At 44.2% G+C, this 72,089-nt stretch overlaps 1 protein-coding gene across 2 annotated transcripts; it reads left to right on the top strand.

Moving 5' to 3' along the window:
• Window positions 1-27,768: 27,768 nt before the first annotated feature.
• On the top strand, window positions 27,769-70,205 carry LOC144798897 (scaffold attachment factor B2-like). 2 transcript variants are annotated; one of them, XM_078669992.1, is made up of 18 exons: window positions 27,769-28,181; window positions 29,372-29,459; window positions 35,148-35,209; window positions 35,286-35,417; window positions 40,025-40,052; window positions 40,860-41,310; window positions 41,629-41,678; window positions 44,388-44,485; window positions 44,930-45,079; window positions 52,143-52,225; window positions 53,309-53,421; window positions 56,492-56,577; window positions 57,932-58,068; window positions 58,484-58,783; window positions 60,413-60,547; window positions 61,025-61,067; window positions 66,894-67,003; window positions 69,796-70,205. In XM_078669992.1, exons 1-18 carry the CDS (start codon window positions 28,026-28,028, stop codon window positions 69,941-69,943), a joined length of 2,370 nt encoding a protein of 789 aa, XP_078526118.1. In that variant the 5' UTR covers window positions 27,769-28,025; the 3' UTR covers window positions 69,944-70,205. The 2 variants fall into 2 exon arrangements, with proteins under 2 accessions (XP_078526118.1, XP_078526119.1); XM_078669993.1 differs by lacking the exon at window positions 66,894-67,003 and having other exon boundaries at window positions 27,771-28,181.
• Window positions 70,206-72,089: the final 1,884 nt, after the last annotated feature.

The raw sequence follows: 72,089 nt of genomic DNA, 5'->3' as shown, positions 1-72,089 counted from the left end.
CAGACCAAAACCTACTACTGTGTCCCCGCAACTATCAATAGGGATCCAAGGCCACTTTCCCTGTGGGAACTGTAGCAGCTGTCACTTAACGGAAAAAAGTAAAAAACTCACCTTCAGTAATGGATCAACATGGGAGCAGCGTAGATTTACGAACTGCAACTCAAAAAACGTTATCTACCTCATCAAGTGCCCATGCCACCTTGAATATGTGGGAATGACAACACGAGCCATAAAAACGCGTCTAAATGAACACAAAAGTAACGTACGATGCAAGAAAAGCACAACGAAAATGGCCACACATTTTCTCACAATGCAACATTGCGTTAATGATTTGAGATGGACAATAATCGAACAATTACCAACTGATGCTGGCCTTTTTCAAAAGGAACAAAGATGGGTGTTCCGTCTGGGCACACATATTAATGGGCTCAATGATGATGTGCCATGGAGCCAACTGTCAGCATGAACATCATAATAACACCTATGCCACAGATCACACAGCCAAATATTCCATTACTCTCAAAAAAAGGACCACGAAGTTTTTCAAGTAGTGTCCTATTGAAAACCATCGAGGGAACAACACTGCTCCTGCTGTCTTTCTCACCCGCTGTACTAAGCCTTGTGACCACATACTGTACCATTCTGAAGATAATTGACACTTCACAAATACACTAAGTCCTCAGCGCTTCCCATAGAAGAATCGGAGCGCTTGCAGGCTGTGCGCATGCGCGAAGGAACGAAGAACTGCGCATGCGCGAGGAAGTAGCGGCGTCAAGCGGCACTGACAAGACCAGACAGACGCGATTCTCATGTTAACACGGCAGCAACATACGAGCGCCCTGTATGGCTACCATGCGGAATACCCATACATGGAGACACTCCGGTTTCCGCCCAATTAACGAAACCAATTAACAAAACAGAGTATAAATACCCATGTCTTTCGCATGACTCCATACCAGCGGAGCAGCGAGAGGGGTAAGGCGGTGATCAAAGTGTCCGGACCTTGTGAGTATACCATCCAAGAGAACATCCCATATGAAATCGACCTTTATCTTTAGAAGTAAGTGGGAATAGATGGCTATTTACAAAATGCATTATCCTCTACCACAGATAGCCATTGAAGCTACACCCCAACGCGCTGTTCATGAAGCCCACCAACCAGGCTTCACAAGTATGAGTATACCTGACAGTAAAAATCCTAGTTCTATGTGTTTTATGTTGTTTGTGTTGTGAGTCCTTTTTACTAGCTTATTAAAAAGCACATGGTGTGGTTCTAGGCGACTGCGCCTTGCAACTACCCGCTACATGGGTAACCATTAGTTTTTTGGTTTTTGTCTTTCTACAGGTCATTGTACTTGTAGCAGACCGCTGTAGGCACACTTAGCCTATTCCTACAAAATTTCACTTTTTTGTAAATATTACACTTTTTTTGTAGAAGAAGACGTGAGTAGGGAAGGGAGTTTGTGCCCCTGTCCTGAAGAAGGAGCTTGTCTCCGAAACATGTCGACAAACACAGCACACCAGAGATCCTGTTCATTAATATAACAGGTTGATCTCGCCCTGCACTTATTTTTACTAGTATCAGCCAGAGTTCGGAATAAAATTTTTTTTACTCTAGTGCCAGGTACTTTTTAATTTCCTTCACCACTTTTTCCCTACTCACTTTAGTCACATACCCCACACACTGTACACCACACATAGCCAACTCTATAGTGCTCCCGCGTATCCGTAGGTCGCAGCACGCCGCATCCCGATAGAGGGGTGCGAAGACCCCAATGATGAAGCATGACACCAAGGGGCCTTTTGGTGTGTGAGGGGTATTTTAACAAACACTGAGTGCTTCAATATCCATTGATCACTCCTTCCTTCCCTTGATGTTGGATTTCTTTTGTTTATTTACTTATGATAGTGGAGTATAAATCCAACTAATAGCTCTACCTCCCTCCTTTGTTTAAATTCTGGTTCCACCCTGGTCACTGCTGAGTGACCCAGACTCTGTCCCCTCTGCTTTCAGGTACTTTCCTACTCTGATCCACCCTTGGATCACACCGGACACTTCTCCTTCACATCGCCTGCAGCATCTTCAGCTTCAAGCACCCAGAACCTGCGTGACGAAACCCGACGCCACTTCGACCCTATGCACCCGCTTCCTGTGGGTGAGGTAACATTGCAACGCCGGTGTTCCCACACTGGTACACACCTCTAGGGTCTGTGTCTAAAGTTTTGTCCTTCTAGGTTCAACAGAAGTATCCTAAAACTCTATTTGTGTAACTTTTACGCACCATTGACTTAACATTGGTGCATGCGTGTGCTTTAAGCACTGCACCCGAATCCTGCGGGCTTTTCCCGACTTCAGCATTGCTTGTCCCGACTGCTCCCAGCGATTCCCTAGGCCCTAGGCCTAACCACCGTTCGATTGGTATCTCTTATACCACTTTCTTAATATATGGTCTGAGTGGCCACCCGCCCTCATCCATAATTGTGCAACTTTGTATGTTATACTGTGCTTTTGATTTAACGCTTGTGCCCCTTTGTTCATAAAGAGTACCGGGGATTATTTTTAGAAATAAACACATATATTTTTATAATATATACTTGTGTGGTGTCCTTTCATTTGATATTACAGGACTGTGATTGGTAAAACAGCTCGCTTAACACGACCTCTTGAGTTTAGCCTTTAAGGCTGCTTAGTCTATGCTACCATTAAGATAGCTTGTCTACAAGGTTGACTTACAACCAGACACCATAAGGGATAGTTTGGACTGATACAAGGTGGTTCCAGAATTGGAAACATCATATATCAGGCCAACTTCTCACATGTTGTGTCATTCACATTTTCCGCCCACTACAGCTTACACCATGGGGCAGCCCACTTCAGCCACGGGCTATGAGTGGTGGCATTCTGCCCTATCACAAGGCGCAGATCTGAATACACAGTAGTTCCTCTCCGTCCCAGAGACGTCAATTCTGTGGTTTTTGAAGCAAAAATATGTTTCACTTTTAATAATTTGTTTTTCATAATGCCGAGAAATTGGCAATTTCCACACCAATACAGTTTTACAAAAACAACAACAAAATAGACATTAAAAAATGCCAAACAGCTGTCGGCTATCTCCAGATCTTTTGATTGTCTTAATGTTTGATATTACACGCGTTCATACAGGCTTAAAATGCATAAGTCACTTCCAGGTAATGCTTTATGGGCCCAATCATCAAATGACCTAAAACACAGTTTGACTCTTTTTACTCAACAATATTGTTTATGGAGAAAAACTGACTATGTATTCAAAAGAAACCCAGGGGCAACAAGAGTTTTCCCGCCTCTCGATATATCATCAAATTACAATAAAAATCACAAAAATATTATAAATGTTTTTCACTTAGGGGACAGGTAGAGCTCCAACATCATGTTATTTTTTTCAGAGCACTCAATATTTCTGCTTCATTCATTCAAATATAATAAAGAACGCAGAATATCAACCAATAATCATTGCGGAGGTTCTGCCCCGATTGCGAAGACTCCCCCACGACTACTGGGCCTCCAACGCGAGTGCGAAGGCCCTTTGTGAATCAGGCCCTGCGTGTTCTTGGGTTTGTGTGTCGTTTTGGGATTCGTTCACAAGGACATTATGAATTTTCTGAAATACCTTTTCACACTATAACTATTTCAGGTGTCGGAAAAGTCTTTGCAAGTCATAAATGGGGTTTTGGACCCTTTCTGAAGTTCAAACCCTAGCAGGTGAGAAAAAGATGATTCCATAATTGTTCTGCATTACAATTTAATGTATCAGTGGTTTGTGCCCACAATTTCAGTTGCAAAACATTGAAAAAGTATTATTATCTCTCAAGTTGTATTGGTAACTGATTGGCAAACGTGAAGCTGTCACTGTTTCACCAGACAACGTCCCCTTTTGCAAGCAAGGACCTTTGATAGCTAGGGGTGGAACAGACCAGTACTTCCTCCTCCCTCTGATAAGTTCCCAATATGGAAAACATAACTTTTTTTCTGTGTCTCTTTAAGGAAAATGGGATGCTTTAAAAAAGATGTCCCATAAGAAAAGCAAATGCAAGGGTGCTGGTCTGTTGTCCCTTGCAGGAATCCGTACCTTCATTGGAGCTCTTCACAGTGAGCTGCAAAATGTGACCAGCCTCATTACTGCAGGTCCAAGTAGGAAGAGCCAGGGAGCCATGGCGCTGATGCTATCTGTAACTACATTACAAGCCTGTTGGGCCGCTAGAGATTACAAGATGGCGATTAAGGAGCAATTCTTAAAGCATAGAAAAAATACTGAACTATTAATTTATTGAGATTTGATAGGAAAACATGAACCATAATCAGCACTGTGTTGGAAGTGTTCCTGTCTCCATGTAGCGGTATTCATTAGGCAGAACGCTTTGCAAACCCTTGAGAATTGGAAATTTGCAATGCAACCTATTAGCAGAGTCCCTGGAATTATGTGGCCGGGTAGAACCAAATTATTTGGCAGGGTTGAGTAAATTATGTTGTGAGAAAAGAGAGCAAAAGTTAGGAATCTGTGACCAGCTTACTTTCCCCTGAGTATGCGGGACCCAGCATGGAGGTGACGGGGGTGTGCTTGAATGTGAGGTAAAATCAATGTGGAATAGTAAAATGTAAAATCAATGTGGTGGAAAAGTGTGGCTCAATGGTTAGAGCGGCAGACCCTGATGCAGAGGTCTGGCCCGGGACCAGGGTTCAATTCCCGCCTTGGCGGGTCTTGGGCTCAATTTCCTCGGACCTGATAATTCTCGCCTCGGTGCCTATTCTAATCATGGGTCCCACTCTGTGACTCTGGGCAATAGCTTGCTTAATCTCCACAACGGCCCCAACAGCGCTGGGATGCCTGGCTTCACCTTGGGGGTGCCCAGGAGTGGACATTTCACAGGGAAAAGCTAGGAAGGGTTCCTCAGCGGTATTCGTACAAGCGCCGAGATGCCTCAGGGTAGTCGTGCGCTATACAAATACGTATTCATTTTATTTCATTCATTTCATTTCATAGTATTGCAGAGACTGGAACAGCTCTTACTGTACCTCTGATGGTTAATAGTTTCCTTTAAAAAACTCAATAAAAAGTTTGAAAGGATAACTCTTCAACATTTTCCCTATACTCTTAACAATTGCTCTTCACTCCCATCCTGTGATCTCTGGAGGAGGTCAGGCCTATGTAATGTATCTAGAAATAGCTTCAGCACCTTAGCTCAAAGGCTCTTCCTCCAGGGACCAGCAGTGATGCTAGTTACACCAGCTGTGCCCCATGCGTGAGGCCTACACACAAACACACACATGCATCACGTGTAACAATGTGACTGAGGCTTGATTACAATTAGGGCTTCCGGTTTTATGGTATTTATTTTTTTGACTTTTCAGTCTGTATTTATCTATATTTATTAAATACAAGGCAACATTTATTTTTTGCAAATTATTTCTGCAGTTATCCATATTTATTTTGGGTTGAGTGAAAAAAGATAGCTGAAACTAGTATATTTCCACATTTATTCAACCAATAAATGTACACTTATGCTTGAATGTCTGGAAGCTTTCAATGATACGAAAGCTTACTGATGATAAATCAATGCACATATATGAAAACATACACATTTCAGTATCAACCTTGTGCATACCTACTTCTGTTTAACATTCTTTAGTAAAATTGCTTTCTGTTTTTAAACCCCTTGCCTGTCAATCCACATAGCTATTAGCTTGGCAGCCATGACTTACAGCATTTAGAATCACTCAAAAAACAATGCAAGTACCGTATTTATCCACATTTAAAAATAAATACAGACTGGAAAATAAATGGGTTTCTGTCTGTATATATCTGTAAATATCTGTAGAAACAGGGAGCCTTATTTACAATGCACCCTGGTAGGCCTTTGTCCCAGTGTCACCTTCTTTAATAAAATACCATGTTTGTTCATTGTGTCTGTCTTCCACAAGCCCACAGTTGTTCTAGGATATTAGAGGTTTCAGGCAATTTCCACTTACTCTGAACCATACTGTGGCCAAAGGGAGGGTCCCTACTCCACACTACACCTAACCAGTTTTCAGGCCTTTAGTAACTGATTAGAAGTTGTTCTCCTTGAAAATGAGGATTTCTGCAAGTACCCACGCGTCAAGCGGAAAAAACATAGAAATACTACTTGTTAAATTAAAAGGCTGACTGAAACCAAAAGGTAACATTATACAGGCCCAGGCAAAATTTGAATCAACTTGAATGTTCACCATTGTATATTAGTATACAGCCTAAAACGCATATCTCACCAGGTGAACCCCGAAGAATCTGTTTAACGGAGTCCGAGTACATGTTACCAGTTCAAGGGCCTTGTGCTATGATTATACACGAGGAGTGTGGTGGAAGCTGTCCATTCCTGAAAGACCACAACACTGCAGGGTAGCAATGTCACAAATCGGCTATACAAGTAACATAAATGTAACACCTTTGTTGTTAGATCATACCTTCCCCAATAGCGCAAGCCTACTCTACTAGACCACGCCATTTACACTAGATCACAGCTTCTACACCAACTCTTTCCTCCTACATTAGACCACTCCTCCTCCTCTGCCCACCCCTTCTCTGATAAACCAACATGGATTAAATGTTACATTCCCCAAAGTCGGTCACCTGAGTTTTAGGCAATTCATTCAGTTTCTTCGCCCCCATGCCTATGATATTTCTTAGTTCCCGTTTCCTAATTAGTGATTAAACATCGCGATTATCGTTATTTTTTTTTTTGTTTCAATTTTGGTTCTGTCAGAAATTGATAATACCAGTATCTGTGTGTGCCATAAATCTTAGCTTCCAAAAATCAGATGCCTGCAATAGTTTCTCCTTTATATCTGTAAATATGTCCAAGATAGTATTTACATTAGACAAGCATTATGCCATTTAACTGTTTCATGCCTCATCAGTGATTACCAATTAGCATACTGCAATGAGTTATTTTGCTAGAAATTACGTTAGCATCAATCAAGGAATCAATCAATCAGGGAATGGTAAGGGCGCTACTCACCCGTGAGGGTCTCAAGGCTCTGGGGGTGGGGGAAGCAGCAGTTCCGGTTCAGTCGAAGAGCCAGGTCTTGAGCACCTTCCTGAAGGTGTCCAGGGAGGGGGCGCTTCTGATGTCGATGTGGAGCTCGTTCCAGGTTTTGGCCGCGATGTAGGCAAAGGCTCTTCCCCCTGTTCTGGCTCTGCAGATGCGCGGGTTTTCGGCAAGGATGAGGTTGGTGGAGTGGAGGTTTCTTTTGGGTATGTGGAAGGCGATTCTCTCGTTGAGGTATTGGGGTCCTGTGTTGTGGAGGCATTTGTAGGCATGGGTGAGTATCTTGAAGGTGACTCTCCTCTCGATGGGGAGCCAGTGGAGGTTCCGTAGATGTTGGCTGTTGTGCTCATGTTGGGGGATGCTGAGGACGAGTCTGGCTGCTGTGATCTGTATCGTCTGGAGTTTGCGGAGTACAGACTTATTGATCCCGGCGTAGAGGGCGTTCCGGGTTAGCATGAGTTAACTCTGCCAGTAGCCGTGTCACCAGGAGTTACTGTGCCCCCAATCAAGTGCTATGAGTTATAGTGTCAGTAACCCCACTAGTTAATCCTGCAATAATCATGCCCCCTCGGATTTTGTACCTTTTAACCTGCCTGGCTGGCAGTGCGGAGACCTGTCTTCAGTAGTGAGTGTGAGAACTTGGCAAGCGGTTTTGAAGGGAAATTTGAGCAATTTTGGCCATCCGTTGAAGGAGAGAACATGCGGGGCTGCATGGGTAGTCCACGGATGGATGTTGGTGGGTATAGCCTTCATGGGTCAGGCACAGACCATCTCGGTCGGAGCAACAATTGAACCCTTGAGTAGGGAGTGGTGCCCTGCAGACATGGGCTGGGTGCCAATAGGAGAGTGCTATGGGGATGCCCATACAGGAAAAGGCGGATGGCTGCAGCTCAAGTTGAAGATACATTTACGGGGCCTGTTTAAAACTCAACATAATAATAATAATTGGTGCCAGTGCTGGCAGAGAAATGACAGCTGTCCCGTTTCCTAATCACTAGCTGCTCTGAGGGGTAATATACTTGTTATCTATGTTGTAAACATTTACTGTTGTAAAGCGCTTTGACTCAGATGCTCTGTATAAACTTGTTATCTTTGATGTGAACATTTACTGTTGTAAAGCGCTCTGATAAAACTCTCAAATAAATAAACTATACTGCATACACCAGCATGCACCTCTCCACTAACTCACTCCTTCTCTACTAGTCCGCAACCTCCTACAGCTCATATCTCCTCTGCTAGCCGGCAGCGCCCACACTCATCCAGAGGCTTCCACTACTCAACATATTGTTCATCAGCTCATAATCTTTAGATCACTCTTTGAACCCTCTGCTAACCGCTAACTCTAGCCTGACCACCCCAATCAATTGCCACCACCTCTATTAGTAAGCATTCTCTTATTAGTCCATGCCTCTTTCATCAAACTACACCTCATCCATTTGGCACACAGCTCCATTACGTCACATCCCTAAAATAACTTGAAAATAAGGGAGTGACCCCACTGAACAAGAGAAGGGGTACCATGGGTAAATGAAAAATGTGAAATTCTCTTGGGAAGATCAGATAATTTACAATAACTACTAGTATTCTCTAATACCTCAAACACGACACAATTCACCATCTATACACACTCAGACAACCCCGAACCCTATTGACCAACTATAATACATGTAATGTGACAGGGAAATGCGTTAAAAAAAGGTTTTTATTAAAATATTTTTTTCTTTTTAATAAGATCTCTTAGTATTAGTGGAAAAATCCACTATTTCACAATATATTAAAAACACAATATTGAATACAAATAATAATGAGAGGCATACAAACAAATGAGTGCAAACTATTAGTAATATCTGATTTTGGTTGTTTTCTACGGAATTTGTTCTATTGTTTGTTAAAACGTCCATAGCCCTTATCCTCTATTGGACATAAACAAGTTCCTTGGATGCAACCATATGTAAAAACACAAAGGTGTCGATGCGTTTCGGTGGTATTTTTCTTGATGTAGACCACCTTCTTCAAGGCAAATATTATGTAACGGTCTCTCTTGTATTAAAACACGGAAAAATCCTTATCAACTCCAGAGATGGATCAGAAACTTGTGTCCTTCAATTGACATAAGCGGGGCTCCTAAGGGCTCCAGGCGCACAATCTACATGGTCTCTAGTTTCTGGGCAGAATATTCCTCCTCAAATATTTAAAAGACTGAGGTACACTCAAATGCCCCCTTCAACCTTGGTCCTGTTCAGGAATCCAGAGTTTCTTTTGAATAAGAGGGACTTCAATCTTGCTAAGAAACCGTGAACTGATTTGTTCAAATATATAGGATCCCCAATTTCTTCCACTAATGGTGGGATCTTACTGTTCTAGGACGCGTGTGCAGTATCTCGGTCGGCAATGATAAAAATGTATTAGAGAATACTAGTAGTTATTGTACATTTTATGATCTTCCCAAGAGCATTTTTCATTCACATCCCTAAAATAAGCAACACTGTGCCTTTAGGCCACACCCCCTATTAAGAAACACCTCTCTATTCGACCACACTGCTCCATTATGCCACATTTCTTACACTGACTCAGATGTATTAAACATCTACTCAACACCCCCTTCACTAGAATACCTACTCCGGTAGTGCACACTGTCTACAATCGCAGACTCTTTTTTTCACTATCTTTATCTCATTCACTGGCCCTCACTGATTCAAAATCCTGCACCTCCCCAACTACACCAACCCTCATCCATAAGCAAAGATGACATGTTCTGAAATAGTGCTATGCAAACAAATGATAGACGGAATACTGAATAAATCATGCATTCACCCACAGTCAAGATATCTGGGGGATCTCTTGACTGGTGGTGAAAGTATGATTTATTCAGCATTCTGCCCATCATTTGTTTGCGTAGCACTTTTCGCCCCCCCTAAGTGGGATGGGTATGCCCAGATGTGGGCCACTGGATTCAAGATAGCCTGGCTGATGAGGAGTAATACCCCAAAACCAGTCCCAGGATGCTTGTTTCTGGTCCAGGGCAGGTCCTTGCTTGGCAGTTCGGGCTGGACTGTTCCTATGAGGGTCAAGACTGATTTGCATATGGCTGGTCTAAACTGGGGTGGCGTAGTGAGCAAAAGAACGATGGATTTAACCCAGAATTCCGTCCATCATTTGTTTGCGTAGCAACGTTCTGATATAGGGCACGGTTCCTTCTAGACAGGGGGCTCGATTCACAAAGGGACTTAGGACTCGTAAAGTCTGGCACTCTGCGAGTCTCCACACTGAGCACTGGATTGTGGATATTCCACCCTGACTGTGGAGACTCCACGCTCGTAACTTTACAAGTCGTAAGTCCCTTTGTGAATCGGGCCCCATATCTATTACGCACCCCATCCACTTCTTACCAGTAGGAAACCTATTTTAATAGACCTGCCCTTCTCCAGCGTGACCCGCCACGAGGACTGGCCACTAGCCGGCAAACCCCACCAAATTCCCATCCGATGTCCACATGACCACTCATCTCCAGAATCAGTGGCACCGTAACGTTCTCCCATAGGCAACGCCTACTCTGTTAGACCTATGTCAATGGACCACACCTACTGCATGTAGATTCTCAATGTCCAAAGCAGATAAACTACATCAAAGACTAAGGGTAATTTATCTCAGAATGACAAAAGCAATCATTTCCCAAAAATCTGCGCTTATATTTACTGGTACCTTTTTGAAACTAGTGGGGGTCTGTTTTTGGGGATAAAATCTCCCCAAACATTGTTTGAAAGGAGATCTTGTATCTACTTTTCATTGGGTTGGAAAGAAACACATCAAGTTATTGGTACTGTCCAGCCCAATCTCTTTTGCGTGAAATTGCAAAAGAAAAATCCTAGGTTAGCGTGTGTCTTATGGAGCGCCCACCCGCTTCAGGCGGAAGCCGACACAGCAGTGAATTTTTGATAGACACACAGACAATTTGAACTTGATCCCAAGCTTTGAGTAGCTATTAGCATCTGACACTTACTCTTTTAGTACTCCTACTTTAATACAAGAATTGCAGGAGTAAATCATGAGTACTAGAAAACTATGTTACTTCAAAATCTTTGTGAGTTGAGTAAATAGTATCCAGAAACAAAGAGTGCATGGCTTAAAATATGTCCCAACTCAGACATGAGTCTGTGGAGCAAAGCTTGGCCTAGAGACAGCACTGGGGCCAGACACATTTTTGCCTTAATTTGTATTAAGCAGCTGGTGTAAAATTGACGACTGAGCGGCTCTTAAACAAAGTTTTCCAGTGTCAATTTTGGGGTTCCCCATGCAAGATATTTTTTCAGAGCCCCTATCTGGAACAGCTTCACATTTTATTACCCAATTTCTGCAAATTCAAGCTCAATGATGCCAAACAAAATTGAATAACATATTAAAAATTGAGACAGAGAAATAAAACAACTAAAATAAAAAATAAAAAGATGTGAGATAGAGAGAAAGTTTACTTTCCCTGGCTGCCCTGGGCAATTGCCAACTTGGCCCCTGCTTTAAATGCTACCTCTCAGTCACTTGCTTCAAAAAATGGTGCAAAAGTCACACATCCAAGTCATCTGTGTCTTGTGAGCCTGAAAGTGAACAGCGAAGAGTGCCAGCGAATCAGCAGTCACATTTTCACATCCTTTTACTGTGACTATTTTAAACATCCGACTAGACTTCTTGAGTTTCACAGCCCTAAACTTAGACAAGTCATGCACAACTAGCATTCCTGCAGTTTAAGTTACCAGTTTACAAGGATCAGTGGCAAAGACGACCCATTTGAGAGAGCCTTTGCCATCAGTAAAGAAGAACACGTCTGTTCGGGGCTTTAAGTGGGCCGGGTCCTGCCGGTGCTCAGCACACGTGTCCTAAAAAGCTAGGTGCTGAGACAGGTCCCTATCGGGCTCTCCATTTTTGCCCTCTCCCACAGGGTGAAAAAAATCTTACCTCTGCAGCAGTGACACCCTTTAAAGGTGCTGTAACTTCAAAGAGACTCGTTATGGTTCGTTCAGTCTCATAATTTCAGAACTGAAGCTTTTTCAATGTTCTATACAACGAAGCCATAGCTGTTGCTTATTACTCTCATTCAAATAACAACCATTGACAAAACCAATAGTCCTGGCTTGTTGTAGATATAACGTTACTTGTTCTATTATTATATATCTGGATCCAGTGACAGAAACTCCAAAATACCAGTCAGTTCTCACACCTTTTTAGCTTAATTAAGTGTTTTAAGCCACGCCCTTAAATACATCGGCCACGCCTCTTTGAGAGACCCCCCTCCCTTATTTATCCAACTTAAAGCCATGCTTAGGTTGCCATGCTGTGTAGTTTCTTAATTTTAGTAGTGAGTATCAGTCACAATGAGATGAGCAGACGTTTTAGCGTGCAAAAAAGTTACAATCAGGCCATTTTGCGTTAAAAAATCGTGAGTCTCACGACTAAATCGAAGTGTTGCCATTTTTGCGATAAGCAAGGGACGGAATGTACCATTTAAGCCAGGGGTTTAACGTGTTCGCTTGGATTCGCAAACAATAGGCTGTTCCTACCTGTTGAGCCTTCATGTAGATGGGCGAAGAGAGGTGTGAACAGCAGCACCAGGCCCTGAAGTGGCAGCATCGCCCCGCATCGGCTGTCGCTCGCTCGGCGGCGCTCAGATATTCCGTGCCCAGAGGCAGGGCCCGGCCCTGGCACGGCCTGGAATGCTCAGGCACACTTCCACACGCGTGTGCTGGCATGCTGCAAGAATGGGGCCTTCTGCAGGTAGGAAGTGACGGGTGTGCCACGCCCCCCACGGGCTGCACACGTGTGTTTACAGGGCAGAAATGCACGGGCAAGGTTAGCATTTAATATCCCAGCTCAAAGAAACCAGTTGGAACATTAGAATGGGAAACAACAGGGTAATAGCACCAGTGCTGTGACGTCAGTGACATGGGTGACCTTATTGTAGCGGTGGAATCTGCAGCTGTCGGAAGTGATGAAGCACAGCTTAATTTGTGCCGGTGGGAGGTCATGGTGGCCGCCGGGGTCGCTTTTGGTGACCGGAACGCATTTTTTTATTATCAAACTTTAAGTCAGGCCTAGAGAGACAAAGGCAGGAACGGGAGAAATGAATGTAAGGAGAGGGAAACGGCGATAAAAGGAAAAGGAAGGGATGCAAATGAAGCTGCAAAAGTTGCATAAGGGTACAGGAAGCGCGGGGTGAAGGGGAGGAGGCTGGGGTGGACTTAAGGCCAGGCAGTGCCCTAGCATCTCAACGCCAGCATTCGCCAGGGCTGGTGGTGGCATCACAGGAGAACCAATAGGTACATATAGTTTTATGCCACAGTGGGCATACTATTTTTTTGAGGAAAAGGGAGTTGGGGGGGGGGGACGACGACACTGGGCAGGAGTCAAGGGAGACTGTGGACAGAGTGGGCAAAATTAGCTATATGTAAATACAATTTAGAGAATTGGGCACAGGAGGTATTGAATAAAAGAGACGACACAATGGATAAAAGAGAGTGCAGGAGAACAGAGTATAGGCACTGGGTAAGACAGACTGCACACAGTGGGCACTTGACACTTGAAAAAAGAGTCCTGTGCCACTGGATAAAGGAGTTTGGATACACTGGGCGCCCCAGGCACTGGATAAGGGAGGTGGGGGCACACTGGATAAGGGAGGATGCACACACTGGGTAAGACAGACTGCACACACTGGGCAGTGGATAAAAGAGACCTGTGCCACTGGGTAAAGGAGACTGAATACACTTCGTGCACCAGGCGCTGGATAAGGAAGGGTGCACACACTGGGTAAAAGAGCCCAAGGACATGGGAACTGGATATTGAGGGTTTCAGTGAACTGGACATTCGATAAGGAACCCTCTAGGAACACGCAGAACAACAGGCATTGGCTACAGGATAGTGCACACAGCTGACAGTGGCTAAAATATTCCAGGGGCACACTATGTGCAGTGGACACTGGATACAAGATTCCAGGGGCACACTGTGTTCTGGGGATGCCTGATAAGAGACCTTGAGCACACTGTGTGTTGTGAACATCATACTGCATAAAAGACCATGGGCACACTGTGTGCATCTGGTTATTTGAACTGTAACACTGGAGTACCTTGGCACACTTTCAGAATAGACCGTGAGAGGATGGCCCGCATTGCACCGCTCAGTACGGATAGGACCCGGATCCCCCAGCATGCTCCCCGCTCCCTCCTTATGACTTGACAACCCACATGAGAATCAACCACAGAGATTTGTGTGGGTGTAAAAAACGGCCATGTTTAATATTTTGACATTTTCATAAACATGACAAGGCATTTCAAAATTCATTAAATGCAGTTATCTACACAATTTTATTATTGTCTTCCTGATCTTCTTTCGCCAGATACAGCTTCTAATCCTCCAACACCAAGTGGGGGGGACTTCCGGCTCCCCTCTTCCATGCCGTGCATCCACGCGAGGTGCAACCCACCTGCGACTCCTGAGGAGAGGGCCCCCAACCTCTAATCCTTGTCCGCCTTCTCCAGGGGCCCACCCTCCGACCACCAGGCTGACCAGGGACCCAGGAGGCTCGTAACCTGTCGCCCTAGCCTCCCCAGCCGGGGCCCTATTTCACAGCGGGGACCTTACCGTCTCCCCCCTCGGTGCTAGCCTAGGGAGTACGCAAGGCGGACTCCCGTCCATTCCGTCGGTCAATTGTACTGTTCCAAGGTCTTTCTACCGCAACACGCCCCTCTAATCCACTGAGCTAAAGGGACGGGTGGGTGGGAGTTCAAATTATCCTAAGGGCTGTAGGAGGGAGGACGCTTCAGGGAGGCCGCCACGATCCGGTGCCACAGAGGAAGGAGAGGCCGGGGTCACTGCCCCCAGTGCCTAAATAGGTCACCAGGCTCCGCCCCTCTGTCGCACCGGAAGTGCGTCCTCCTGACCCCGGAAGTGGTCAGCGACCGGTCGCCCATTGGGGCAGACCGGTCGCCCCTATCTTGAACAGGTAGGAGGGCGGGGGCCGGGGGGCCGGGTCCTAAGGGCGCGCTTGCCGATGCTCAGCTCGCGCTTGGCATAGGACCCGGATCCCCCAGCATGCTCCCCGCTCCCTCCTTATGACTTGACAACCCACATGAGAATCAACCACAGAGATTTGTGTGGGTGTAAAAAACGGCCATGTTTAATATTTTGACATTTTCATAAACATGACAAGGCATTTCAAAATTCATTAAATGCAGTTATCTACACAATTTTATTATTGTCTTCCTGATCTTCTTTCGCCAGATACAGCTTCTAATCCTCCAACACCAAGTGGGGGGGACTTCCGGCTCCCCTCTTCCATGCCGTGCATCCACGCGAGGTGCAACCCACCTGCGACTCCTGAGGAGAGGGCCCCCAACCTCTAATCCTTGTCCGCCTTCTCCAGGGGCCCACCCTCCGACCACCAGGCTGACCAGGGACCCAGGAGGCTCGTAACCTGTCGCCCTAGCCTCCCCAGCCGGGGCCCTATTTCACAGCGGGGACCTTACCGTCTCCCCCCTCGGTGCTAGCCTAGGGAGCACGCAAGGCGGACTCCCGTCCATTCCGTCGGTCAATTGTACTGTTCCAAGGTCTTTCTACCGCCACAAAGGTGACCAGGGCCCACAGGTCCGTCACCTTCCCCACCTGCACTCTGCGTGAAAGACCCTAATGTTCTCACCCGGCTTAATGTACCGATGCCTGATAACTGCACCCCATCATTGCGATACCTCACCTTACCGGAAAAAACCATCCGGTGCGGAATGTGACACCAGCAGCCCTTCACTGAGCCCACCTGGTCGCTTCCAACCCTTGTGATACCTCACCTCTCCGGAAACCGGAAACCATTCAGGTGGAATGTTACCCCAGCGGCCCTACACTGAGCGCTACTGGGGCAATTCCTACTTGAGCCGCCTCACCGAGACATTCCAGGCTCTCAACTTCCTCCCAGGGCCGGCTGCCCAGACACAGGAAACCTGGTCCCTTCAGGCCTTCCGGCCATACCACTCGCCCTCGCCACGGTCACCTTACTGCTTGCCGCATGGACGAGTGCCTTGTGGCACCACCACCTTCGTGGGTACACTAATGCACAGGAGAGAAATAGAAAAGTCAAGTATGGTCATTGGCAAATAATCGGCAATTCTGACACCACCATTCTGGTCCAACGGGTCTCCGCCACCGCAGGATGACCAGCGCCCGACATTGCCCGTTGTGCCGCCTCTGCAGCGGTTATCTCCTATGGCACACCCGTGGTATAACATATGTGTACAATCGGAATCCTTGTTATGCCCTCCTAGGATAGGCGGAACACTAATTTGACATCTGACTGTCTATGCACTCTGTTATGAGGCCTCACTCTGCTACTTATGGCAAAAGCCACCAATTATTGCTACAGGTCCGATTGATTCACTGGAATAACATAATTCTGTGTCCGTAGGCCTGAATTCTTTATTATTTCGAAGACAAGGCATGCCACGTATGTCAGCCTAGACCGAATAATTGCGAAAAAACATACCTCTGTGTCAACCGGCTTTTAAGAGGGGGGGGGGGGGGGATTGTAATTTCTAATGCTAAAACCTACCGATAGGTAAATTGTCCCACCACATACCAGACTGCCCTATTAGGGAGTGAATTTTCCGTGTACTGATTCCTACTAAAATCGTTTATATATATGCCCGGATCTTTCCATGTTTACCTTTTAATCATCCGATAACACACCCCTACCCACCCCACATATCCACAGGGCCAATGGGTCTACTATGTTCAGAAATGGTCTACCATTTATCCTCAGCTTTCACCCAGGACCACTATCTGCCTCGGGAAATTGCTCAGACTGTCTCAGTCATTGGCCGCCTTGCTTATTGCGCCCAGCAATGCTAACGGTGTGCTGGCCCCTCGGTTCATCTGCGGTGCTCCACCTTACACGTGGTCATTCCACTAAGAATGCAAATTATGGCATGCAACTGGTCGACGACATTCACTGTCTTCCCCCCCCAATATGACCGATATATTGATACCCATTGTGATGGTCGCGCTTTAACCGCCATAGTATAGACTATTTCCCATCCAATTGCCAACTGGCCCCCTCTGCTCTAGTCCTATTTTAATGCAACATATGTTGCGTGTACAAGGCATCCTTTCCCACCTGCGTAGCTTTTGTTGCTGAATTTGGGTGCATTTTCTTGCCATTGTGTCAGAGGCTGACTGGGAAGCTAAACAGTGCATCGCTGAATTGATACGAGTGCCATGTGATTTACAGAGTGTGTGCCCAATTGATACTTGTGTACCCCCACGTAGGACAGAAAAGGCGCTTTCATAATTAAAAAGCAAGACCAATTGATATTGCCAAAGCGCGTTAAATGTAGTTGTACTGGACAAACCGCTATACATTAAAACTCGTTCTCCGGTGTTATAGAACGTCTATATTTCCAAACTTTTTACGTTCCCCGGATGCCGCTCAGCTGAAGATATCCTGAAAAAACTGGGACTGTAAACTCCTAATGTTTGAGAAGAACCAAAAATATGAATGAAGGCAATTTCGCACAGGGATGATGCCCACTAGGACGTGCCTTAATGCTAGTGCCACGTGCTTTCAGGGGTCACGAATTGTCAGTCTGAAGAGTGACTGTTAAAATTGGCTTAGAGGATGATGGCACCTTCCATATGACTGCTGGGTAATGACCTCCCACGTTTCCCAGTTGAGCCAAGTAGGCATTACCACCCAGTTAGAGCCCCTTTTTAAACAAGCTGACTTGCCGGCTCGGCCAAATTATTCCATAGTATGCTGAAACACCTCAAATCATCGAGTGTTCAATAACGTAGGACATTGTACGTTCAAAATTATTATCAGAACCTATTACAATAAAAGTTCCATTACCCCTTTGTATCATAATCGTCCTATATGTTATGTACCAGTTCTAGACCTTACGTATCTCTTATCTTTCTGCTGCTGTATCGTGGGTTCAGACTCCCGCTGGCCAGCTAATGGGTGAATGTGCCCTTTATACATACACATATTATGTTAATGTAACAATTAATATAGCTAGCAAGGAGCCATGTTACCCGCCAGAAAATCACATAACTTACAAGAAGCACGTCGCCTTTCGTAATGATAAAGGCCCCTGTTCCGCTTTATCGCAGCGCAGTCAGTTACCAGAGCGGTTAGCGCAGCTATCAGCTTAAAGCGCTGAATTGTTCAACCTTGTTTTAAACCCAGAAAGTCCGGCTCCTCCCGGCACCGCCCAAACAGGCGCGGCGGAGGAGTTGAGGAGCAAGGAGCCCTGTTAACAATGTCTAACAGGCGCTGCAGGAGAGTTGAGGCGTTTTAATTTACTATGAGACCTCCGTGACCAGTCCGCAAATTCTCCCTCGAAGCGCCGCTGCACAACAACATTTCATCTCAACCCCTCTTCTTTAAATGTGCACGGAGCAATTATGTAACCTATCCCTCAGCGTTCAACACTTTGAGAAGTCCCCCAGACTGCAGCCCCGCCGTGTCAAACTGATATCAATATAACTTCCAAACTAAGACATATTTTATGAGGACACACTCTTGACGAGAACCCCGTAATGCATATATGCATACTAACACTCTACAGAAATAAGGCACTTCAATGCACATTTTGCCGCTCAGATCAAGATTTGGAACTAAGGCACTTTATAATGCACATTTGGACGCTCCGATCAAGATTTGGAAATAAGGCACTTTATAATGCCCGTTTGGACGCTCAGATCAAGATTTGGACAATATAGAAATACCATAAACTTACAAAGCATTGCTTCCAAATTGTTGCCGGCCGCCACCTGACATAGCGCTCCCAAACAAACTTTGCCAAGCGCAAGTTAATACCCGGGTCCTAGCAACTAATGCGGCGATTTGCAGGACACCCGCACAACTATCGGCACACTGGTCCCAGCATTCCCTCGCACCGAGGTCGGGAACCAAACTAAATGCCCCTCACAGATGTGCAGACGCGGCCCTGCCGAGGGAGCACTGTTCTCACTCCCCATCACTCGAGACTCCCATCTAATCAGCAGGGGGACGCGATGCAACTGCCGCCCTCGGATCGCCAAGCAGTTCTCATCCACTGCAAGCAACAGAGACGGTATAGAGACGCCCCCACTCCCTGCACTAAACCTGACTTCCAAGTACGACATGGCGTCCTCAATAGACCAGAGCCGTGTCCGTTCCCCAGACCAAACTCATCCGGAGCCAATTCAAAAGGCTTCACGATGGACGGAGCAGCCTCAATTCCCTGCCCAATCCCTAAGCTATCTAACCCGACAACTCACTGAACAGTGCAGCCTGCATTGCGTGAACCCTCCCTCGGCTACCTCATACTCGCTGCGCACGCATGAATGTAGTGTGATACTGGGAAATTACTTCACCGTCCGGTACCCCAAAAAAGTAAAGCTGCACAATGGAACTGTAGAGATGTGATGCAGCTCAGATGTACTCTGCCCTACACATATTCCGGTCGGAGCACCGAGAGGACGTGAACCAAGCTCCACTTCCCCGCATACGCTACATCTTCAAATACAGCACCACAACCCTATTGCCTACCTAGGTTCCCCTCGCCAAAACGAGCACCCACCAGCGCGAGAAAGCAAGGAAGAGCCCGTCACAAGCCCGCATGTACCACATCAAGAAATATCCATTACATCGACCCGTGCACTGTACCGCCGCCTCGATCCCTGCTACGATCTCCCCCGGCCCACGTTGATACACGAGGTGAACAGCACGCCCGAGGGGCCCCCGCCAGCAGCCGAAACCACCCGATCCGGACACCCTCGGTCCGCCATAATTACTTTGCCATCCACGGCTGCCCCCCAGGCCCCCCGAGCCCACCTCCCACTTCACCTGGCACGATGCCTGTCTCCCGACGCCGAGGCCGTGAAATCCGGCCCATTCTCGTCGCCGCCATCATCCACGAGGACCTGAGACACATCTACGCTGATTCCTGAGGCGAAAGACCGCCGACCTCCGACCCAACGCGAGGAGATACAGTTAATAAAGGTGGCCCGTGATCAGTTTACTCTCCGCCCCCCCTTCAGCCCGCCCACGTCCACCAGGAAGGAGCCCGCATGCCCAGGAGTCCTGCCGGCAGCCGCAGACCACCGGAGCCGGCTTCAACCCATCGCCCGATACCCCTCCCGCAATCCGCGGCTGCCCACAGGCCCCCCAGGCACCCCCGACTCCTCACCTGGCGAGATGGACGGCTACAACTCGACGCGCCTCTCCTCCTTGTCGCCTCCCGCCACGCACTTGGCTGGGTTGACTCGTGGCCCGATGACCTCCAGCTCCGAACGAGGGGATACGGGGGCATTTAAAACTTAAAGAAATTCACAACTAAGGAACTTTAAAACTAAGAGTTCAAATTATCCTAAGGGCTGTAGGAGGGAGGACGCTTCAGGGAGGCCGCCACGATCCGGTGCCACAGAGGAAGGAGAGGCCGGGGTCACTGCCCCCAGTGCCTAAATAGGTCACCAGGCTCCGCCCCTCTGTCGCACCGGAAGTGCGTCCTCCTGACCCCGGAAGTGGTCAGCGACCGGTCGCCCATTGGGGCAGACCGGTCGCCCCTATCTTGAACAGGTAGGAGGGCGGGGGCCGGGGGGCCGGGTCCTAAGGGCGCGCTTGCCGATGCTCAGCTCGCGCTTGGCATATGGAAGGATCTACCGCCTTGGTGGGGTGCTGCTGCTCTATCAGCGGGTGTGGGTGCCAATCCCCCGGAAGGCTATCACTTCTATGCCCCAGGACTTCAGCAACTTCTGTCTCTCCACGACCTGGGTTGAGAGGTCTGGAGCAGAAAACGTGACAAGTGCGGGATCCAAGGACTGTCTTCTTCTAGCCGGTAGGAACTTGATGTAATGGCTATCATCTGACACCACATGGTCCAGGCCTGGTAAAGCCTTTATCAATTTTAGGATTCTTGTATGGTTTATTACATCCTGTGGGCCCCTGGAATTGAATTTAGGAATCCATGAAGCTAACATCCCGGGTTATTGCACTTCATTGCTATATGTTTGGAGTCGATCAAACTTAATTTTCCGCTGGACATGTCCTTTGACCCAGGGGGACTATGGCCAACTTCAGTGTGATCCCTCCAAACATCTTGGTCCGCGATTGCTGGCTCTGTTTGCTTTCTGGGTGCCCCCGCCTGTTGTCAAGACTGTGACAGGACCTTCAAATGAGATCAATCAATCAATCTATCAAAAACATTTATAGAGCGCGCTACTCACCTGTAAGGGTCTCAAGGCGCTGAGGGGAGGGGGTGCTGCTACTGCTCGAAAAGCCAGGTCTTGAGGTGTTTCCTGAAGGTGAGATGGTTCTGGGTCATTCGTAGGTGTGCGGGGAGGGAGTTCCATGTTTTGGCTGCCAGGTAGGAGAACGATCTTCCTCCGGCGGTGGTTCTGCGAATCCGTGGGACGGTGGCGAGGGCGAGGCTGGCGGAGCGGAGCTGGCGGGTTGGAGTGTAGAACGAGAGGCGGTTGTTGAGGTATTCGGGGCCCATGTTGTGGAGCGCTTTGTGTGCGTGAGTGAGGAGCCTGAATGTGATCCTCTTGTTGACGGGGAGCCAGTGCAGGTTTCTCAGGTGGGCGGATGTGTGGCTGTGGCGAGGGATGTCGAGGATGAGTCTCGCAGAGGCGTTCTGTATGCGTTGTAGATCCACAAACGATCTCAGAAGAGGGGCCGTGGGCTTGAACGCGGCCCGCGGCCCGGCGGCTCTAATGGTGGTCCTGCTGACTCTAGCTGACTCCAGCGGCACCAGCGGCGGGGGAGGGCGCGGGTATACATACACCTATATACCCTGCCTGCAATCCACTATCTGCTACCCACTGTAGTCCGCAATCGCAACCTCCAATGACAGAGAAACATCGTCCCCAACCACCAAACACCCACCGCACTCCTCGAGGTAGCAGCATTGTATGCTGTGGAGAAATGATAAAATAGTCAATGGGCACAATGTGTGCAGATGACGGTGGATGCAAGAGTCCATGGGCACACTGTGTGCCGAGGACCCTGAATGTAAGAGTCCATCAGCACACTATACGCTGTGGACACTGTTTGCAAGAGAACATGGGCACACTATGCATTGTAGACACTGGATAAAATAGTCCCTGAGCATTCTGTTTTCTGGGGACACTGGATTCAAGAGTCCATAGGCACACTGTGCACTGTGAACACTGGATGCAAGAATGCATTTGCACACTGTGTGCTGTGGACAATGGATGCAAGAGTCCATGAACACACTGTACACATTGGATACAAGAGTCCATGGGCATACTGAGTGCAGTGGACACTGGATAAAATAGGCCAATGAGACACTGCAAGCCATGGAAAATGGATAGTGGAGGATTTTGATGAACTGGACATTCGATAAAGAACCATATAGGATAGGATAGTCATTTTTAAAGCGCTCGAATGCCACGACATCTTGGTGCTGGGAGTGTATGGAGGGAGACTGAGCAGTAGAACTGATGATTTCATTTGAGGGAAACAGCCAGGATTTCAGCGTTGTAAAACTCAGGACAACATGCACTAAATAAGGGAGGCAGCACACACTGGATAAAAGATTCCAGGGACACACTGTGTACTGGGAACGCTGGATAAAAGAGTCCATAGGCACACTGTGTGCAGTGGACGCTGGATGCAAGAGTCAATGGGCACACTGTGGTCCTGATTTAGGTCTCAGCAGACGGGTTACTCCATCACAAGGATGACAAATATCCTGTCCACCAAAATATTAATCCCATTCTATTCTATGGGAGTTATTATTTCGGCTGACCGGATATCCGTAACCTTTGTGACAGTGTAACTTGTCCGCTGAGATCTAAATCAAGCCCTGTGTGCAGAGGACGCTGAATGCAAAAGTCCATGGGCAAACTATGCGCCTTGGACACTTTTTGCAAGATACCATTGGCACAATGTGCCCTTTTGACGGTGGATGCAAGAGTCTAGGGGTACACTACCCGCTGCAGACACTGGATGAAAAAGTCAATCGTCACACTGTGTGCTGTGGACACTGGATAAATTAGTCCATGAGCATATGGTTTGTGGGGGACACCGGATGAAAGAGTCCATGGGCACACTGTGAGATGTTAAGACTGTATGCAAGTATCCATAAGGATACTGTGTGCAGTGGACAATGCATGCAAGACTAAACGGGCACACTGTGTGCTGTGGCCACTAGATAAAAGAGTCCATGGGTACGCTGTGCGATGTGAAGACTGGATGCAAGTGTCCATACGCATACTGTATGCAGTGGACAATGCATGCAAGAGTACACGGGCACACTGTGTGCTGTGGCCACTAGATAAAAGAGTCCATAGGCACGCTGTGTGCTGTGGACAATTGATACATGAGTCCATGGGCATGCAGTGGACGCTGGATAAAAGAGTCCATGGGCATACTGTGCAGGGGACACTGGATAAAAGATTCAATGGGCGTGACCCACATAGATGGCTTCAGTGTAGTTTTTGCTCTACCATCTTGTCCACATTGTTTTGCCTCCATGTTATAACCTTAGCTCTAGCGGCTATTAGACATTTTTCCCTGCAGGCTGCCATGTACCTTTATAACTTTCTATGTATGAATGTATAATTATTGCAGTGAATGAGGTTGTGAGTGAGAGTATTTTTAGTGGATGACTTTGGGAGTGTGTGGGACCTGGATAAATGCATGTTGCTCAATGCTAATCATGACATGTAATATATTAGACTCGAAATCACTTGTTTATTTATATTTTTTCTAAGCACCTATATGGATTCTTCTATATAAACTTTAGTCTAACAAATGACAAATAAATCATATATTTTTCCATAAAAAGGTGTATGGACTCTGTGTGATGAAGTGTCAGCTCTGATATGTAACCCTTGTCACCTCTTGTTTGAATGTAAGGATCCCCCTGAGGGACCTTGACATCAACCCTGGCAGGGTCTTTCCTTTTTCTATTCAGCTGTTATTTCCCCTATTTCCTGCCAGTATCCTAAAGTCCCATTGGGGAACCCACTTCTATTTTATAAAAGATTCAATGGAGACACTGCAAACCATGGAAAATGGACAGTGGAGGATTTTGACGAACTGGATATTCGGTAAAGAACCATTTGGGAAAACTCAGGACAACAGGCACTGGATAAGGGAGGCAGCAGACACTGGACTCTGTATAAAAGATTCCAGGTGTGATGGAGCAAGGTGGAGAAACAACATTTTGTGTACCCCTTGTAAAGTCATACTTCCATAACTATAATCTGAACTAATGGAATGGCGTGTAAAACTAATCAACCTAGAATAAAAGTTGCACACACACAGACACACGTGGGAATTAATTTTGCTTACGTGTTGCAATTATAATTAACTAATAATGTGATATTGTCGTGTCTTGTACTAATAAGCAGCTTTAAAATAATGGAATGCAGCATAAATGTGCTTTTTGTTTATGTATTTGTGACTCGAGGTTGGAAACAGGTGAGCATATCATGCATAAATGTGGCTTATTTGCTAGGTACCTACTAATAGGGAAAACCTTAGTAAGGGGGGAGGTAAACAGAAAGGCTATTTTTCCTAAATTAACTTTTATTTGTGTTTGTTTCTTTGATAGTTCCCATTCTGGCTCGTGAGGCCTACATTTAAATGGAGTCGCTCGATTACTGTGACAGCAAAGAAATAAAGCGCATGCGCGACTGAAAAGACGAGAATGAATGCAAGCTGCTTGTGCCTGCAAGGAAGGCAGTTCAAGGTCGGGGTGGCCTGGAAATTTAGATGGCTGCCAAGTGATGATCGCAATGGTTCAGAACGTGTGAAAATCAGAAAAAGTTGCAATCAAGGAACTCGACTAGGCCGGACTCTGACAGACAATAGACCCATTAAAAAATTACTGATGGAAGGAAAAAGTATAATGTGATGATGAGGTGATGCTCATCCACCCCAAATTGACCAATCAGAACTCGATTTTATGCAGAAAGTTACTCTTTTAGATAGATAGAACTAGTGAAAAAGGTTTAAAAAGTGCTGATTTTACCGAGGAAAAACCTTCTTCTCGATTTCTACCAGAGTTGCTGCTGGATGCTGATTTTCCTGAGATGTAAGATTCTGACTGATTTATAATTTTCTTTGAGCAGGAAATGCACTTTAGGTGAGGGTTTTTAGTTAGGGAAGTTAAGAGAATGAATTTTGGGAACTATCTGTCATTTGCTAACACTTGCATTCTGAATTTAAAATGATAATGTCTATTTCTGAGTTTTCTTAAATAAATGAAATTAACTGTTCTGAGATAAACTCTCATTCTTTAAATGTCATTTGAAATAAAGAAACAAATAAAGATACTACTAATACGAATTGGGCGATGTGGGGTTTGAATTGGTCACACTGCAGGGCAATTTTGCAAAATGATGTCTAATGAATACGCTCAACCCCCTTCAGAGGTACCGCCAGCCTCCCCACAACCAAGTTAAACTTAAAAGAACAAGGAAGGAGCGTACTAATCACATGTGCACAAAACCAAATATATGTAACAAAAAGTCACAATGATTCATATTCCATAGAGACGTCTTCTCAGTTTTTCATTGATTTCTTTAATTCTTTTCGACAGATTTTCATAATTCACAGTACAATTTCGACAGCCGACGCGTTTCGTCCCGTGATGGGACGTCCTCAGGGCTTTCAGAATTCTAATCCACCACAATATATTGTATGGCTGTTCAATAATACTTCTTTAGTTCAGTTTCAGAAGGCGACCCAAAATCTGTGGTGATGTATAATCTGCTATTCAGAATATCCTAATTAGTTGTCTGCAATCCCAGCAACCGATCCACAATCTTGTCATATAAATTTTGTAATTTGTCATGTATTCCTCCTAGATCAGTTCCCACGAAATCACAAGTTCTTTGACCATAATCATCAGTATCATGCAGTGTATTATCCTTAGAACTAGTCAAGAAAAACCATCATTCTGCTCATTAAATATTTTGTTGTCCAATATTCCAACTTCTAGACTGTTGTTGAAATTATCTATAAATCAATCCATAGCCGCCTTCACAGACATCCTGTCGTCAGCCTTGTTCCGTTGACCGGACTTTTTGTTACATATATTTGGTTTTGTGCACATGTGATTAGTACGCTCCTTCCTTGTTCTTTTAAAATAAACAAATAAAGAGAATAAACTTTAGACATGTTAAAATTTGCTTAAATAAAAATGAAATAAATGGAGAATTAAGATGGTCTTGAGTTTTCCTACGCCTAATTTTTTACAAGCAGACCCATCGGCCCTTATGGCGATATGTCTAAATGTATAATTTTGTCGATAAAACCATGGTAAAACTCCTTATACTGCAGATGTAAATAGTATAAATGTTCAGTTTTAATTTAGACATTTCGCTATGATACAGCAGTTCTCCATTGAAATTCACTGATCCATGAAGTAAGGTAGGAGTGTTTGTGAATAGCTCACAGTGATATGGGCCCCACTGGTGAGTAAATGTATGTTCTGGTGATTCAGGGAAAGGTGATATGGTTTTAGAAATTATTTTTGGAGAACCGCTGCATCAGGTGCACACTGTGAACTGGGGAGGCTGGATAAAAGAGTTAATGGGCACGCTGTGGACACTGGATAAAAGAGTCCATGGGCACAAAGTGTGCTGTGGACGCTGAGTGCAAGAGTCCGTAGGCACACAGTGTGCTGAAGACACTGGATAAAACAGGCCATGATCACACACTGACTAAGAAGACTGTGGGCTCACTGGGTAAAACGGCCACTGGAAAGTATAAACTGAAGAAGTACGTGGCACAACGGGCACTGGGATAAGGAGACTAGACACATGGTTTTTGCTGGAAATTTTTAAGATCAAACAAAGGTACCATTGAATTATGCTTTACGCCTAGAACCATTATCTAATAGTTGAATTATTTATGCATTTTAAAGTATTGCGAGCATGACTTAAAGGTGCTAGGGCGCTTTATGTTGGCATATGTCGCCACAGGATAGTTTCAGTGGGTTCTAATGGCCAAATTACCAAAAACAGTTATATAAGTTCAAGAATTACAAAATGGTAAATCATTTCATAAAAATAAATTAAACAATAAATATTTACAGCAGAGAAAGTGTTGGAAGCGCCTGGGGACTACCACACTAATCGAACCCTAGTATGGTAGTTCGAGCTTCAGCATTTACTGAGGCTTCTCAACACAGTTTACTGTAGCCTTGAGCTACACAAACCGCCAAAAACGACACCCACGTCGCCTTTCTCTAATGTCAGTGCGCGAAATCAAGTTGCCTAAAAACACCGAGTCAGACTGAAGCGAATGTGCGGCTACAAGATAAAATACTGTCCAACAGACTTCAAGCGGCTGTGTTAAGAGTATAAGAACATGGAATAAGCTACGGCCACCTCAAATTGAACCAGCTCATTTTTTGGCAGGTAAAAAAATAATACATTACGTTTTACAGCGTTTTGAAGGTATGCATAGTGTATTGTCGACATACTAATTTAAAATAAAAATATATTAAAATCTCCAACTTTAAAAAACATATAATTCTAGTAACTTTACTAGGATTTTTTTTAATGTTATTCTAATTCCAAGAAAGCTAATATATTTGTATTTTTGTAATATCATAGCCCTGATAAGATGGCAGCCCTCTGTGCATAGCTCTTTAGCTGTACAGTAGGCTGTGAATCAGCAGTTCTCGCGAGATCTGGGTTGGAGGTCTCGCGTGTCTTGAGTCCTGCGTTTTGTCGGCTCCCTTAGACTGGAGAAGCCATTTTGTGCGCGAGTCGTAACCGTGCGGACTCGGGAGGTGAGCCGGTCGGAGACTAGAAACAGCACAGCCCCAAGGACGGAGCTTACAGAGCCGGAGGGAACATTACAGGAGGCTCCGAGCACGTACGGGGACCGTGGAATAGCGGCATCCGGCATTAAAACGTGTTAAGAAGACCCACGTTTCGTAGGCCTCTACTTCCTGCACTGCGCTTTCAGCATGGCGGATTCTGGAGCCGAGTCGGGCGCGGCCTCCGACACCGGGGAGAGCCGCAAGCTGAGCGACCTCCGTGTGATCGATCTCCGGGCGGAGTTAAAGAAGCGTAACCTGGACAGTGGCGGAAACAAGAGCGCCTTGATGGAGAGGCTTAAGAAGGTGAGAGTTTGAATAAAGGACATAACCTTCGTGTCGTACTTAAGCGAAGCCCGCCTTTTTTACGCTTGTTTTTACGCTTGTTTTCCTGAAATGTAAGCGGTCTTTCATTATTTCAATTTGTGCTCTGCCGTTGACTTTTGTTAATGTTGCTGATGACCACCGGGGTGGGAACGTATCCAGTATAACCCATCTCAAACTCTAGTTCTGTGGACCCAGATAATTCCTGAATATCGTACTAAATGTCCTGGTACTCAAAGCGAGCTCTCGGGTTCACACACGAAACTTCTTTAAACGGCGAGTGCATCCCCTATAAACAGCCCGCGAACACCCCTACATTTATTTGCACGCTGCATTGGTGTGTTGGACAATTGATTAAATGAGAACGTTTTATATAGCGCTAGCTAGACCCGTAGGCATCAGAGCGCTTCACATACACACTATGAAAAACAGAAAGGTCTTACATTACATAGGGGACAATGTGTGCCGATGCAATACATTTGCTTTTCTGTAGTGGCGATCCCCTGTGTATGTTTTGGATGTGTATATATGTACCATATTGGAGCTAGTCTGAAAAGTTGTAAAAATGCTGCTTAGTAATTAGCCGGCGATGGGCACAACGCGTCATTGTGCGAACAGATATACCTTAATACCGCAGCATATGCTGTTAAAGCACGTGGGGGTACAGGCTGCTTATTAGCGATCGCCGGCTCCAACCTAAGCGGTGAAATGGCCGTCTCGGCCGCCATTATTTGGCGCCTGCCGTACCTCCGTTAGGCGCTGGGCGGCGAGCCCCCGAGCAGCTCTTCGGCAGATCTCACGATGTAATTAATAATTGAGCGTAGTAGAAATGAGACTAGGTCCCTCGTCAGACAGCGTAGTGTGTCGCTAAAACCCCCGGGTCAGTGGGCATCATGTGAGCACATGCAAGCATTACTGGGTTTTGGGCATTTCTGTAGCTTGCGTATCTTTTGTGTTATGCAGTACCGACTTTTTGGATCTGTCAGTCTGCCTTTGCACTAGTTTGGATTGTCGTAATTGTGCAACCTAACTCGCGTCCAGGGTGAAGTAGTGTTCTGGTGTGGGTGAAGGGTGTTCTCAGGCAGGAAAACGCGAAAGCGACCGCCGTGGACTTATCGGAGTGCCATTTCAGTACACGCGTTCATCTCCTACGTTTTTCTCCCTTTACCCAGGCAATTGAGGAGGAAGGCGGGGATCCAGAAGAAATCACGATCGAGGCCGACTCCACTGCCAAGAAAACGCCAAGACGAAGTGGAAAAGGTAAAGTTGCTGTTATTTAGTCAACTGTGCCTCACGTGAAATAATCAACATGAGTATACTCAGAGACCGCGATGAGTTTTGGGTGAGGAAATATAATACAAACTACAATCTCAACTTGTATAATTGATATGGCTGGTTCAAAAACATACACGACATTGACAAAACGGGGAGACTCATGGAAGATTTTAGATGTCACAAAGGCACATCCTATCCTCCGTGGACCCCTTCCAGGGCCCTTGCTCATCTGTCCCCCTGTTAAGAGTCCACGCTGTTGCCTCCGCCCGTGATCTCCTTGGACTGGACTGCGCCACCCTTCCCTCATTACCTTGGCTGTAGTTTTTCCTAGCCGATTGACCTTCCTCCTGGGCACATTACATTGCCCCCTGCACTTCCATTTAGTAACCCGGCCCTGAAGATGATCCTCACTCAATAGGATCGAAATGCCATCGACATACTATCGCAACCTCCGGCGCCTTTTCCCTGTGGTTCCCCAAAAATGTCCCCAATTCAGTAAACTGACGAAATAATTAACCAGGAACCACAAGTGCCTTTGTATAGATCAAAACAGAAGCACAGTTGCACCACACATCTATTTTGAAACCAAGATGTTTTTCAAACTCTCTTTATTCCATTTCCAGTAGATTAAAAACTAAGTAAAAATGTATAACTTTTCACACGGTACAGCCGGCGCATTTCGTCCTAGAGCAGGACTTGTTCAGGGCACTAGATATTAAGTGGAGCAATCTTATCCAGAGGCCAGTAAGTAGCGTTCTTCTACACATCGCACTGCCATGACCCTTGGTATTTAGACCACGACAGCCTTATTTCGGCTGCTGGTCTTTTGTCCACTCAATATAATATTTACTTGACGAGATATCACTGTAGAATGCCGACACCCTATCTACGTCTGGAGTGTAAAAATATGATGTAAATATATGAGGTAACATCGGTGCATTACAGGTAAGGAAGAGTGAAATGTGCAAGATCCAACTGGGAATATAATGCCCCTGTAAATAAAATACCCCTGTGAACATATAATAGCATACGGTATAGCAACATATTATATCACTGTAGAAAGGCAGACACTCAGTCCTGAGGAACATTAAATTACAGAGAGCAAGGTGTAAGTGTAGGTATAGTACTGATAGTATATAAGGGCAGGATACCAGTGCAGACAGCAATTACATGAATTAAAAATCACCGATCAAAGTGACATTAATTGGCAACCAAGAAATATGAGGTAGCAAACTGTGCATTACCAATGTTCAAAATACAGGTAGGAGTGACACTAGAGAGCAATCAAAATATATGAGGTAGCAGTCTGTGAATTACAAATGTTCAACATACAGGTAGAGATGACCCTAGAGAGCAGCCAGATATATATGAGGTAGCAGTCGGTGCACTACAGGAGAGAAGAGTGAGAATGTGTGCAGGTTGTAGAACTGTGTAGAATAGTGCAGAATACAAAAGAAGAATGCGATATATGGGAGAGCAATCGGTGCATAACAGGAGAGGAAAGCGGGGATGGGTGCAGGTTGCGGAGGTGCAGAATAGTGCAGAATACAGGTTCAAGTATACTGCTGATCGAATATAAGAGCAGAACACAGATGAAGCCAGTAGTGTACATGAATCAAGAATCGGAAATGACATTAGTTAGCAACCAAGGTATCTGAGGTAGTAGTCTGTGCATTACAGGTGTTAAAAATACGGGTAGAAGTATAATACTGCATTGATAGGTATAAGAGGTGCTTTGAACATTACAAATGTTCAAAATACAGGTAAAGTAAAGTCTGTGGTGGGTGGGATTGGTATAAAAAGGCCAGTTCTTAGGTTATGATCAGATGGCCTCCCGAGTAACACATGCAGAAACCAGCGTCTTTTGTAGTAGTCCTTTGTCTGTTGTTGAAGTCCTTTAGAGAGTTAGGTTTCCCTTTCTACTCTAGGGCAGGTCTGGTTAGTCCATCATCTGTGTTAGTTGGTGGGGAGAAGGTACAGCTCCAGTGTTGCAAGGAGGAGAGGAGCGCATGAGGAGAGGAGCGTGTCTTATCTCTATTTTGGTGACCCCTGAGCTCATTGGTATGTAGCCTCATGGTCATCTGGTGGGCAGTGGAGGAGATTTATGGCTCTTCTTTATGGCCCCCGCCATTTTAGTTAGTGGAGAGTGCCGGGACTGCTTTGAACACCGCATTAATTTTGCATGCCAGTACCGCTGTGTTAGATCATTCAGAGCATTCATAGTAGTTATTTGCGTGTCTAAAACTTCAGGAACCTCATGAACACCGTGCTCAGGAACCTCATGAACACCGTGCTCACCATGCTGCAACAGTGTTAATCAGGAAAAGCAGCTCCCCCACTCGCCTGTGCAGACACTGCATTTGGGAGCAGACTAACTTATACTTGTGCGCCAATTATTGGGGGGGGGGGGTGGCGGAAGGGAATCTGACTGAGAGACACGATGTGAGCAATGATCCACGATCTCACCGAGAGTCTCACGGGGGTAGGGTTGTCCTCGCTCACCTGCACTCGTTCAGACCTCTCTCCCCTCCCATCTGCAAGGTTACATCCCCGATCACAGCTCCAAAACATCTCAGGGAGTGGAGTGGGGGGGGGGGGCGCAGAGCACAGCTTGCAGAGTGGGGGGGGGACACAGAGCTCACCTTGGCAACAGTGCGCTTGCTTTCTCTGGTGTCGCCGAGTTGTGTAGATTCCGACCTGGAGCCCCGGTGCAGCAGCCAGGCAGGAGCTCAGCCAGCAGGACAGCCCGTGGGGCACCGGGGGTCTCGGCGTTGATTGCAGCTCACCTTGGCAGCAGGGCACTTCTTCCACCGGTGTTGCCGCGTTGCGTAGAATAGTATACATCGTAAATCTTGGATGTGAGCCCATTATTGTGGTGATCGACATCCGAATGTTGGGATCCTCCTACTAAGAATGAGATAAAACAACCTAGGTACAAGGCGCTTCTCTAAAGCGCCTTGAAGCGCTGTACTTGTCTTCAGCGCCTTGGGAGCGATTTCTGTTCGTGGCCACCCGGCATTTTTCTCGCTAATTGCCAAGTTTGGAATCCCTGGCGAGTGCCCACCCCGCCAGGGACCTTGCGGCGATTTCTTGTTTTTTTATTGCCCGAACGAGTGCCCACCTCGCTTTATATTTAAATTAGAGAGGGTGCCTATCCCTAGTTTGCCTGATATTGTCCCCGACGCCCGAACCGGAAGTCAGGCAGGCCAAGGGCTGGACTGCGGGACCACAGGAAGAGGCTGGGAGCCCACCCCGCCTCCTCTGGAAGCTGCCGTGTCCCGAGAGATACGGCCAATGCAACCCCCCCCCCCCCCCGGGCTCCTAAGAGCGTGAGAGAACCCCAGGGAGTGAGAGGAGAGATATAAGTCAAGCCGCAAGAGCCCTCCGCTCTTACCCCTCTGCCCTCAGCTCTTACCCTGCCCTGTGCCCTCAGCTCTTCCTAGGCCCTCGCTTCTGACTCCTGTGCCCTCAGCTCTTAGCCCTCTGCCCTCACCCCTCTGCCCTCACCCCTCACCGTGCCCTCAGCTCTGACACCTGTGACCCTCGCCAGCACGGTGGGGGCGATCGTGGCCTTCCTGCTGGCCCTGTCTGGCTGGGTGCTGGTCTGCTCCACGCTGCCCACCGACTACTGGAAGGTGTCGAGCATCGACGGCACGGCCACCTTCTGGTCCAACTTGTGGAAGACCTGCATCACCGGCATCTCCAACTGCAAGGACTTCCCGTCCATGCTGGCCCTGGAGGGTGCGTCCCGACGGGGGGAGGGGGGCTCTGTGTGTGTGTGTGTGTGTGTGGCTCTGTGTGTGTGTGTGTGTGTGTGGCTCTGTGTGTGTGTGTGTGTGGCTCTGTGTGTGTGTGTGTGTGGCTCTGTGTGTGTGTGGCTCTGTGTGTGTGGGTGTGGCTCTGTGTGTGTGTGTGTGGCTCTGTGTGTGTGTGTGTGGCTCTGTGTGTGTGTGTGTGGCTCTGTGTGTGTGTGTGGCTCTGTGTGTGTGTGTGGCTCTGTGTGTGTGTGTGGCTCTGTGTGTGTGTGTGGCTCTGTGTGTGTGTGTGGCTCTGTGTGTGTGTGTGGCTCTGTGTGTGTGTGTGGCTCTGTGTGTGTGTGTGGCTCTGTGTGTGTGTGTGGCTCTGTGTGTGTGTGTGGCTCTGTGTGTGTGTGTGGCTCTGTGTGTGTGTGTGTGGCTCTGTGTGTGTGTGTGTGGCTCTCTGTGTGTGTGTGTGTGGCTCTCTGTGTGTGTGTGTGGCTCTCTGTGTGTGTGTGTGGCTCTGTGTGTGGCTCTGTAGGTATGTATGTACCAGTCTGGCTATACAGATAAATAACTTGTATCATCAATAGCTTATCGCAACGTGATCACATCCTCTGTTATCATGTTTGACCGTACTCTGAAATAACAAATTGTCCACCACAATATACCTGGTGAACATTATAAAAGTCTGAAAAACGATTTAAACACACATTGGTCATAATGCCAATTGACAGGTTTAAGCAAGCTAAACATGGCTGTATTGCTCACCTTTCAGAATTCTAATCCGCCACAATATATTGCATGACTGTTCAATAATACTTCTTTAGTTCAGTTTCAGAAGGCGACCCAAAATCTGTGGTGATGTATAATCTACAGACGTGTCAACGGGGAGAAAAGACACCTCTATTACTTATTCATACCCATTAAAATGCATATCTTGCTATACAAATATCCCTGGGGATATTTGCCAAAGGTAAGACAGAGTGGGGGAATATTTAATAGACCCCTCCCACAATTTACCTGCCATTTAGAATATCCTTATTAGTTATCTGCAATCCCAGCAACCGATCCACAATCTTGTCCTATAAATCTAATAAATCCGAGAGAGAGTAAACTAACCATCTAGTTGTACTACGTATACCTTCATGCTCAAAATATAACACAATTATCCTATATTAACTTACTTTGTAATTTGTCATTTATTCCTCCTAAATCAGTCCCCACGAAATCGCAAGTTCTTTGACCATAATCATCAGTATCATGCAATGTATTATCCAGAAACCATCCATGTAAAAAACCTTCTATCAATTGCGAGAGCTGGCGGGAAAAGCCATTCCTTCCCCCACCCAAGACACAAGTTTGCCTCAATAGAAGTACATCTCAACTTCTCACCTTAGAACTAGTCAAGAAAAACCATCATCCTGCTCATTAAATATTCCAACTTCTAGACTGTTGTTGAAATTATCTAAACACAAAAAAAGAGAAAAGTATATATCCCTGTTATCTCTCTGTGCATCATGTTAACTCGTCTCCCCTAACGCTCAACCCATTAGTTCCATTCTCACCTATAAATAAAAATGTTGTCATTTACAATGCCAATAGCTCTAACTTTTTCAAAGTCGAGACCGTTGCATTGTAAATGCTTGTTTTCACTTGTCACCACGGCCGTTCACTTCCTAATGTCACGTGCACCAGATATGATGCCTTTGGCACATCAAAAATCTTCGAGTCTCCTTGTTTTGTCACTAGCAGTTAGAGCCTAAAATCAGATCCATAATAAACTGATAGAAAATAGTCTTTCTGTGTCAATTCATCTCTTAGCTTAGCAACTTTTAAAAACTTTGCCGGTGACAAGGCCGATCATGAATGGTAGTAAACAGACATTGACACAGCCATGTTCGTTTTAATATAGGACACTTCCTTTCTCTTTCAGGGCGCAAGTCCGACGAGGACGGTATTGAAGATAATGGTCTTGACGAGGATGGGGAGGGACAGGTACGTGCGGTTGGGGATTTCACACAACGCGCCGAAATGAGGGGAATTTTTGTTACATTCTATCTTTCTTTTTCAGGAAAACATGCAGGACATTGACATGATGGATTTTAGCGTCTTAGACGAAGCAGAGATAGATGATGCTGCTCTTGATTCAGGTGATGAAAACAAGGATGACAAAGAAAATCCAGAGGCAGCCGAGGAAGACGAGGTAAAGAGTAATCATTTAATGGGAAACACATGTGATGCAGTATCGGGCAGCTCTGAAGCTCAGTTCTTCTTGGATGGTCTGTTGAGGAGTCTCATAGGATTACATAGCCGTAATTGCCTACAATCTGGGCAGTTTATGCTGGTGGGAGCATTTAGAAAATAGATGGCACTTTATATGATCCCATACATGTTTTCCAGCTTGGCCATTGCACTCTCTAAGTAATAATAGAAAGTGTACATTCAGTGTGGGTTTTTCCCAGGTCAAATTGCCCTTTAGATCTGCTAAATTTAGGTCGCAGCAGCAAGGGCGCCTGGGAGTTGAAGTCCTTCCGATGGACGTAGTCAAATGGGCGTAATTTGATCCACCAGCTTTCTTAATGATCACGGGGGTGCTGTCGGCCACAGGGATTGTGATAATTAGTTTGCCACATAATCCGCTTTCTGCTGCACGATCTGCAGATATCAACACGTTGTTTCTAGCTCAACCGGATCAAAAGTTACCAACCCTGCTGCAGCATATTTTGCTTGTCGCTGGTAGGCTTTTCGTATTAATGTATTTGTGTGTTGGAGGGCAACCGATGAGACTACCTTTGCCCAGATAGTGTTAACGTGTAAAAAAAAAAAGCATTGGGTAGCACGTAACGTGTGCCGCATAATTTGAGCTTCTGTGATTGCAGTGAATACTTAAAAGGCATCACACATAATGGAATTACTTTTCAACTTACGCCAGAGTGGTGCATTTGACATCTGACTTGTTGGTAACTGATAATCTTGGTGCTTAGTGTGCGCAGGAATTTTTGCTCCTTTTGGTAGCTAGAGGACGAGCAGGATTCAATTTTAAGAGTGACTTGTAATTGCGACACAACTAAAACTAAACATCCTTACTTGTGTGCAGTCATGGGAACATTGTCAAAGTTAACTTTATTCCCAATAAATAGACCATGAAAGTACGTTAAACAGTCAGTTTCTGCAAGAATCCATAACTGCATAAGACAATTTATATAAAAGGATATTGCTCCGTGATGTTTAATAAATATACTATAGTCACATTCTATACACACAAAAAAAGGAAAGCACAAAAACCTCAAGGGTCCACTAAGCACTCATGCCAACATAGCTGTTGCTTCACAATGTCTGAGATGTAGTGAGAGATCCCAGCTCTACACACTTGTAAAGTCAAGCAAAGTGAGAGCAAGGCATACTCCCAATGGGATGGGTGAAATCGGAGCCTCAAGGCCATAAACCACATGCTCAGGCCTCAGACATAAAAGGACAGAGGGGATTTAACCATATGGGGTGAGAAGGGCTACAGAAGAGCGGTACACTAAATGCAAAATTGCTTTGCCCATGTTGATTTCAACACAAAGCATGTATTGCCACCTTTTTTGTCAGCGAGAAATGTATTCAGGGATTTTTTGCGCAAGAGTGAGCTGCATCTCCCACCTTTGCAGTTATGGGTTCCCTTGAATTTTTTGAGGCCTGTATTTTGGTGGGATATTAAACTTCGTATTTAACTTTTCAGAGCGGCAGATGGCAGCTGTGGGTCTGGTCGGGTGCTATTGGACTCGGCCTCTGACTAGCTCTGTAAAATTTAGTTTGGGAGTCGTATTTTCATGTTAGATTACTTTCAACACTGAGGATTCTCTAATGCCAGATTTATTTGCACCTTTACGAGCTTAGTGCTGCGTTTGACAAACTGGGACATGCCCCATTGAAGCGCCTAGAACCGACATTTGGTGGTTCACAAACGTCCTGGACTATACGCAAGTCAGATTTGAAATAATTAATTAGCCCTGTTTGTGCACTGGTGCACAGTTGCTGCACTTTGTATATACGACCAGTTTCAAAACAAACCCGTGCAGGTATTAACAAGCAACACTACCGGTATTTGTTGTTGCTGTTTTTTACTTCTTAAATCGATGCCAAATCACTTAATTTTTTTTATATTAAACGAGTATGGTCATGTCTGCTACTCATGTAAAGCGCTCTCTTGGCCGTGTTTATTTATATATCTCTTGTCCATAATGCACAACTGCAACGCAGATTTGGATCAGGCCGTAGCCCATACTGTAGAAAGGGTCTTCAAATGGGCTAATATTGCTGCTATGGGCACATAGTTATTTCAGGAAATTGCTTCAATGAATGGAAGCCACAGGCCAGCACCCCACTCTGAAACGTCTTCCAGTGCAGGTAACCAAATGGCACTTCTATGCGTGTAATTCCCTTTTTATTAGGCCAGCTAAATATTCATGGCCGCCTGACTGCAAAACAGAATTGTGTAAGTTACTAAATTGGATCAAACTGATTCTTTTAGAGCATAGTTAATGAAGCTGGGCTAGCCCTGCTGCCTTTCTGAGCCCGTTTCCAGCGCCGGGACGCCCCTTTGCTGGGGCAACTGCGCGCTTTACAAAATTACATAACTTAACTGTTCTAAATATTTGATTGTCCGATCATCTAATTGTCCGTACGTGCTCTTCCATCCTTGCAGTTGTGTAAGCAACGTTTGCCATACACCACTGGCTGTTATTGGTGATCTGAACTGCGGCTAGCAAAACTTTAGGGCTTGTAATACTAGTAACTTTATCTTATTCCTGCTCGACGACCTACCCATTTTGAAGGCTTCCTCTGATTTCTAAAAGGCAAACATTCTAACTGCAATTGTTTATACCCACAGTGTTTAAAGTAATGGTTATTGGGATTACCATAGTGCTCCCAAAACATTTTTGGTGGTAGATTAAACCATGTTGGGTTCTGTCCTTAATGCGAATGGGTACGAGTTTAGTCAGATGGCTGCTGGTATCAGATGAATGAAAAGGAATGGCTAGAATACGTCAGTGTGTTGTATTTTGTCGTGCACCTTGGCATGCAGTCACTACATTAAAGTAGGTCAGCGCAAATGTATTTCCCCAAAACATCTCCCTCAGCAGAAACGTTTGTGTGAAATAGTAAGATAAAATACACTCGATAAAATTAGCATTTTAATTTGTAGTTCACTTGCACTGAAAAAATAGTACTTCTGATTTCCAGTCCATCTAGTTTACAAACAAAAAGGGGGTGAGGTAGAGCTTGCATTTTTATCTCGGTGCTAGACGTTCTGGTCACCTTATTGGAAGTTTACCATGCCTCCTGTAAAACTATACACTAAATTCACCATGTGTCTCTATTTCAACAGGGTAGTTTGTTTTGAACCCCCTCCACTAATTTTGCCTGGGGCTGCAAACGCTATTTCCAGAAGCTCTTGTTGACACCCACACTAGAAAGAGCACTGCTAGTTCCCGTACTGGGAACATATTACCAGATCATGGCTCCATCTGTTAACCACATCTTATGAAAACCTACTCCTGGGACGTTTCTCACCTCCAATGCAGTGTCTGTCTAAACCACTTGAAGCACTGGAGTTTCTCTTTGTTCATATTTTGTTGTGATCTACTTGGATTGTATTTTCGTCACCAACTTAAAAGTTCCTCTCAGGCTTGTGAGCCATCGGCTGGACTATCCCTCTCCATCCGACTCATGTTGTTGGTTCATACACATTTGTGAAGCTTAACCGTGGACACCTCTTGCCTTCTGAAGTATTTCACATCTATGGGAGCTTCAACGCAGTTGACCACATTCTGGAAGAATGCATGGATTTATGAGTCTTGCATTGGTTCACCGCCCTCGGGCCCTCTGGATGGGCTCCTCAAGCTTCACGGAATACCAGTCCCATGTGGAGAAAGAATCCCCCTCCTCTTCAACATGCATTTGGGAACCCTTGGCCTAAACTCGAGCACTAACTTCACACGTCCATAATTCCAAGGAATGGAGTAGTACTTAAATCGAGCACCTATCTAAAGTACAAGCATTGGACAATGCAACTATATATTCAAGTCTGGTCACCGGACATTAAAATATATTACTCTCCCCTGTTATCAGCGAACATAGTAACATTTACTTCTCATGACAAACACATTATTCAGACCCCAGTTCGATAAAGAGTGCATCATGAAAACAATCCATAGTAGGCTTCAGCCCTCCATTTTGAAGGAGAACCCACTTGAACCCTCGCCACACTGGCTTCCATGAATGGCACCCTACCTGCTTAGGCTCGTCCCATTACTTTAAAGTCATCACATCGGTCCAACATCGAAGGATTCCTCTCTTGATGCTTAACAGAAACCAACTACATTCCTTTGAAGGACATGAGGTGTACAGCTTGCAAACTAGAGAAAATCAAAACATCAGACCTGCTTTGATGCAAGGAGAGCCACCACCAAGGACTGCCGAATGGACCTCCAATTCTGAAACCATTGCGCACTATCAATCACCACATTTAGGATTTGCTTATGCTCTCTGCTCCATCTGGGCACTTCTCTCAGCTCAGATCTCCTTGGTTCCCCTAGTTGGGTTTGTGCCTCTTATGCCAGGTATCATTCCCAGACACGGCCTGCATCTTAGTATTGTATCACAAGGCACATCACTTCATTCTAGCACAGGGTCCTTACTTAGCATGTGTAGCTAGCTACACGAGATGGTTGATCACTTTGTATTGACGAGTTTAATGTCAGCAAAAGGGAATGATGTTACTTGGAATCTTTAAACTGAGCGTTTTCTCTTTTTCTTTCGCAGGAGGCGGATGAGGACAGTGAAGAGCCAGGTACTGTTTGTATACATATTTTTCTAAAGTTTTGCTTTCTTTAACCCCTTCTTAACCACTACACCATCTCACCATATTAAAGTGCCTCTCTTTTTCTATCCTTTCTGTAATGGACTATTCACGTCGAACACTGCTCATGGAGATTGGAAAACAATATCACCAGATCTGTAAACTTTTATTTTGCTAGTCATTTGGTGAACCAAAGTTATTTATTTTTTATGGTAAACGTCAGAACATAAAGGAATGGATTTTCCTTCAAGTTCCACAGGTCTGGTCATATTTAAAGAACATCCGTTGTGAATTTTATTTATTGTAGCTGAAGTAGGGTAGAGAATAAGAGATCCCAGGATTCTGGAAGACCAAGCACACACGTCATAAGAACATCATCTGATAACTTGTTTCCTGGACAGAACAACCCCACTGTCGCCGCTGGAAGATTTTCTAATTGGATACGTGCATTAACCAAATTTACAGAAATGGGGAAGTGAGCTATCGCATTTGTAAATAATTAAGCACCTGGAACATCAGAAGATGTGTGGACGAAGTTTTCAGCGCCAACTTTCTGAAGAACTTGAAGATCGATCAGAAGTTACATGGTGTGAACATTAGGGAATAGCCTTCTTTGGTCTTAGTTTAATACTCCGTTTTGTTGGAATGCGTATAAATGTTGTGTGCTGAGATTTTCCAATCTCTGTGTAGCTTTAAGTTCTTTAGTTAGTGTGGCAGCCTTGCCAGTTCCAAGTTTGTGATTGCTGTATTTCCCTGGTAATTAAACCTTGTGCCATTCTATTCCTGTTAAATCCGTAGAAAATGAGAAAAAGCCCGACACTTTGGGGGAAACTTGTAAATCTGAACCACTTAAGGAAGACTCTTCCGAAAAGGAGCAGACAGTCACACAGGATGCAGGAGCTGTGAAGACCGTCAAAAAGAGCGCAGAGAGCAAATCCACGGACAGTACTTTAGAATTAGACAAAAAATCTACACCGGTTGCTGAGACCAAGGACGCCGATGAATCTTTGGAAGTTGAAGGCAAGGAGTCAAGTGAAAAGACAGATGAAGATAAAAAGGACTCTGATCAAGTAGTTGTAGATAAGACAGCGGATCAGAGTAGTGAAGCTATTGAAGACTCTACAGAGGAAACGTCGAAAACATCGGATATGGACGAAAGCAAGGCTAGCGAAGAGAAAACTGAAGAGGAGCCGAGTGAAGAATCTGCTTCTAAAGAGTCCTCTGCCAAAGAGGGTGATCAGAAAAAGAGGTTTGTCGTTTTCTCAGTTCTAGACCCAACGCTAACGGTCTTTAATGATACGAATGAGATGTTTCCTTCGATTGGCCACCCTCCTTGATGCTAACTTCACGTTAGTACTCTAGCTTATTTAAACGGTCCAACTTCATTTAACTTGTCACAATATTCCAAAATTCTACCTTTCCGTAGTTTCAACAGTAATGCAATTAATTATCCTTCGGAAAATATGATGTGGGTGAATATTTACTTTTTTTAAGTAATTGTCGTTCTAATGTATTTACATTGTAAGTCAGTTTTTATTGTGTTACTTACATGCTATTTTGTCTCTAGTTCTGCCGAGGAAGAAACTACTGCTGAAACGCCAAGTAAGGATGAGAAAGGCAAGTTTTCTACCCTCATAATTTTAGTGTTCGGGTGGGGGGGGGGGGGGAGGGGGGGGGGAGTGCAAATTCATTAAGTGTGCATGACGGGCCCGTAATTTAGAAATAACTTTTTTCAAGTGGACATAAACTAATGCTAATAGTGCATATATTTCCCCCAGTTTCCCAGGTGAAGTTCTCAGGATCCATAAGGGTCCCATTGTTAAAGAGCGTGCCCACCGTAGTAACCCCACCCACCCAACAGCGTACGGGTAGTAATTTAGCTAGTCAATATAGGGACCCCCAATAGTTGTATATTAGCTTATGGTTACATTGGTAGTCATGAGATCTTTGAACAGACTATTACCATGTGCAAAAATGATAAAACAAAAAAGTTAATACTCTATAAAATGTGGCACATGATCCCACATAATTTGCATTTTCTTGTCACAAAATTGACAATCCTGCAGCATAATTTTGTGCTCTCCTGCCACATAATTTTGTGCTCTCCTGCCACATAATTCCAGTGGCCTTGACCTTTAATACATCGCGTTAAGTGCAAAGTATTTATTACAAGTGAGTTTTTAAACGACCTCGGAAATGTTCCTGCGGCCCCCCACCCCCTTATAAAGACAATGCCATTTGTGAACCAAAAGGGAAGTCCAGGATCATGTGTTGACTATATGTGGCCTTGATTGTAATTATTGATGGAGGAAATTTATAAGCTATTACATTTATTTAAAAAGTTTTCTAAATCAAACCCAAAAGCTCTTTTGAACATTACAAAGCCTGTTCTCTCTGGTATTTTAAGGTGTCCCAGGTTGAACAAAAAGGAGGATCAGTTTAAAAAGTATTCGCCCATTCTGCAACCTGGCAGTTTTATGCTTTTTGCAGTTATGTATACTAAACTCGACCAGAAAGTTTTAGAGGGCTTTACCTGAGCATCAAAGCATCAAGACTGGCACTTGTTTCCCCAGTGCCAGTGTGAGCAGGCCTGTCAGTAATGCCATATACTATCCCTCTCGATGTGAGTGAAACCCAATCATACTCTAGCCCGTACAAAAAAAATCGGCCCCCTTTGATGTATTTTCTGGGCCTCCTGGTGCACAGCCTGCTACTACCAGAGAAAACTGAAGTTTTGCAGCGTGAATCTTTCTGGACTCACTATGCTGTGCATTATTTCGCTGTCTAGTGGTTGCGTCCGGAATCATTTTTTTCCTCCTTTTTTTTGTGGTGGCCCAGGTGGTCGTAGGCATATCACAATTTGGTGTCCTTCGTGACGTTGATGTGCTTCCTCTGTAAACTCCCACCTTTGGTTGCTATCTTCAGGTACTTTTTTCCGCCGTTGGGTCTGGATCGTTGCCGGAGAGTTCCAGAGTTTTTGGAAGAGGAATCTGGGAAAACAGCAGAAAATTGACAAAACAAGTTTTCAGCTACACCTGACTACAGGTCAGGTAACTGGAACGAATAACGGTTTACGACCATGATCTCGACGTTCTACGGAGAATGCGCTCGCAGGGATGGACAAAACACTGTTCAAGGTTATCACCAATTGCTACCACAAATGCACCCAGAAAGATCAGCATCCAGTCTGCAACCTCTGCCTACCGCTCGACCACAGCAGCGAAGACGCTCTGCGTTATCACCCAAGACCCTCAGAGTAAGGGCGAGGCAGAGATGCGCGAACCACAACATGCAGGGGCCACCTCTATTGCTCTGAGACTTGGGTCTCCAGTGGAGAGGATGACAACATCGCAGAAGAACCGGAGGACTGCAGTCGTCTAGGTCCATAAGAAGATGTCTTAAGGAGCCCAGAGCGACACTCGTAGAAGCAAAGTCCTGAAAGGGAGCATTGACTAAGGCAACAGCAACCAGGGTCAGTCAGCTGAGCGTATCCTTCGAAAAGGACTCTCCAATCGGCGAATGCCCTAAAAAACCAAGCTAGTCTATGGTTGCCCTCAAAGGACAAGTGTGCCTCATTCCCCTAGCACGCTGTTCTGCGTGAATTCTTATGTCTTAAATTATTCACTTGAATTTATATAGCGCATCTATCCTTGTTGCTCAACGTTGAGCCATCTGCAGACTTGAACATGGATCCGTAACTTCCCAGTTGGTAGCTCACTGCTGATCCATATCCTTACCCTAACCATGTTGCATGGTGCAGTATCCTATGTGGCCAAAAGTGGGCCCATGGGATACCTAGTGACAGCTTGTGGTTCTGCACAATCACCACTGCTTTTACATCTTTGCGGGCTCTTTCTTTGCTTCTGCATTTTTGAATTACATTTCCAAGTATTTGTTTTATACATGCTTATAGGGGAAAGGATGTGGCCTTAAAGCCTGCATTGCTGACCTTGGAGCACAGCAACCAGGTTTGAGTTGCGGGGCTGGTTTAACGTTTCAACTGATGCTTAACATAATGGGTTGCGTTTAAAATTCCACCTTTTATTAATCAAAATATTTTTTCATAGCAATTTCTTTATTACTTTTCTCATTTGTTTTATTTGTTTGAATCTAAATACACCACTTCTTTTTAAATGTTCTATTGAGAATTCATGCAAGTCAAGCCACTGCTTCCTACAAGAAAATTAGAATGGTTTGTTTATTTTCTTTCAGCCAGCATGTTACACTAGTCTCCCCTCCCTCATAACCTTTTCCCCATTTTCTCCATTTTACTGCTCTCTTCAGCAAATCATGTATTTAATGTGTTCTTGATTAATTCCCTTTTAGGTGTTAGTCCAGCGTCTGGTAAAAACCTCTGGGTCAGTGGACTGTCCTCAACAACAAGAGCTACAGATTTGAAGAACCTTTTCAGCAAACATGGAAAAGTATGTGGTTTTACAGCCCTGCTAAGACTAAGCTTTTCCTTTATTTGATTGCCCTACTGTGAATACCCCAGATTGATGTAATGGTCAAAGTAATAAAAAACAGACTAGAAGGAGGAAGGAGTGGCTGGGGAGATAAGCCAGCTTGACTAGAAGCCACATTAAAGTCTCCAGCTATCGAAACTCTACAATAGATTATTTTAAATGACCATGTTCAGCGTTTTAGATTGTTTATACAAAATGCTCACATTTTGTTTGCATGTATTAAATTAATATGGTTATTGGGCAGATGGTAATGTAATTACTTTCTTTTCTGAATAATCTGGGACTCCCTGCTTGCTTGATGGTGTCTGGCCTACTGCAAAGTGTCCTTCTATTACCCAATTGTTCTATGAGAATACTGGTTAATTATTTGAATATTAAGATCCAAGCTAACTTCATTTTTAGGTGGTTGGTGCAAAAGTTGTGACTAATGCCCGCAGTCCTGGTGCCCGTTGTTATGGATTTGTCACCATGTCTTCATCAGAAGAAGCCACAAAATGCATTACTCATTTTCATAGAACCGAGCTGCACGGACGGATGATTTTTGTGGAAAAGGTAAATTATTTCTGAAGTTGAAAACCTAATGTTTGTTTGGTGGGTGGTACCTAGTTCAACTTAAAAGATTCCAGGAGTTTGAGGCCCAAATGTTTGCCTTTTTGAACGAAGCTCAATTTACCAATGACACCCTGGTTCACCATTTTCTATGGAATTTGTCTGGTCATTTGCAGTTACCCATATAGCCAGTTTTATGTAGTGCCTTGAAAGTGTGTGTGAGTATTTTGAATTGTGCTAATTGTTTTACGGGGAGCCAGTGGAGCTCCTTCAGTATTTCAATCTTGTTAGTTTTGAGATTCAGACAGTTGGTATTTATGCAGTGGGTGATTTCAGTATTGCAGACATGGAACCTAATGCTGGTGTTGGGCGTCCTGTCTGAGCGAATTAGCTGTGTCGTTAGCTTAGAAGAGGGCATTGGTGTGACTGCGGTGATGCTGGCTAGAAGTGTTATGAATGCATTTAAGAGGGCCGTGCTCAGCGAGGATCGTTGCACTACTCTGCAGGTTTAGGGCTCCTGGGTCGAAGTTATAGGTTCCATGCAGAGTCCAACCAGACAGGAAAGATCCGATCCATCGGAGTGTCCTTGGATTCCAAAATCGTGAAGGCTTTGTATGGGGATGGGTGGGAGACTGTCAAACGCTGCTTAGCGGCCCCAGAGGTTGGGGGCTGCTGTCTCCTGCAGATGATGGGCCATATGGTTGGCAGTGGTTCTTTGGATAAAATAGGGACTCAAGGTCTTTCTGGTCTGGTGGAAGTTGCTGTAAATTGTGGTTATTTTGTTGCTGAATAATTGAGATTGTCTGATGCTAGCATCAATGTGGCTTAACTGGTGTTACTATTTGGCAGATATGAAAGTGATCCTGCCTGCATGGTCATGGTTCATTCTCAATTGCAGTGATGGGGGGGGGGGGGGGGGGGGGGTCATCAATATGTTTTTTGTACCTACTGACCTGCGGGTCTAGATCTTGTATTGCTCTGTTTGGTGAGGAAGGGGTGTGGTCAAGGCTCGGGGAGTGATCATTTGTTGAAATTCTTGAACGCTTTGGGGAGGCTGTTTCTGTTTTCGGGTCAGTGATACTCTAGTTTCAAGAGTCTGGTCTGGTAGTTGTGCATGCGCAATGAATCTGCCCAGAGGAACGTTCGAGTGTGGTCCGGTCCGTCCAGGAGACTGCTGTAGGCTCTTTGACTCTTGTGTTGCTGAAAGAATTAAAAATAGGGCCACCGAGGTGTCTGGCTATTTGGTGGGTCCTTTTACTCTAGTGAGGGACCAGGCTCTTGCAGGGTCTTCAAGTGCTATTCAAGGGGTGAGGGGGGGTAGGGATCTGTTTCTATCGAGCTAATTTATAGCAAGTGAATGCCTCTTACATGTGCTTGATGTCCGTTTTTTGTCGTTCTGTCCACTCGAACAAGAGGCTTTTTATTGTTTTTTATTGTGCAAAATTCTTTTTGGGTTGAGATTAATCTGAAATAGTAACAAATGTTCGTGGCATATGTAGCCGTGTATACACATGCTGTGCATACTCCCGCCATCTAGTGTCTGGCTCGGGTGTGCAACTTTATTTTTAGTTTTTTTTCCAGCCTTAAGTCACGGGGTAGTGCAAACTTGTGACTTTTTCCATATGTTGTAATAAGGATCATCGAGACCCACCAAATCTATTTAGATTTCTAGATGCTTTTAGTGGGGCATTGATACTTTTGGAGTAACCCTTACAGAAAATCCTCGGGTTTGCTTCTGAAGTGGCAAAATGTTGACAAGCACGGCCTTTTACTGACCTATTGTCTCGAGCCATGTTGCGATGTGGATACGGAGGTGCAGGAGATTGTTTTCTCCTATAGTGTTCCCTGTGACGGGACAAAACCCAGCTAGATGGTTTGACTCCTATTGCTTTAGAGCACATGGTTACCTCATGGCTGAACTCACAGTACCTTGCAGTTTAGGAGAAGTTTTTATTTGTCTATGATGGCTTATAAGAGGCCACTAGATCACAAGAAAAAGCTGTCTGGTGAAATGTTAATGTTCGAGGCATATGGGCTGCAGACCACACACTATTGCATTAGATCACCATCTGGTGGTGGGCCCGGATCATTACACTTTTTGTTGTTGTCTTGGAAGAGTCTTTGTCTGTTGGATGACTCCTCCCTTGGATCGTAGTGTGCATGGGCATCAACTCCATCTTCAGATTGTTTTTTTCTGCCATCGGGCTCGGATGTGTTCATCGTTCGGTCCTGTTACCGATCTCTTTTCGAATCTATAAATCAATCATAATACCATCGGCATAGTCTTAGACAGTGATTCCGGTTATCCGCGTCGCAGAAAGGCTTCACTTCTGGATTCCAGCATTCGTCGGGGCTGTCTGGCCCAACTGCGCCATTCGGCCTTTGGCTCATGGAAAGAACACCCTTCAAGAAGAGCCCTCGGTGTGGACACATTCCCTCACACCGATCTTTATGAGGTTTGGAATCTGTGCTTATCTCCAGATCACGAGAGTCGAGACTGTGAGGCCTGCGCTTTGTTCCGGTCCAAGCAAACAATCAGGGACCGTCGAAGAGTAATGGCGCAGTCATCTTCATCAACACCAGACCTCATCATAGACTAGGCTCCAATCCGATCGCTTCCGAAACAGGGGATTCCGCTTCTGGAGCTGAGGATCAATCTGAAGATTAAGATCTTCCAGCTGGTCAACAGGTCTTGAGTACATGCGTCGACCCTGTTCACCCCACCATACCGGGACACGCTTCGGTTCCACCTTCGGGTCCAGGTGCACACCGACCAAAACCTTCTGACGCTCCGCCTTCTGGCTCGGCAGTGAAGAATATAAAAAAGCCTCCAGTTGACTCTGCTTTTCGGGACAGACGGACTGGAGCCAAAGTCCTTAAGCCAAAATTAACACCGGCACCAAAGCATCCATCTGTACCGAAAGTGGTCGAGCTGAAAAAGTTCGGCACCGAAGAGGTTCCCAAAGCTACCGAACCAAAGACCACCCCGGTTCCGAAAAAAGTGGACCTGAAGACTGTTCCGGTACCGAACATACTTCCGCTCTGAGCGTCGATGAGTCCAAACGTACCGCGGGAACAAAAGAGCACGGATCCTAAGAAAAAATAAGAAGTCTTCGGAACCAAAACCTGCTCCAAAGCATATAGACACTGTAAAAACTAAGCATTTTGACCCCAAATCAGATAAATCTGCGCCGAAAAAGGATTTTCCCCAGTTGAAATAGCTTTTCCAACCTGACCCAAAGCAAGAGACTCTTCATATTAATCCAAAGACTGGACATATCACTACAGTGCCTGAAAAGAGGAAAATGGACTATCCTAAACCACCGCCAGTTACTCTAAAAAACATGCTCAAATTTCCCCCACAGAAGTAGAAATACCAATAGATATTTCTCCTGTACATTCACCATCTAGTACACATAGTCTTGTACCACAAAAACATGCTCCAACTTCCCCCACAGAAGTAGAAATACCAATAGACATTTCTCCTGTACATTCACCATCTAGTACACAGTCTTATACCACAAGATGAGGATGAGGAGTATAGCTACTCACAGGGGGTATGAATGAATGAAATAAGTTTTGTATTGCGCAAACTTTGCCTAGAGGCATCAAGGCGTATGGGATGGAAAGGCTGAAAGCAGTGCAGAGACCAAGGGGGAATCTATAGGTATGCTTTGGTGTAGAGCCAGGTCTTTAAGGCTTTGCGGAAGTGATCAAGAGACGCAAGACCCTTGAGCTTGTCAGGAAGAAGGTTCCAAAGCTTCGGGGAAGGGCAAAGAAGGCCTTCCCTCCCCATCTGGCCTTCTTCGTCCGCGGAATGGACAGAAGGTTCTTGTTGGCAGAGCGCAAAGCCCTGCCAGGGGTATAAAGAGATACAAGAGACCTGGTGTCTTCTGTACCGGATTCGTGAAGGGCACAGTGGGTGAGACAAAGAACCTTAAAGTCTATCCTGGACAGCATCGGGAGCCAATGGGTATAGAGTGAACATCCCATAGACGACATTAATGACCCAGATGATATTCCTAGGCCATCAGGTGACCCATGGGAAGATTATAATGCACCAGATCTGCCACAAGACGATGCATACCCATCTAGACCATCAGTCAGGTTATTGCCTGAAGCTCACTTCCACTCCTCCAACAATACCACCCAGGCAGCGTCCCATGTCACAAGAACACCTACTACTAAGACAAGAGATGGCATCTCTACTGCAAAAGAATGCAAAAGAACCAGTCCCAAAACAACGGAGTTTATTCTGTATACTTTCTCATACTCAAAAAGGACGGGTCCCTCAGACCTATTTTAGATCTAAGGCCCCTAAACCTGTGCATACAATCAGACCACTTCTTATATGGTCACACTACAACAGGTTCTACCGTTGCTAAAGAAAGGCGACTTCCTTGCCACATTAGATCTCAAGGATGCCTACTTCCACATTCCCATCTATCAATTGCACAGAAGTACCTACGGTTCATACTAGGTCAACACTACCAATTCAAGGTACTCCCTTTCGGAGTAACTACAGCACCTCGAGTGTTCAGTGTCTAGCAGTAGTAGCAGCACGCTTAAGAAGGGACAACATTCATGTCTTCCCATATCTGGACAACTGGTTAATAAAATCCAAGTCGTACAACCAATGTGTACAGCACACGCATCAAACGGTATGCCTGTTAGACAAACTGGGATTCTCAGTAAATCAAAAGAAGTCACCTCTCCAACCGTTCCTGTCTCCGCAGTATCTAGGTGCCACAATAGATACCTCCAGGGCAATAGCGTACCCCAATCCAACAAGAATACAAAATATGCAGGATCTTATCAAAAGATTCCAGCCACAACACTCACTACCAGCTCAAGTGTTCATGCAACTAATAGGAATGATGGCATCTTGCATTTTCATAGTACCATACGCAAGACTACAAATGCGCCCCATACAAGAAGGCTTGGCAAGTCAGTGGAAACAGGCTCAGCAACAAATAACAGATTTGGTGGTGGTAGACGACCTGACATATCGCTCTCTGCAATGGTGGAACACCAAAACCCATTCCAAGGGCCGAATGTTATAGAACCTGTTCCACAAGTAATATTAACCACAGACTCCTTTCTCACAGGATGGGGAGCACATTTGGCTCCTGAGGTCTTGGAATTTGGATACCTAAATTTACCACCTGATTGCATAAAAGAAGCAAGACGCCCTACCACTAGAGCATGTTATGGCGCAAAGTGGAAAAGGTTTGTTGTATATTTCACAAATAACATCAACCCCATAGATGTTTACATACAAAACATCATATGCTACCTGTTAGATCTGCAAAGATCTAACTTAGCGTACGCCTCAATTACAGTTTCTTACATGGAAATTTGCTTTTTTAGTATCTATTACCTCACTTAAAAGAGTAAGTGAGATCCAGGCATTAACAATTCAAGAACAATTTATACAACTTCATCACAAAGTGGTTCTTAAAACAAATACAAAGTTTCTGCCAAAGTTCATTTCACCTTTCCACCTCAACCAATCTATTGAGTTGCCAGTATTTTTTTCTCCAACTGCAAACAGTTGCAGAAAGCTCTACATATATTAGATGTAAAAAGAGCGCTTCTCTACTACATTGATAGGACAAAACCATTTTGTAAAACTAAGCAACTGTTTGTGTCCTTTTCTCCTCCACATAAGGGCAATCCTATTTCAAAATCGGGCATTGCAAGATGGATTGTTAAGTGCATTCAAATTTGTTACCAAAAAGCAAAACGCACTCTATCCATTTCACCTAGTGCTCGTTCTACCCGTAAGTATGGGGCATCTATGGCATTCCAAGGAAATATACCATTAGATGACCTCTGTAGAGCAGCTACATGGTCTACTCCGCACACATTTACAAAACACTACTGTGTAGATGTGCAGGCAAAACAACAAGCAAGTGTGGGCCGGGCTGTACTCTAAACATTACACTACTGCAACAGATGCGGGTGGTCGCCGCTAAGGGAGAAACTGCTGTGTAATCTATGCAATAGCGTGTGGTCTGCAGCCCATATGCCTTGAAACAGAAAATGATACTTACCAGTATGCATCTGTTCTTGGCATGTAGGGCTGCAGAACCACACACGCCTCCCCGGCTACCTGTATCTGTTCCAGTATTATCTTATTTAGATACACAACACATGGTCATCTTTATCTGTACTCGTACAACTCCATCATTTGCCCAATGGTTAAAACACTCTGAAGATGGAGTCTATTCCCATGCGCACTACGACCTAAGGGAGGAGTCATCCAACAGACACTCTTCCAAGACAACAAAGTGTAATCATCCTGGCCCACCACCAGATGGTGATCTATTGCAATAGTGTGGTTCTGCAGCCCTACATGCCAAGAACAGATGCATACTGGGAAGTAGCATTTTTCTTTTGCTTTTTGGAGATTCTTCCTAGGCTGGCTTAAGCTCAGTTAGTGGTTGACCTAAACGAGTCCCCACAGCATGAGGCCACTGGCCTACTGGACCCCAGGTAATTTATTGACTTACCTCTTTGTGCCCCGCTTTGTGAACAGTCTGCTGAGGGGAGCCGCTAAGCGATGTACCTTGCAATCTTCGCCCCATGCAATTATTGTGCTATCTCGGAGGGCGATAAACAGTAGCTTCTGTACTAAGGACAGATTTTCTTGTGGGCTCAGTAGCATAAATTGCTGGTAGGATTCTTTTTGATAGGTCTGAGTACTGGGCCCAGGAATATCCTCCTTTCTGCTCTCTGTATACTTTTCCATATTTAGGGGTCCTGTTGGATGAAGCCTTCCTTTGGAAGCCATCAGGTCGGCTGAGTTTGCTAGGAGCATTGAAGCGTTTCTTTTCAACTTTAAAGGAATTAGTGACTATATATTAAACCTAATGTCTCCATTGCTCTGCCATGCAAGTATACCGCGTATTCACTGTGCTGTTAGTTTTTTTTAACTATATTGGTTCATAATGGTGGGGGTATGTATTTAGTTGTAACTGGTATTCGTATCGGGACTGAATTTAAAAAAAAAAAAAAAAAACTTGTCTCGATAATTAACCATCCAGTATCTAAAAACTTCTAGGCAAAGAATGAACCAGCTGGCAAAAAACCTGAGAAGAATGAAAAGGAATCCGGTGATCAATCTGCTGCCACAAAGTCTGAAAAGTAATTATCTTTATACTGCAATTGTGGTTAGCTTTTTCCGCAATAAGTACACATTTTTGTGGTTTGTTGTAACCCACTATTTGGTTTACATTTCGAGTATATCGAGAGTCGGAAGATTATTTTACATAATGCTGGTGTTTAAGTTTTGATGACTTAATCCAAACTTATCTATAAATAAAGTAACCCAGCCTTTGAAAGACAATTAACCCCAGGAAACGTGACAGTTTTTTATCTTACCATAAACGTTTTTTACTCAAAAGGTGGTAATCACTGTGCTAGATCTACAAATAGTCTAAGTCTTTAGTTTGGTATTGGCTCAACATAAAGTGCCTTTGTTCAACCCACTGTAAAACTAATGTTGACTGCTTACGCTCTTAACACTTGTTTCGTTTACGGCTCCCATTTTAACTTAACGATTATTAAGGACATTTGAATTTGCCAATGGATGATTGTCTCCATTTCAATATTAAGTCTTTTTATTATTTGGTCATCTTTTTTGCTCTTTCCTAAGTATATTCTATTGAGGATCCCATATGCACACAGAATGTTTCCTTAGGCCTTTTTTGCTGGTTCCAGCTAAAGAAGGCTCATGTACTTGGTCTGAAACTTTGGTTTCAATATTGCTAAATCTAGATGTTTGTGAAAGTGACACTACACCACACACAGCAAATACAGCCCTTCATCAGGGTCAGTCAGTCAAATCTTTATTCAGCGAAATGATAGTCATAAAAGAGCACATAAAAGATTTTTTTAACAAAAATAAACATGAAAGAAGGTTGACACTTTCTAATGTTTAAAAATCTTAATGGTTTATGTCACGATTCAGGGCTGGTTCCTCTTTTACCCAGACACTACTCCAAAGCATCAGAGGTGCTGGATGCATGTGAAAGGATAATGGTGTTACACCCAATTCCTTGTGGCACATAATAGCAGGTGTACTACTGAGCACATTTTTTAACTTGTCTACTTTTGAGTGCACATCTTTTAGTAGGTAAACCAGATTGACTTGCCACTAATCATTGTTTGCCCCATAGTCCATGTCCACACTATTTTCTTTTAATACCTAATGTGGCTCATTTTAAGGTCCTCATCAAGCAGTAAGAAGGATGACAAAAAAGATGATTCTAAGAAGTCTGACGACAAAAAGGACAAAGATGAGAAAACATCTTCTGATCATTCTAGAACTACTAAATCAGGTACGTTATGTGAATGCTTTAATTCTCCAAGCAGTGGTTAAGCTGAAATAACTTAACTGTAGAAGACTAGATACCTTCTAAAGGTTCAGAGTGTCAGATGAATTTCTCCGCCCATCATGGTGGTGCAGTAGTGTATTAGACTTCCAAGTCTGTTTTTTTAAATATGGGTAACTCGTACCGCAAAGACCGTGGGCAAGGTTCTGAAGTCTGGTAGCCTGACTTTATTTCAGCCATGGTGTTGCACTAACCATAGCATGTGCGCATGGCCTGGGACCTGCACCCTTCGATGTGATGTTCATGACCTATTTGGCAATACTTGATGGGCGCACAAATTGTAAACTCTTAGCAGGCAGTCAACTAGTGCCCTTGACCTGGTTAAACTGCAGTGTGTGGTGGTAGCAGTGTGTGGTGAGAGCACTGTGTGAGCATGGCATAAGTTTGAGGGTGAGGGCTGTTTACCGTAGACAGTGGAGTATTGCCACATTCGAGGCTGCTCCTTTGGCACCTTCCAGTTGGACATTGTTAGCAGAGGAGAGCTGACTGCTTTCTGAGCACCACCACTTGGTAGAGGTCTAGACCACGGCTGCCCTTTTACACCTTAAAGCTGCTTCATGAAGCCTGCTAGCCTTGCTAAGAACTAGCACTTACTTTGTGCCCATTGTTTGGATATGTCTCCATATAACCTGTAGCGGTAGTGCACTAAGGATGTTCCAGAAACGGTCTTGTGAAAGAACTAACCACACCAGTTTGGAAGCCACAGAACACACATCTCCTGGAAATAATGTATAAACCTGGCATCCAAACCACGCCTCTTTATCACAGTTACACCACTCTGCAGTGTGATCTGGACTGGCAGGACAGCACCTGGAACCTGTGCTGTCTGCTGAAGGGGGGGGAGAGAGAATGTGTTCCTGCTCCTGCAAGAATAGGCTGTCCTGTGGGAGAATCTATTCTTGTTCCTAGTATAGTAGGAGTAAGAAGTAGTGACCGGAGTTTGGAAGGAATCTCCTAGCCTCCCTAATCTGCTCTCATTAAGAAAATAACAATCGTCCTAAATGATAGCAATATCGGCAGTTTGCTGCTGCTGAAAGGCCAGTGTAGCGGGTGTGCCAAGAGAATCACCCTTTGAGGTCAGTCTGCCTGCCTCTCTGGCCTAGGGAACCTGCTCTTGCTGAAAGCTGCCGGAAGAAGCCATGGCCCTAGTCTTACCAGCGTGTCGAAGATGATCAAATGTCCTGGTCAAACTACGGTGTTTTCCATGTCTTTATTGAAGTAAAAAGCAAACTGAGCGTTTGTCCCGCCTAAGCCTGGTGGGGTGATTACCTGGACCAGTGCCTCATTTGTGCAAGTCTTCAAGGCGGTGCCATGAGTTGTGGGTGCTGAAGCTCTGTTAAGAGACTTGAGGACACCAAGCTCCTACATTAAAACAGTATTGCATTCTACTCGTGTGATTTAGTGTCAAGTAGTGCGGTGTAATTGAAGTACTTCAGTCTACTTGAGTGATTAGCATTATTTCTGTATTTTTGGCATCCCAACTATCTCCGTGGGCAGCTTATTGCCTTAGCCACCCTTGGAGACCAATGCAGCAATGATTGTAAATGTTTGCACTTGGCCCAGTTCACAGAGCCATAGTATGAGACTGCAGTAGCAAATAACCTTAATAGAGAGGGGTTACGCTCTACTGCAACACTAACCTACATGCCCTGTATTCAGCAAACAGGTGAAATGTTTGTACTTGCTCCAGTTATAACAGCTACTTAATATCCTACAGAAATGTACAGAAATTCCAAAGGGGAATTTAACAATAAGACAAGTGGTATAGTTTTTGATGTAAGATTCACAGAGGAGTAAGTTTGTCCAAACCAGAACAAGTTGGAACGTAGCAAAGTATCTAGGTATTAATGTACGGGCTGACTAGCAGGATAGTACAAGGAGCAAGAGCATATATAAAACCTGCAATAGAACCGAACACCTTCAGACTAATGGAGAGTCCAGTAATGCAGGTCCAAGTGGACTGTCACTTTTCTACCCCTACAACCAAACCAGCATTTGCAATTCAATAGGTCTTGCATGTACGCGAGTTTCAGCCATTGGCATTGTAAATGACAATTTGTCGTTTACAATGCCAATAGCTTAAACTCGCGTAAATGCGAGACCTATTGTATTGCAAATGCTTGTTTAGTTATCATGCTGTGTTTCCTTGCGTAGTATATAGAAAAGAGTTCAGGTCACAGCGAGGCTAGTGTACAGACGGTGTGGGCCTCTACGTGAACCAACAAGAACCCTGCCCATCCAGAGAAGTCTCAGCAGAGGACTGCACTTGTACATGTTACACAGACTTTCCAGAAATACACAAGGAAAACGAGACAGGCGGCCGGTTTCTTGTCGCGGGCTAGGCTCCACCTTCTACATGGATATGTTTAATAGTACCTGAGAGGAGAAAATAAAGGAACGCTGCAAGCAAGCTGTAGGTGTGTCCGGGCGCAAGCTGAGAATGCCAGACAAGACATGCCGTGAGCATGCACATCTCTCCCTCTTGGGCACCCAAGTCGACAACAATAGAACTTGCCAAGACAGCCCAAGCGCTGCATCGCTAGGCGAGACTTAAAAAGCCAACACTAAAGCAGGCAAAATCCCTTTTCAGGCATGGTGGGCAGGGGCCGAGGCGGGGCAAGTGGGCGTGGTCGAGCGTGGTGGTGGTAGGGTTTGAGGCACGTCCTATCAGGATGGTAATATATTAGATACATGTGAACCATTCGGTGCAGACTCCAAAATTAACTGGCTGCTTTTTTTTAGTAAAGGTATCCCAATCCTGAGTACAGCCACTTGTAATGTCAATATATTTCACTTACTATCATATAGTATTAATGCCCATTAACTTGCATAATTTTAAAGAACAGTACCACGCCCATCTTTCTTAAGGTACTATATTTTAAGTTTTACAATTAAAAATTTACTTTTATTTATTTGCAGTAATAATAATAATAATTAGACCACTTTTTTATTGCATGGCATCTAAATATATATGTGAATTTGCCATGTTAACTGAGTTGTCTTTAATTTTATTTAGGAAGCAAAGGAGCAAGGACAGTGGTTATGGATAAATCTAAAGGCGAGCCTGTCATTAGTTTAAAAACATCTGCTTCTAAAGAGAGGGTAAGTACCATTCAGTTGCTTATAATTGTTTTCCAAACTGCATCAGAATACGATAGGTTATCAGTAAGCAAGTTTTGAGGAGAGGCTTTGAATAAGTGAGCACTTTCTTGTCCACTAGTGGGTACTGATTTATAATCCAATTTAATGGTGACTGCTTTATAACTGATCAATGTTGTTGGTAAACTGCTTACATTGTTGTAGCAGTAATCCAAATTTGTTTTGTGAGAAATGGATTCATTTGGTTAAACAGTTGCCAATCAATTTGAAAATTCTCTTCTGCCATCTTTAAATATTGTGCAGTGGGAGACTTCCCTGACACACTAGACTAGGGAAACAAATCCTACCCTGGCTGTTATGTTAACAGCCCCTAGTCCAAAAAGGGATGGGGGCTTTCAAGACCATTATAAATAGTTCCCCATAATCTCCGACCGCTCTATGTACTTAATGCAAAAAGAGTTTGGGTCTAGCTGCTGTCGAACATCCCTTATTAACGGATGGGGAGGAGTAGAGTGGGCATACCTCCAGGAGAGCTGCTTTGACGGAAATGAAAGAAACAGTAGCACAACTGTTCCAACTCATGCAGGAACTTTGTAGCCCAATTGACGTGTGCAAACGTCAAATTTGATCCACTTCCTTGTATTTGACTCCCCCCATCTTTAAACTTGTTCCTTGTATAGATCTGTAATGCTTATGGTTCTCTTAGGTTACTTCCCTCGGAAACTAATCCTATCCTGAAAGTGGTGCATAATGTTCCCAAGACTCTGCATAGCTCTTTCCTAGGGGATACCTCTCTGCCTAATATGGAGTTAATGCAGAAAGTAATGTCGACTGCCGCCCATGCTTTGTATGCTCCCACAGTTAAAACAGATTTGTAATAATATGGTCAGCCCTGGAATAAACCAGATCAGGCAGGATTTTTTTTATTTTTTAGGCTTTGCCCGATTCACTTCTTTGGGTAAACTGGGTAATTACTAGGGGTGGGCGGAACTTGCGTAGTATCGCTACACAAACTTGTAAAACTGCGAGCACGCAAAAGTGCCGCGGACACACGGAATTGCTTGTCTGCCTGTTTGCAATGCTTTTTTCCTGTTCGCAGAGGCTGTTTGCATGTTCAGGGAGAAATCTCGCGAACATGCATTTTGAGGGCGTGAATAAGCTAAAAATTCACCCGCGGAATTTTTGGCAATTCCGCATTCTCCACGGAATGCGAAATTACCCAAATTCCGCGAGTGGAACGGAATTTAACACCCTGGCATACTAATTACTGTGGCCTTTTGGTGTACTTATGAATAATCCATTTACACACAGGCTCCTTCGTTTTATGGTGTGGCTTTTTTTCTTCCATCATCTACAGACTACAAAGAGCCAAGATAGAAAGACTGACAGCAAAGAGAAGAAAAATATTTTGTCATTTGATAAAATCAAAGAGCAGCGTGATCGCGAACGCCAGAGACAGAGGGAACGTGATATTCGAGAAATGGAAAGGAGACGGTAAGTTGGGATGCCAATTGTCATAGGAACTTTCATTGTTTTAAATTTAGTTATTTAAATTATACAACAATTTAAAGTCTTACATCACAACGGACACATTGTTAAGAACATATTTGTACAATTATACTGCCTTACAAGGGCATTTTTCATTGTTTCAATTTAAACCACACTTTTTGCAACTGGCTACCATTGTGAAGTTAGTACATTAATACTGCACTTCAAATGAATAGGTTCCCTTGCCGGTGTCCTATTTACACTTAGCAGGGTAATTTGTATTCATTTCGCTTACTAGGGCTCACTCGTGCGAAGAAGAGGGTCTAAAGATTGAACATGCATGTTTGTGCTTGCTTCTGGTTTTCTTAAGCACGTGGATGAAATTGGTCCTGACCTGCTTCTTTTTGGTGTTTTCCCGTAGAGACCGTGAGCGTCGAGACCGAGAACGCATAAGGATGCTCCGCGAGAGAGACGAGCGGGAAGAGCGCGATAGGCTTCACAGGGAGCGCGAGAGGCTGGAGTTCGAGCGGACCCGTCTCGAGAGAGAGCGCATGGAGCGAGAGCGCCTGGAGATGGAGAGGAAGCGCATCGAGCAGGAGCGGAGGCGGGAGCAGCTCCGCATCCAGCGGGAGAGAGACGAGCTGCGCCGGCAGGAGGAGCAGCTGCGCTACGAGCAGGAACGCAGGTCTGCCACCAGGAGGCCCTATGACCTAGACGGCAGGTACGGATTGGGCACCGCGGCTCCCGCGCTCCTAGGGGTTGTCTGCAGCCACTGCCTTCTTTGAAAGAATGGAAGGGAATTTGGTACATTTTAAAATCCGTACTGCTGTTCTTGTCACTTTTTAAAACGACCTGCTGGCTGGGATTTGATTTTAGGTTTCCAATCTGATAAGAATTCATGTGGATCAACTGATACGAGTAACATTTCAAATCAATTTTTGAAATGCTAAGTTTTACCATTGCCTTTCAGTTTATTTATTTTATTTATTTATTTAAGAGGTTTTATATAGCGCTGGCTGGACCCAGGAGTATCAGAGCGCTTTACAAGGTGTTTCCATACAGGTACAGTGTGTATAAGCACAGACAACGGAATAATAAAAGAACAAGTCCACATAGGATACATGACATCTAGATAAAAAAGTAAAAACAATTGCTAGACACTATGAGTCCTACAAAATAGCGGTCACAGTTTGGCGGGAAGCCTCACTTAGGTATACAAAAACATGCAAGAGAACTGACTGTCATGAGGAGGGGAGGTAAGGTGGTCAGATAGAAGGAAAGGGAGTTGGCCAGGCGGGATGGTCACAAGTCGTATGCAGAGCAGATAGGTGGGGTGATGCAGAGGGGCGAGGCTACCAGGGAGGGATTAGAAACCCCAGTATTTATTAAGGAGAAGAAGTTTGAGTTCTTTTTTGAAGCTGGGGTAGGACTGGTTACAGCGGAGGTCTTTAGGGAGGGCATTCCAAATAAGTGGGGCATTGCCTGAAAATGAGCGTGACTGAGTGGAATTCTTTTTCTGAATGGGGGGAATAAGTAGGAGGGTGTTGGAGCTTCTCAGTGATCGCGTGCAGCCTGCTTTGGTCAGTTTATTGGAGAGGTATGCCGGTGTGTTTTGGTGGAGGATTTTGTGCGTAATGCAGGCGGTTTTATATGTGGATCTACCTTCAATGGGGAGCCATTTAAGGGATTTAAGGGCGGGAGAGATGTGGTCAAATCGTTTGCAGTCCGTGATAAGCCTAGCTGCGAGGTTGAGCACAGATTTAAGAGGTGCCAGGTGGGTTTTGGGAATTCCGGTGAGGATGGCATTGCCGTAATCAATGCGCGATAGAGCAAGCGATTGGACTGCCAGTTTAAAGTCATCAATTGGGATGAAGGGCTTAATTTTCATAAGGTTACGGAGGGTAAGGAGGGCTCCTTTGGCAGAGTTGTTGATGTGAACGTTGAGAGTTAGTCGGTTGTCAAGAGAGATGCCCAAGGATTTGACTGAGGTGGCTAGGGACAGGGAGCAGTTGAGTTTCATGAACGTGTGACTGAAGAGGCCTTTTTATTTTTTGTCAGTAGTTTTAGCTTTCGCAGCGCACTAGTTTTTTTTTTCTTGATTTGTTTACGATTGACAAACACTGCATTTGCAAAAAAACTGTCTATCGTTACCCGGCATAGTTATTTTAAGGCAGGTTAGTTAGAGCTGGGGAATGAGATTTGAGTGCAGGAATCTGAATGGCAGTATATCTTACTTTAGAAAACCCAATTTCAAAGCTTGTGACTAGACGTCGAATGTAGGGGTGTATCTTGTGTTTATTTAAAGACTAAAATGAAGGCCCAGTAGTAAACCTTTTGAATTCTTTTTCAGGCGTGATGATTATTGGCCAGAGGCGAAGCGGATGGCAGTGGATGACCGCTACCGCTCTGATTTAAGCCGTTCAGATCGTCTTCATGATTATGATCACAGAGGCGATCGCAGTAGATATCCAGACGATCTTGACAGGTTGGTGTGATTCTTGCTTGCAAATAACTCAGGGTTGCCAAAGTTAACTAATATGCTCATTAAAAAAAATATAATAATTTATAATTCTCACCTTAGTGAGAACAGTAATTAACCTGAATGGCTACAGGGACTTCCAATATAACGAACTTGCCATCTATAGTGGTGGTTATACCACACTGGGAACATTTTTTCCATCTTGGTGGCTGCTACTAACTGCTTTGGTAGTTTCCAGTACTATATTGCACGTAACAACCATGTGATTTGTACCTCTAGAATATGGTTTACCTTTTTAAAAAAACTTAAATTTTCTTGCACTGGGCACATTGAGTGGTATACTTCATTTGGCAGTGTACTAGTGATGACTAAGTACTTTGGTTGGCCATTACTATGGTCTTTGCTATGGCAGACCAACATAGATCTGTTAAAAAAAAACTGTAAATGTCATTCTATTATAATGTCAATTTTTTTTTTACCTAGGCGCGAAAGCTCACGATCTTCTTTGACAGACCGAGATAGTCAAGTAAGTAACAGTTTTCTTCATATTTCTGTTAGTTTTGGGTGAGCCTTGGCTGTATGCGACGGTAATTCCATTTTTAATTTAATCCTAAATGGCAACAGCTGTACTTTTCTGATATGTTCCAACTTGTTTTCCATGGTCCGTTATTTAACTAAATATAGCCCCCTTAACTTGGACTACTCCCACTTGAGGATCCTCGTATGTACTAGCACGGAGCTTAAAGTCTTCCATTACTACGTTATGTGAAAAGTGGAGGGCGACATTATCAGAAAAAAATATTGCAGTGTGAGCATCAGTTCGGTGCAAAAACTTTCTGAACAAGTGCACTTGTCCATTTTTCATTTTTTTTAGAATAATGCTGCCTTGAATCTTTCTGTAATCTTATCCCATTGATTTATGTGGGCTCTGTGCTACTTGTGCATACTGTTGGTGAAATGGAGTGAGAGCTGGGCCACCTTGGATAATGCTGGCTTGATAGATGGAAAAGGGTGCTGAGCATTTCTGTACTTGGCTTCTTCAGTCTTTAGTTTGCTCGGATGCTCAGCCTTTTAAACCCAACCCCCTTCCAGAGGCCTTCAGTTTTGATATTTGTTGACGTAACTGGGCCAACCGTTTTGAAGTGTGGATCTTTTGAGTTGCTTTACGTTGTGCTGTTGTGTAGGTGGATCTGAAATAGTCTTCTGTGTCTAATCCTCTCGCTGAGCATGGACTCAAGAACGTGTTCACTCTGTATCTCTTCAGATTCACATGTTCGAGGCATGTGGGCTGCTGAATTCATATCTATAGCATAGATCGCCGCCTAGTGTTGGGTCCGGATGATTGCACATTGTTGTCCTGGAAGAGTCTTCGAAGTATCAAGAGATAGGTGGCTCCTCCCCTGGACTACAGTGCGCATGGGCATCGACTCCATCCCCAGATTGTTTAAGATCGGAATCGTTAAAAACTTTCCTTAAGGCCCGAAGGCCTTTTCCCTTACCGTTGGTATTGTTTGCGTTCGGTGCCCAGCTCTGTTCCGGCTCAGTTCCCGAGTCGGATACCCAGAGGAGTCGCGTGGCTCTTCGGTGCTCGAGGCCCGGTCAACGCAACCAGACTTATGGTCACTGCCCCCCGACCATACAACACCTGTCGGGGGGAGACTCCAGCAGTTCCTGCCAGTCTGGAAATCCATCACCACAGACAGGTGGGTCAGAAAACGTATCCAGTACGGTTATTGTCTGGAGTTAACGTCCACTCCACCCAACATCCCACCAAGGCACCGTCCTATGTCTACAGAGCATTTGCACTTATTGCAGCAAGAGGTGCTCGTCATGCTGCAAAAAGGGGCAATCTAGCTCGTGCCGGTGGAAGACAGAGGCACAGGAGTGTACTCCCTGTACTTCTTAATCCCGAAAAAGGACGGGTCCCTCAGACCCATACTGGACCTCGGGCCCCTAAACCAGTACATTCTCTCAGAACACTTTCACATGCTCACGTTGCAGCAGGTTCTTCAAGGGGATTTCCTCGCAACGTTAGATCTCAAAGACTCATATTTTCACATTCCACTACATCCATCACACAGTAAATACCTCAGATTCACCATTCAGAATCAGCATTACCAATTCAAGGTCCTCCCTTTCGGAATGACCACAGCGCCCACTCCACCCGCAAGTTGGGGGCCTCCATGGCTTTCCTTGGTAATATCCCTTTGGAAGAAATTTGTAGAGCAGCCACATGGTCTACCCCACACACATTTACTAAGCACTGTGTAGATGTGCACTCCAAGCAGCTGTGGGGCAGGCTGTTCTAAAAACACTTATTCAAACGTCTGCAGCTGGCACAGGCGGCCGCTGTTAATGGAGGGACTGCTATATATTCTATGCTATAGATATAAATTCAGCAGCCCACATACCTCGAACTGAATATGCTACTTACCAGTATGCATCTGTTCTTGGCATGTAGGGCTGCTGACATTCATATCGCCACAATGGCTAAAAACAATCTGGGGATGGAGTCGATGCCCATGCGCACTGTAGTCCAGGGGAGGAGCCACCTATCTCGTGATACTTCGAAGACTCTTCCAGGACAAACATGTGCAATCATCCGGACCCAACACTAGGCGGCGATCTATGCTATAGATTTGAATATCAGCAGCCCTACATGCCAAGAACAGATGCATACTGGTAAGTAGCATATTCATTCTGTTCAGCTTGTAAATTGTGAAACTGAAGTTACTGAACCCTGGGCCCTTTGTGCTTTTAGAATATAGGCATTAGGTCGTACGAATGTAGTTGTGCGTTGATACTATCCTGGACCAAGAATGTCTCACTTAGAATGTCATTAAATTACTGCATCCCACCTGATCAACGAATCTCCTTGTGTAGTAAGCTGGTATTTAATTTCACGAGCAATGCCGTAGTTTTTATTTAACCTGGATACATTCCTGCAGCACGTCCTGCCTATCAAGTTGGAACATTACTTTTCGTCTCAGCAGTATACCGACTAGGATCTACAACAGGACAAAACATTGACCAGTAACACCCACTCTTTTTAAAATGTCTTTGAAACAAGAAGTAAAGCTGTCTACTCAAAACTTGATTTCTAAGTTTATTTTAAGTATTCTTCGAGAAACCTCTTTTTGGAGCTATGCAGCATTGCCAGTTAGTGCTGCGTCAAAGTCTCTGGATCCAGTGGTGCAGAAACAGTCTTAATAAAGGAGCTAACTTCATAAAGAATCTACCGTAGCAAGCCAGGAGCACTCAGAAGCTTTTAAGGCGGTTTTGATCTGTCGTTACCACACCCAATGTCACTCGGTCCATCTGAATGTGTTCTCTTTGGCTCCGTGTCGAGCTAAAGTTAAATCTTAGCAGGGCCCGGAAGCTAAGGTACCGTATCCGATCCTAAGCCAGCTCACTAACTGGCCTTTTTTCCACGGTCATAGGTGGGTTTCAGCTACAGGTATGTTCCCAACCAAGTTCAAACTCTAATTCTCTAGGGAAGTGTCCTTGTAAATAATACCAGTAGAAGATTCTCTTAAACACTGTACAGGTTCAGTTGACCTTTGTTACATACTTGTAATGGCACCTCCTGAAAAGCGCATTGGGAGTCGCATCTTTAAAGTTTCAATGAGCACTTGGATTCCTGAAGGAGGGATAGGGTATTTACATTAGGGAGTATGTGGTTTTCCTCAATCTCAGTCCTCACGTGAATCAAAACTGCTAGTGGTGGTTTATGGTCTAGGTTGTCATTGATTTGAGAAAAGGGGGGTGTTCTCTAATTTACGATAATCAAGAGCATGGTCTTTGGCCATCTCCGTATGATTTTTTTTTTGCTACTGAGATGTTATAAAGTGCCACCGATCCTAGAATCATGTCATAAAGAGTTTGCTTTTGGGCAGGTTGGCATGCTTTGTTTTTTTATTTGCCTATCTAAAACTTCATATGCAGTCAGGACGAAGTGATTTTGTTTGATGTAAACTGTTTAAATAGTCTTCACACAGAATTTACAGTACACCTGTGCATTTAAACTTTGTTTGGGAGGGGTATCGTTTTGCTTCTTACCTGGACCGTTGCAGTGATCGCCTGAACATTCCTCCCTAGTTTTGTGCCCAGGTCTTCTCTTTACGGTCACTGAGCTTTTGAAACCGTGGTAAACGTATTTGGACGGTGTGGTGGCCGCTATAAGAAAATAATCTTAGTCACTAGGTTCAGCATTCGGCTTGTCAGACTTGCATGGCTATAGATATGGTCTTGTAGCAGTTCTTATAGCCAGTTCGACCAAGAATAGATGCATCGTTCAGCCTACTGATTTTTGACAATGGTTCCAATTTATGGCCCTCACAAGGCCATAAAAAGATGCGACTTTCGTTTGCTTCCGGCAAAGATCTAACCATTCTTTTGGAAAATGGTTCCACTATTTTGATGGGTCATTTGGGTGTTCTTTGCACCTTCCAGTGTTACTCATTCGTTCTTTGAGCTTTGTGGCTTACTTTTATATCCTCGATCTGGCGTACTTTGGGGCTCTGCTCAATCTAAAAAAACTATAATCATTCAGTGATTATCCAAAATAAAATGTATGATTTGTTAATCTTGCTCAAGGAGATAGAAGTGTACTACTTCTATCTACAGCCACTATCAGTAGGCATTTGAACAGACCTGCTCGTGGGAGTCCATTTGAGTAAACTTCCTCATGATAGTAGAAGGAATTATAATTATTTTTTAAACCTCTCTACTTACTGATAAAGGCCCAAAATGGCATGTATTTTTTTAAACGAGGTAGCAGATTGCGGTTAACCTATCAGTCTGTTATCTAGAATTCTTCTCTAGTGGTTGATTACAGCAGTCTTTTTTTTTTTTTTTTTTTTTTTTACTCGTTTGGCTTGTTTGTTTAATCTGCTTGGTGTCAAAGCTGAGTTCAGTGTAGACAGTTACTGATATTCGGCAATGGTCTTGCCAGCATCTTTTTGCAGCAACTTAATGGTCATTAGTTGTTAACTGTTACATTATCCCAGTTTGGATTCTTCCTTATGTGGCATGAAAGTAGTGGATGCAGTTAGCCTGTGATATTTAAGGTGAAAATATGCCATCCCTGCATGACTACAAATCATAAACCAGCCAGTTGAGATAGTCGACCTCTGCAAGTACGATTAAGGCTCCGCAAGTGATCACTATTAAGGCTATCTCTATTAAGGCACTCGCATGGGGTAAAAGACATTACTCCTCAGCCAATCCACAGGCAGTTTAGGCGCTACATAACGCATTTTCAGTGGACAAAAGCAAAAAAATGTCATGGGGAAATCTGTGTCAGGCCAGAGATACTTGTGATACATTTCACCATGTGGAAGTGTTTAGAAGTCCTAAATGGATCAAGATATGTATGACACATTTACTTTGCCTTTAAGATTTTTTCTTATTTATTTAAATCCTAACTTGGCACTGTTGTGTGTGATTTGAAGCAGCACTGATTTCTACTCTACTTCCCTTTTTATTATGGACATTTATGCCATTTGAGAATAAGATGGTGCAATTGCCACCCTCTATGGCTTCCAGAACTTAGTTGATTTAGTGAAGTTGAAAAGCCACTCCAAGTCCTCCAGTCAACCGATAATTAAGAATGTTAAATATTAGGGCTTCACTGTCCTTCTGGCATTTAATCTACTGAATCTGCTGATGCCATGTTTATGGAAGTATAATGCATTTTTTTTTCAACCAGTCCAGGCCTGTGGTCTTGAAACTTAGTAGTTATAAAACATTTAGAGGGTGAGGTTATCTTGAGAATTTAAGGTTAGTGTTGATTTTGTTGTAGATCTTTGTAAATTACACCTTTTTGGTAGTAACAACTGCTTTTTGCCAGTTTATTTGGACTTGTTTTGATGGCTTAGTTGAGCAGAGACATGGTCCAGATAGAACTGTAATTTAGGGGTATGGTGCCTCCATGACAATACTCCTTTGAAATATCAGGTAGTCCTGTTTAGGCCTTTTAAGCAATCTGTACACTACCGTACAGTTATGTACCTCAATGGCGGATTATTGATCTGAACTCTTTCTAAGGGGGCCTTTATACTTGAAGGAACGTGCAGTATTTGTCCAGCAGGGGCCATCTTGGAGAAACGGAAGCCTGTGCAGGCAGCAAGACCAGCCGTGGACCTAGAAGCGGCTATTTCAAACCCTCAAAACAGAAATACTGTCTTATGCTCATTCTTAACAAATCTGTGTCCTTCTGGACAATGCAACAGTTGGGTATAAGTCGTAACAGACCTGAAAGCCACCTGAGTATTTCTGAAAAGGTGTAGCTCCTTTGGATTTGAATGCATGATTATCAAATTGAGGAACCTACTTCACTTCTACTTTTCAGCATTATGCGGATCGTCATGGAGCAACAGAACGTCATGGACGCGATGGGTGGTCTAGTTTTGGTTCCGACAAAAGAATCAGTGAATCTAGAGGAATTCAGTCAACAGGCAGGTTAGTACTGGTTTCATTCTAAAGTGTTAAAACCACACCTCGCTTTTTCTCATGCCACTGATTTTAATCCTAAATACAAAGAAATGAAGGTAAATCTGCAATAACTAGTACACAGTTGCTAGGTAGTATACCTTCACTAGGTGTATAGAACATTCCTCTTGCATATGCAATTGCACTTGTTCTAATGCATCATATTTCTTTTTCCGTTCGGCAGTCTGGATATTTTTGAGCTTCAAATTGGTAGAAATGCCACAGATGGCTTTATCACATTGGTCATCTTAAAATAAGTTTGATCACCATGACTTAAGTCCTTCTTTAACAGTAGATTTCAACATCTTTGTGACTAGGTTCACAAATGTAGACTTGACCTTCTTCATTTGTGAACTCCGCAATGCATTCAAAGGCAAGCCTCAAACTATATCCCTGTCCTGTGTTCTTGTTTGTAACTAATGTTTCTGAACTTTTATATCAACTTGATTTTGATATGCTTGTTACTTATCATTTGCTGACGCACTTGAATAGCTTGATATTGCACTTGCTTTACATGGCTTCAGCTCTACTTAATCATGGTGTTTTATTCCTTCATTTTGAAATCTTATGCTGTTCTGATCGTTTCCGCCTTTGATCACTGCTTGTTTGTGAGTTTCCAATACAGTACGTCTCAGAATAGGTTTCTTGAATTTGCTCATTCACTTGATAAGAATCTTGATATTTTGAAATTAGGGTGACATTAATTGTAGTCCTTTTCATAGGTTTTTTGGAAAGTCTACATAATAGGTTCTCATGTAGGGTACTGGTCATCTAAAGAAATAACGCCTAACTAGTTGCAGTATGAACGGTCATAAGCATTTGAGTTATGAGATGGGTGCCCCAACAAAATACCAAATCTGCTTTCGAGAAGTGTTGTAAAGATACAGAGTAGGAGACTACACCAGTCTGAACAAAATAACGTGAATAGACCAGTCTTTCGGGTGTTCCTTTGGAACAGTCTGCTAGAGTTCAAAATTTGGTTTTGGGACTGAGTGGAAGGCATTTTTACGAAGCATGTATTGCATTCGATGGGTCTGCTGGGTCCATTTCTGGAGTCTCTTTTTGCGAAATCGCCATTGGCTCCACTCACTTGAAAGTGTACCAATCACTTATTTACCTATCTGGCTAAGACGGAGCATAGTGGAAGCTGGTATCTTGGAAATGGGATATTCTAAATGAAAACAAGAAGTCTTCTATACAGCTTGCCAGTTTACCTGAAGAGTGCCTAATCGTCCATATAGAACTCGCGTCCTCATTGGATAATATTGCACTCTGGATGAGACTTTACGTTTGATAGAGGAGCCCTAGTGTGAGAAAAAAGGGAGGTACGTCATTTTACTCTAAGCAAGTTTAATGTGGTCAGTGATTGCTCCTGACCAATCCATTATAACTACCACTATACCTCTTTGGACATCCTTTTAAAACTTTTGTTCTCATGTCTGGGCCCTAACCCGGTTCAGGGATAGGTAAGATTGAACCTGCTCTACGGCTAAATTTCTACATTTTTCTACCTTGGACTTTGGTGTGGAAAAAGTCGAGGACCCCAGTCTAAATGTGACTTCTTTAATTGGACAATTGAGGTCCATCTTCAAAAGTGTTAATGGAGAAAGCAGGTGATATGCTTCTGAAGTGTGAAAAGTATTGCTGGATTGCCTAAAAGACTACGACAACATTCATAAAATAAATCCTTGCGACAAAACTGCATTGACCCTATTACAATTGGGGACGAATGTGAGAGGCTACTAAAGACTTGAAGTACCAGTTAGAACTCAATGCATTCTAAAGTTTCGGCAACACAGCCCACTTCATGTCCTGAAGTAGCAAGTACATTTAAAAAAAAGGAGATTCTGTGGATTGAAGCTTCTATGAGATGCCGTCAACGCTTGACATTGAGCGAGTAGTTTGAAGACCTGTGAATACTTTCATGCAATCCACATTTTCTGTGCTGATACTTCCGAAGAAGTGAGATGTACTTTAGATTGCTCTGATACAGCATTGGTGCATTCAAATCGGCCTGAGGCTCCATGAAAGGTTGCCGGTTTTTTGTTCGTCTCAGTACAAGTCTGTAACTTGGCGCCATCTGATAGTTTTTAATTGTGCAATTTGAACATGGACCAGTACATCATACTCAAAGCCTTCCTTACTATAAATTACTCGTACCTTTTGTGTTATGTGGAGGTCAACTTAGAGTAATTCTGTTCCTCTTCTGCACTAAAATGGGAAGTTTTATTTTTCGATTGACGGGGGGGGAAAAGGTTACTACAGGAACATGTCCTCCACATGATCAAACTACTCTGAGATTAAGGGAAAGAGGGACTATTTTGGTGGGTGAGGTTGATTTAAGATATAATATTCTAATTGTACTTGTATTCAGCAGTGTGATGTTGAGTCATCTAAGTAACACCAATCAAGTGCTGGGGAAGAGGGTTTGAAAGAGGATAAGTGGCTACTGGAGTAGATGCAGAAGTCACTGCTATGGCTAACTACTGAACCCGATTTGAAGGCAAATCTAGAAAAGTTGGTAAACTTGATGATCTGTTACAAATCATGGATTGAAAATGTATACCCTGGGAACTGACCCTTTCAAATGTCCTAATTGTACTTTTTAACTTGATCCTGGGGTGTTTCCAAACCAAAACCTCTACATTTTAAGATTCTGCTTGGGTGAAACCGTAGTTACCTAGTCATTACCTTGGCATGCTGCTTCTTGAGGTTGTGCTGGATTTACAATGTTACTCAGCATTTATTACTTTCTTTTTAAGGCATACAAGCTTTGGACATGGTGAAAGCTCACAGGGGATATCTACAACAATGGGACGACAAGAAGAGTTATTGCCGAGTAGTGGAGTACCCGGAAGCTTTACGGCACCGACTCCGCCCAGTGACCCTCGCTTCACCCGCCGCTATTGAACATTTTAAATCGTTTTTGTTTTAATCTTGGAGCGATTTTGTGCAATTCTTTGGCCCGAAGGATTTTTTTTTTTAACCTGCCATTGTAAAGCCTTTAAGAACGTGAGCTAGCTTTTGTGGTATTGTTAACCTGCAGTTGAAACTTTTGTTAAGCATTCCATTTTTAGTAAATAAAAGGTTTACAATTGATTGTATCCTGCATGCCCGTGGGTATCCCTGCTGTTTCGTAAATGTTTCTCACCTACATAAAACACAAAATTGACACCAGGCTGTTTGTACATTTTTAAAACTTCATAACTACTTTCATACTCCTTTGACCTGCCTTTATGAAGTTTATTATTCGAGCAACTGCTTTTTCAAACTGATCAAGTTTGTGCACTTTCTCCCAACTTCATTTTCTCTTGTAATGTACAAATGCAATTGCGATTTTTTTTTTTTTTAACCTTATGTAAATTAAACCCATTTAGTATGTCACTAGCAGTCCTTGAATGGGTTAATAAAATTGAGATAATTAGAATTAAACTAAAATAGATTAGTTGTGGTGGCCAAGTACAGTGGAATCCATGGGTCTTTTTTTCTTACATAGACAGCATTGTAACTAATACCTAAAATATTTGGAGTGTACTTTCAGTCCTCGCGTACATGATTTCAGCTTTCTTCCGTGTTCCATTTCCTGTAAGGGTATGGTATGTCATGCAGAGAATTTTTAAAGACCTGGTCAAAGCTAGAATAACAAAACACACAAGCATTTGCAATGCAATATGTCTAGCATTTGCGAGAGTTTCAGCTATTGCCATTTTCACCGTTTACCTTATCTGTTTTGAGTACCACAAATAAAGGGCATTGTCATTTACAATGCCAATGGCTGAAACTCTTAAGTGCAACTCCGTTTAATTTCAAAGAAGCAGATGTCATTGTCCCGGGCTGCTTGGAAAATAAAGGCGCGCATGGCGCAGTGAATGTTGTAGGACCTGCGGTAGGAGAAACTCAAAGAAAATGGTGCTTGCAGACTAACTGGGATAGTGCAGTGAGCTAAAAAACGGTGTTGGATCTAGCCCTGATCTCTTGACAGGGTGAGAGTATTCTGCTTAATTCAGAGACTCTGTCCCTCACCACCCCTTGTTGTAAATATGCAGACTAAATAAGACCTACTGTGTAACGGAAGTCAAAGGACCAGTTCTCATGAGACGTTAGAAAGGAAGACCAGTTGGTGCTAAGGATCTACTGATAGGAAAAAAGCAAATTCCCAAACCAGTGATTCACCTAAGCAATCTAAATTGATTGGCAGTTGCACATTTCCAAGGCAATCGGCCAATGATTGACATAGCCAATACCCGTCTGTGTTAGCTTGCTATGATTGAGCTCACTGGGATGTAATGGAGGGGCTTATTTACATCTACCAGAAAAGCACAGGAAACGAGAACTATAAACAAGGTGCAAGATCGGTCTCCTCAGTCAATACAGGGTCTGCATATAAAAATCAAGGACAAACCTCTACTGCAAAGACCTTTTACACATGCACCTTTGGCACATACAGAAGTAAAGGAAGGGGTCTCTGGAATAATACCTGTAATTCCAACACAACTACCAAACTACTTCCTTACAATTCCCCCACCCCCTCACCATTCATCACTAGTTTGGGGTAGTCTTCAAAAGGTTCTGACCACATGAAGATCAGTCCCAGCAGATTTGTTGGTGTTGGAAAGTTGATTATTGGTAGGGTCAAATGTAGGTCTGCCACTGGCAATAAGGCCACTAACATGGATGCGAGCAGACAGGCTTAACTTCAAAGACAGGTATGTAAAGCATTAAACACAATTTCAGTAAATCCAGACACAACAAAAATCCCACACCAAACATGTAATATCTTTTAAATGACACCAAAACTAAAAAAAATCCGCTGTAGGGAACCAGAGATTAGTTTTTAAAGATTAGTCACTTTCTAGTGCCTAGAAACCAACCGTGCCACTTTTAGTCATTTAATTTTCTGACGGGGACACCTTTTATAAATTGGTCTGAAGAATTTTCTCACCACTGTCGTGTGCTGCCGCCTTCAGCAAGTGGGGTCCAGTTAGAACTCCTTCCTGGAGTTCTGCTTGCGGGTCCCAAAGTATCCAACACACAATCCAAGGTTTTTGAATCTCCA

Source organism: Lissotriton helveticus, chromosome 12 (assembly GCF_964261635.1).
Source record: "Lissotriton helveticus chromosome 12, aLisHel1.1, whole genome shotgun sequence".
NCBI lineage: Eukaryota > Metazoa > Chordata > Amphibia > Caudata > Salamandridae > Lissotriton > Lissotriton helveticus.
The sequence above is the reverse complement of the archived record's forward strand: the minus strand, read 5'-3'. Positions and strand labels throughout refer to the sequence as shown.

What these genes read in the sequence shown, in the direction of transcription:
- LOC144798897 (XM_078669992.1), top strand. Translation starts at nt 28,026, where the DNA reads ATGGCGGATTCTGGAGCCGAGTCGGGCGCGGCCTCCGACACCGGGGAG. An exon ending in GAGGGTGATCAGAAAAAGAG is followed by an intron (nt 41,311 to 41,628) that starts GTTTGTCGTTTT and finishes TTTTGTCTCTAG; the next exon opens with TTCTGCCGAGGAAGAAACTA. An exon ending in GGAATTCAGTCAACAGGCAG is followed by an intron (nt 67,004 to 69,795) that starts GTTAGTACTGGT and finishes TTTCTTTTTAAG; the next exon opens with GCATACAAGCTTTGGACATG.